This window comes from Pongo pygmaeus, chromosome 7, assembly GCF_028885625.2.
Source record: "Pongo pygmaeus isolate AG05252 chromosome 7, NHGRI_mPonPyg2-v2.0_pri, whole genome shotgun sequence".
In the NCBI taxonomy this organism is placed as follows: domain Eukaryota; kingdom Metazoa; phylum Chordata; class Mammalia; order Primates; family Hominidae; genus Pongo; species Pongo pygmaeus.
Genome location: NC_072380.2, coordinates 58,027,168 through 58,099,256, shown reverse-complemented (window position 1 = coordinate 58,099,256; position 72,089 = coordinate 58,027,168). Strand labels below are relative to the sequence as shown.

The 72,089-nt window shown below is 38.1% G+C and overlaps 1 pseudogene; it reads right to left on the bottom strand.

Annotated features, from left to right (window-relative positions):
* Positions 1-31,116: 31,116 nt before the first annotated feature.
* LOC129042069 (septin-14-like) lies at positions 31,117-67,557 on the bottom strand (annotated as a pseudogene).
* Between the last annotated feature and the right edge of the window lie 4,532 nt (positions 67,558-72,089).

Here is a 72,089-nt window from a genome sequence, read left to right as displayed (position 1 = left end):
TAGTCACCTCAACAAAAATCAGAAAATAGGAAATAATACATAGTAATAATAATAATATAGAAATAATAATACAGAACAATAATACATAGAAATAATAATACAGAAAATAGGAAATAATACAATCAGAAAATAGGAATAATACATAAAATAGGAAGTTCAACAAAGAGATAGAAATCATAGATGGCCAAACAGAAATCCTGGAGCTAAAGAATACAATAAATAAAATGAAAAAAAATGCAACAGAGAACTTCAAGAGCAGATGAGATCAATCAGAAGAAAGAATTGATGAACTCAAAGACAAAGCTTTTGAAATTATTCAATCTGAGGAGAACAAAGCAAAAAAAGAATGAAAAAGATTAAAGAAACGCTGCAGGACTCATGGTCCACCATTAAGCGAACAAATATACACATTACAGGAGTTTTAGAAGGAGAAAAGAGAGAAAGGGAAATACACCTATTCAAAGAATTAATGATTGGAAACTTCCCAAATCTTGGAAGAGAAATAAACATCTAAAGTCCATGAAGCTCAGAAGTTCCCAAATAGTTTTTACCTAAAGAAGGCTTCACCATGACACATTATAATCAAACTGTCAAAACTCAGAGAATTTTGAATGCAGCAAGATAGAAGTGACTTGCCACATACGGTGGAAACTGTAAGGTTATCATCAGATTTCTCTTGCAGATCAGGAGAGAATGGGAAGATATATTCAAAATTATGAAAGAAAAAATTTGCCAAAGGAGAATACTTTAACTGGCAAAGTTGTCCAGAAATAAAAGAGAGATACTTTCTCAGATCAAAAAAAAAAGCTGAGCAAGTTTTAGACCTGCCTTATAAGAAATGCTAGGAAGAATTTTTCAAGCAAATGAAATGAAAGAATGCTAGTTTGTAACATAAAATCATAAAAATATGAAATTCACTGGTAAGGTAAATGTATAGTCAAATTCAGAATTCTTTTTGTTTGCTGTTTTTTGTCATTTTTATTATTGTTGTTGTTGTTATTGTAAGTTCTGTCCCAAAGATCAGCCTGGGGTATAAACTTAAGGTCTCCTGAAGTTTTTTCTGAGCTTGTACCCTTCGCTGAGCATGGATGATTACTTTCTAATTTTTCCTGTAAATGCAGTTGGTTTTGAATGCCCTAGTCTTTAATGAGTGGCTCTCCAAATGAAAAACAGAGAAAAATGAAAGGGAAGGAAAGGTGCTGACCCTTTAAGTCCCCTGGAAGTCACATCAGCTGAAGGAGGAGCTTGCAATAACACAGTGGAGATGCAACAACTCTTACTTCTTTGTTTGTATGTCTATGTTCAGAACTAACAATCAGTGATTAGAGCACAGATCCCTGATATTTGTTTGAAAGACAGGGTAAACCTGGCTCCTGCAAGCTGTGTGCAAGTTGCTCCAGGCACAGGTGCAAGGTTGTCTTCCAGGTGGCTGGTTGTGGGGAGGTGGGTAGCTGCTACTGTGCGTTAAGCTAGAATTGACCAGAATTAACTGTAGTTCATACCTTTCTCTGAATGTTGCAAGCCTTGAATAGACTCCATAGTTTCCATATATTTACATCAGGAAGATTCTGCCAGCATAGTTGTTTTCTAGGTGGGAAAACAGATTTCTAGTACTCCCTACTCTGCCATCTTCTCCTCACACTGTCTCTGCTAATGTATTTTACTATTACTATACTTTAAGTTCTAGGGTACATGTTCACAATGTGCAGTTTTGATACATAGGTATACATGTGCCATGTTGGTTTGCTGCACCGATCCACTCATCATTTACACTAGGTATTTCTCCTAATGCTATCCCTTCCCCAGTCCCCCACCCCAATATCACACACAGGTCCCAGTGTGTGATATTTCCCGCTCTGTGTCCAAGTGATCTCGCTGTTCAGTTCCCACCTATGAGTGAGAGCATGAGGTGTTCACTTTTCTGTCCATGTGATAGTTTGCTGAGAATTATGGTTTCCAGCTTCATCCATGTCCCTGCACATGATATAAACTCATCTTTTTTTATGGCTGCATAGTATGCCATGTTGTATATGTGCCACATTTTCTTAATCCAGTCTATCATTGACAGACATTTGAGTTGGTTCCAAGTCTTTGCTATTGTGAATAGTGCAGCAATAAACGTACATGTGCATGTGTCTTTATAATAGCATGATTTATAATCCTTTGGGTATATACCCAGTAATGGCATTTCTGGGTCAAATTGTAATTCTAGTTCTAGATCCTTGAGAAATTGCCACACTGTCTTCCACAAGGGTTGAACGAATTTACACTCCCACCAACAGTGTAAAAGCATTCCTATTTCTCCATGTCCTCTTTAGCACCTGTTGTTTCCTGACTTTTTAATGATCACCATTTTAACTGGCATGAGATAGTATCTCATTGTGGTTTTGATCTGCATTTCTCTGATGACCAGTGATGATGAGCATTTTTTTCATGTGTCTGTTGGCTGCATAGATGTCTTCTTTTCCGAAGTGTCTGTTCATATCCTCTGCCCACTTTTTGATGGGGTTGTTTGTTTTTTCTTGTAAATTTGTTTAAGTTCTTTGTAGATGCTGGATATTAGCCCTTTGTCAGATGGGTAGATTACAAAAATTTTCTCCCATTCTGTAGGTTGCCTGTTCACTCTGATGGTAGTTTCTTTTGCTGTGCAGAAGCTGTTTAATTAGATCCCATTTGTCAATTTTGGCTTTTGTTGCCATTGCTTTTGGTGTTTTAGTCATGAAGTCCTTGCCCATGCCTATGTCCTGAATGGTATTGCCTATGTTTTCTATTAGGGTTTTTATGGTTTTAGGTCTAACATTTAAGTCTTTAATCCATCTTGAATTAATTTTTGTATAAGGTGTAAGGAAAGGATCCAGTTTCAGCTTTCTACATATGGCTAGCCAGTTTTCCCAGCACCATTTATTAAATAAGGAATCCTTTCCCCATTTCTTGTTTTTCTCAGGTTTGTCAAAGATCAGATGGTTGTAGATGTGTGGTGTTATTTCTGAGGCCTTTTTTCTGTTACATTGGTCTATATATCTGTTTTGGTACCAGTACCATGCTGTTTTTATTACTGGAGCCTTGTAGTATAGTTTGAAGTCAGGTACCGTGATGCCTCCAGGTTTGTTCTTCTTGCTCTGGATTGTCTTGGCAATGCAGGCTCTTTTTTGGTTACATATGAACTTTAAAGTAGTTTTTTTCCAATTCTGTGAGGAAAGTCATTGGTAGCTTGATGGGAATGGCATTGAATCAATAAATTACTTTGGGCAGTATGGCCATTTTCACGATATGGATTCTTCCTATCCATGAGCATGGAATATTCTTCCATTTGTTTGTGTCCTGTTTTATTTCGTTGAGCAGTGGTTTGTAGTTCTCCTTGAAGAGGTCCTTCACATCCCTTGTAAGTGGGATTCCTAGGTATTTTATTCTCTTTGTAGCAATTGTGAATGGGAGTTCACTCATGAGTTGGCTCTCTGTTTGTCTGTTAATGGCATATAGGAATCCTTGTGATTTTTGCACACTGATTTTGTACCCTGAGAATTTTTTGAAGTTGCTTACCAGCTTAAGGAGATTTTGGGCTGAGACAATGGGGTTTTCTAAATATACAATCATGTAATCTGCAAACAGGGACAATTTGACTTCCTAATTTCCTAATTGAATACCCTTTATTTCCTTCTCCTGCCTGATTGTCCTGGCCAGAACTTCCAACACTATGTTGAATAGCAGGGGTGAGAGAGGCATCCCTGTCTTGTGCCAGTATTCAAAGGGAATGCTTCCAGCTTTTGCCTATTCAATATGATATTGGCTGTGGGTTTGTCATAAATAGCTCTTGTTATTTTGAGATATGTTCCATCTAGCTTATTGAGAGGTTTTAGGATGAAGGGCTGTTGAATTTTGTCAAAGGCCTTTTCTGCATCTATTGAGATAATCATGTGGTTTTTGTCTTTGGTTCTGTTTATGTGGTGGATTACATTTATTGATTTGTGTACATTGAACCAGCCTTGCATCCCAGGGCTGAAGCCCACTTGATCTTGATGGATAAACTTTTTGATGTGCTGCTGGATTCAGTTTGCCAGTATTTTATTGAGAATTTTTGCATTGATGTTCATCAGGGATATTAGTCTAAATTTTCATTTTTTGTTGTGTCTCTGCCAGGCTTTGGTATCAGGATGATGTTGGCCTCATAAAATGAGTTAGGGAGGATTCCCTCTTTTTCTATTGATTGGAATAGTTTCAGACGGAATGGTACCAGCTGCTCCTTATACCTCTGGTAGAATTCGGCTGTGAATCCATCTTGTCCTGGACTTTTTTTGGTTGGTAGCCTATTAATTATTGCCTCAATTTCGGAACCTGTTATTGGTCTATTCAGAGGTTCAAATTCTTCCTGGTTTAGTCTTGGGAGGGTGTATATGTTGAGGAATGTATCCATTTCTTCTAGATTTTCTAGTTTATTTGCATAGACGTGTTTATAGTATTTTCTGATGCTAGTTTGTATTTCTGTGGGATTGGTGGTGATATCCCCTTTATCATTTTTTATTGTGCCTATTTGATTCTTCTCTCTTTTCTTCTTTATTAGTCTTCCTGGCGGTCTATCAATTTTGTTGATTTTTTCAAAAAACCACCTCCTAGATTCATTGATTTTTTGAAGGGTATTTTTGTGTCTCTGTCTCCTTCAGTTCTGCTCTGGTCTTAGTTATTTCTCACCTTCTGCTAGGTTTTGAATTTGTTTGCTCTTGCTTCTCTAGTTCTTTTCATTATGATGTTATGGTGTCAATTTTAGATGTTTCCTGCTTTCTTTTGTGGGCATTTAGTACTATAAATTTCCCTCTACACACTGCTTTAAACGTGCCTCAGAGATTCTGGTATGTTGTGTCCCTGTTCTCATTGGTTTCAAAGAACATCTTTATTTCTGCCTTCATTTCGTTATTTACCCAGTAGTCATTCAAGAGCAAGTTGTTCAGTTTCCACATAGTTGTATGGTTTTGAGTGAGTTTCTTAATCCTGAGTTCTAATTTGATTGCACTGTGGTCTGAGAGACAGTTTGTTGTGATTTCTGTTCTTTTACATTTGCTGAAGAGTGCTTTACTTCCAATTATGTGGTCAATTTTAGAATAAGTGCGGTGTGGTGCTGAGAAGAATGTATATTCTGTTGATTTGGGGTGGAGAGTTCTGTAGATGTCTATTAGGTCTGCTTGTTGCAGAGCTGAGTTCAAGTTGTGGATATTTTTGTTAATCTTCTGTCTCATTGATCTGTGTAATACTGACAGTGGGGTGTTAAAGTCTCCCAATATTATTTTGTGGGAGTCTAAGTCTCTTTGTAGGTCTCTAAGGACTTGCTTTATGAATCTGGGTGCTCCTGTATTGAGTGCATATATATTTAGGATGGCTAGCTCTTCTTGTTGAATTGATCCCTTTACCATTTTGTAATGGCCTTGTCTCTTTTGATCTTTGTTGGTTTAAAGTCTGTTTTATCCGAGACTAGGATTGCAACCTCTGCTTTTTTTTTTTTTTTGCTATTTTCTTGGTAGATCTTCCTCCATCCCTTTATTTTGAGCCTATGTGCGTCTCTGCACATGAGATGGGTCTCCTGAATACAGCACACTGATGGGTCTTGACTCTTTACCCAGTTTGCCAGTCTGTGTCTTTTATTTATTTATTTATTTGTTTTTTTTGTTATTTATTTATTATTATTATTATTAAAGTTTTAGGGTACATGTGCACAATGTGCAGGTTAGTTACATATGTATACATGTGCCATGCTGGTGCACTGCACCCACTAACTCGTCATCTAGCATTAGGTATGTCTCCCAATGCTATCCCTCCCCCACCAGTCTGTGTCTTTTAATTAGGGCATTTGCCCACTTAAATTTAAGATTAATATTATTATGTGTGAATTTGATCCTGTCATTATGATGTTCACTAGTTATTTTGCCCATTAATTGATGCAGTTTCTTCATAGCATCGATGGTCTTTACAATTTGGCCTGTTTTTGCAGTGGCTGGTACTGGTTGTTTCTTTTTATGTTTAGTGCCTCCTTCAGGAGCTCTTGTAAGACAGGCCTGGTGGTGACAAAATCTCTCAGCATTTGCTTCTCTGTAAAGGATTGTATTTCTCCTTCACTTTTGAAGCTTAGTTTGGCTGGATGTGAAATTCTGGATTGAAAATTCTTTTCTTTAAGAATGTTCAGTATTGGCCCCCACTCTCTTCTGGGTTGTAGGGTTTCTGCTGTTAGTGTGATGGGCTTCCCTTTGTGGGTAACTCGACCTTTCTCTCTGGCTGCCCTTAACACTTTTTCCTTCATTTCAACCTTGGTAAATCTGATGATTATGTGGCTTGGGGTTGCTCTTCTCAAGATGTATCTTTGTGGCATTCTCTGTATTTCCTGAATTTGAATGTTGGCCTGCCTTGCTATGTTGGGGAAGTTCTCCTGGATAATATCCTGGAAAGTGTTTTCCAACTTGGTTCCATTCTCCCCGGCACTTTCAGGTACACCAATCAAATGCAGAATTGGTCTTTTCACATAGTCCCATATTTCTTGGAGGCTTTGTTCATTTCTTCTCTTTTTTCTCTAACCCTGTTTTCTTACTTTATTTCATTAATTTGATCTTCAATCACTGATACCCTTTCTTCCACTTGATCAAATCAGCTATTGAAGCTTGTGCATGCATCATGAAGTTCTTGTGCCAATGGTTTTCAGCTCCATCAGGTCACTTAATGTCTTCTCTACATTGTTTATTCTAGGTAGCCATTTGTCTAACCTTTTTTCAAAGCTTTCAGCTTCCTTGTGATGAGTTCAAACCCTCCTCCTTTAGCTCAGAGAAGTTTGTTATTACCCACCTTCTGAAGCCTACTTTCATCAACTCATCACAGTGATTCTTCATCCAGCTTTGTTCCATTGCTGGCAAGAAGCTGTAATCCTTTAGAGGAGAAGATGCACTTGGATTTTTAGAATTTTCAGCTTTTCTGCTCTGGTTTCTTCTCATTTTTTTGTTTTATCTACCTTTGGTCTTTTATGTTGGTGATCTACAGATGGGGTTTTGGTGTAGATGAACTTTTTGCTGATGTTGATGCTATTCTGTTTGTTCATTTTCCTTCTAACACTCAGGTCCCTCAGCTGCAGGTCTGTTGGAGTTTGCTGGAGGTCCACTCCAGACCCTGTTTGCCTGGGTATCACCAGCAGAGGCTGCAGAACAGTAAATATTGCAGAACAGCAAATATTGCTGCCTGATCTTTCCTCTGTTGCCCCTCGTCCCAGAGGGGCAGCCTCCTGTAGGAGGTGTCTGTTGGCCCCTACTGGGAGGTGTCTCCCAATCAGGCTACACAGGGGTCAGGGATCCACTTGAGGAGGCAGTCTGTCCATTCTCAGAACTCAAACGCCATGCTGGGAGAACCACTTTTCTCTTCAGAGCTGTCAGACAGGGACGTTTAAGTCTGCAGATGTTGTCTGCTGCCTTTTGTTCAGCTATGCCCTGCCTACAGAGGTGGAGTCTCGAGGTAGTAGGCCTTGTTGAGCTGCAGTGGGCTCTGCCCAGTTTGAGCTTCCTGGCCACTTTGTTTACCTACTCAAGCCTCAGCAATGGTGGACGCCCCTCCTCCAGCCAGGCTGCCATCTCGCAGATTGATCTCAGACTGCTGTGCTAGCAGTGAGCAAGGCTCCATGGGTGTGGGAGCTGCCAAGCCAAGCAAGGGAGAGAATCACATTTTCTGCTGTCTGCTACGACCTTGGGAACAGCACAGTATTTGAGTGGGAGTGTCCCATTTTTCCAGGTAGTCTGTCATGGCTTCCCTTGGCTAGGAAAGGGAAATCCCCTGATCCTTTGCACTTCCTGGGTGTGGCAATGCCCCACCCTGCTTCGGCTCACCCTCTTTGGGCTGCACCCACTGTCCAACCAGTCCCAATGAGATGAACCAGGTACCTCAGTTGGAAATGCAGAAATCATCCATCTTCTTCATCAATCACGCTGGGAGCTGCAGACCGGACCTGTTCCTATTGGGCCATCTTGGAACTCCCAGAATTCTTTAATACTGTAATGATCTTGTGTAAATCACTTTTAAACTCTAGTATGTAAGTTAAAAGACAGGAGATTTAAACATAATTGTAGCTACAAAATTTTGTTAACAGATACGTAATATAAAACAATGTAAGTTGAGATATCAAAAACATAAAATATGGAGTGTAAAGAAGTAAAAGTTCAGACCTCTTGTGTGCTATTTAAGTTTTATCATCTTTAAGTAGACTGTTACACTCTAAGATGTTTCATGTAAACTCCATGGTAACCACAAGGCAGAATCTTATAGTAGATATGCAAGAGATAAAGAGAAAGTAATCAAAGCATATCAATATAAAAAATCATGAAATCACAAAGAAAGGTAGTAAGACAGGAACAAAGGAACTACAGCACAGTCAGAAACATTTAACATACTGGCAATAGTAAGTCTGTACCTACAAATAATTATTTTAAATATAAACAGATTAAATTCCCCAATCAAAAGACATAGAATGGCTAAATGGATTAAAAAAACAATTATATGCTGCTTAAAGTAGACTCACTTTAGCTTTAAGGCCATATATAGGCTCAAAATGGAGGTATAGAAAAGGATATTCCATGCAAATATTAACCAAAAGAGAGCCAAGTGACTTACATCAGACAAAATAGACTTTAAGTCAAAAACTGTCATAACAGACATAAAAAGTCATTGCATAATGATAAAGGTGTCACTTCATCAAAAGGACATAACAACTGTAAATATATATGGACATAATATCAGAGCATCTAAATATATAAAGCAAATATTAACAGATCCCAAGGGAAATATACATAACAATTAAATAATAGTAGAGGACTTCAATATCCGACTTTCAACAATAGACAGATCATCCTAACAGAAAAATTAATATAAAAGCATTGGAGCGTTGGACTTAAAGCTCATTTTATACCAGCCAGACATGTACAGAACATTCTATCCCAAAGCAACAGTGTACACATTCTTCTCAGGCATACATAGAACACTCTCCAGGACAGATCAAATGTTAGGCCACAAAACAAATCCTAAATTTAAGTAGATTGAAATCACATAAAGTGTCATTTTCAATCACAGTGGCATGAAATTAGAAATTTATGACTGTAGGAAAACTGGAAGGATCCAAAATATGTGGTAATTAAACACATTCTTGAACAATCAGTGGATCAAAAAAGAAGTCAAAATGGAAATTTAAAATGTCTGAGACAAATGAAAATGGAAATTCAACATACAAAAACTTATTAAATGCAGCAAAAGCAGTTATGAAATGGAAATTAATAGCAATAAAAGCCTGCATGAAGGGAAAAAAGATCTTAAATAACCTAATTTTACATCTCAAAGAACTAGAACAAAGAACAAACTATGTGCAAAGTTTTCACAAGGAAATAAATAAAAGATTAAAACAAAAATAAATGAAATAGGGACTAGATAAACCATAGAAAATATCAAAACTAAAAATTTGTTTTTTGAGAATATAAACAAATTTGCAAAAGTTTAGTTAAGAAACAAAAGAAGACTCAAAATCAAAAATGAAAAAAGACACATTTCAACTGATGTTACAGAAATAAAAATGATCATAAGTGACTACTATGAACAATTAAGTGCCAACAAACTGGATGACCTAGAAAAAAAGAGGAACAAGTTCCTAGAACATACAACCTACCTGAATCATGAAGAAATAGAAAATCTGAACAGACTAATAATGAGTAATGTATCAGTAATAATGAGTAATCATATCAGCAATCAGAAATCTCCCAACAAAAAAGCTCAGGACAGGATGGCTTCACTGGTCAATTCTACTAAACATTAAAAAAATTAATACCAATCCTCCTCAAACTGTTAAAAAATATTAAAGATGAGGCAACACTTTTAAATTTATTTTATGAGGCCAGGATTACCCTTATATCAAAGACAGACAAGGACACTACAAGAAAATAAAGCTACAGGCTAATAACCCTAAATGAATATAGATTCAAAAATCCTCAACAAAATACAAGCAAACCAAATTCAACAGAACATTAAAGAATCATACAGAATGTTCAAGTTGGATTTACCCTGAGGATATAAAGATGTTGTAATATATGCAAATCTATAAATGTGATACATCACATTAACAGAATGAATAACAAAAACCAAATGATCATCTCAAGAAATGCAAGAAAAGCATTTAACAAAATTTATTATTCTTTTACGATTAAAATTCTCAATGACTTAGGTATAGAAGGAATGTACCTCAACATAATAAACACTGTATATTAAAAGCTTACAGCAAACATCATATTCAATGGTGAAATGCTGAAAGCTTTTTGTCTAAGATCAGGAATAAGACAATGATACCCATTCTCCTTATTTGTATTTAATATAGTAATGGAAGTCCTAGCCAGAGTAATTAGGCAAGGAAAAGAAAGAAAGCCATCCAAATCATAAAGGAAGGAGTAAAATTGTTTGTTTGCAGATAATATAATCTTGTATGTAGAAGCCCTAAAAGCTCAATCAAAAAACCGTTTGAACTAATAAATAAGTTCAGTAAAGTAGCAGGATACATAATCAACATACATAATTAGGTAATCTCCCTCTCTCCTCTCTCTCTCACTTTATCACCCAAGCTAGTCTTGAACTCCCGGCCTCAAGTGATCCTCCTATCTTGGCCTCCCAAAGCACTGGGACCATAGCTATGAGCCATTGCATCCAGTCAGTAGTTTATATACACTAACAATGAATGATCTGGGGGGAAAAACTCAAGAAAATGATCTCATTTAGGATAGTATCAGAAAACATTAAACACTTAGGAATACATTTAACCAAGGAAGTGAAAGGTTTGAACACTGAAAACTACACAACATTGACAAAAGAAATTGAAGATGACACAAATAAATGGAAAGATATTCTATGTTCATGGATTGGAAGAATTAATGTTCAAATGGCCATATTACCCAAAGTGATCAATGCAATCCATATAAAAATTCCAATCGCATGTTTCCATAGAAACAAAAAAATCCTAAAATGTGTGTGTAAGTACAAAAGACACCAAAGCAAAAAAAAAAAAAAAAAAAAAAAATCACACAGCCAGAGGCATCATATTACCTAATTTCAAATTATATCATAAAACTATAGCAATCAAAACAGTATGGTACTGGCATAAAACCAGACAAATAGAAAAGTAGAACACTAAAGCCAAAATTAACAAATGGGATCTAATTAAACTGAAGAGCTTCTGCACAGCAAAAGAAACTATCATCAGAGTGAACAGGCAACCTACAGAATGGGAGAAAATTTTTGCAATCTATCCACCTGACAAAGGGCTAATATCCAGAATCTACAAAGAGCTTAAATTTACAAGAAAACGTCAAACAACCCCATCAAAAAGTGGGTGAATGACATGAACAGACACTTCTCAAAAGAAGACATTTATGCAGCCAAAAAACACATGAAAAAATGCTCATCATCACTGGCCATCAGACAAATGCAAATCAAAATCACAATGAGATACCATCTCACGCCAGTTAGAATGGTGATTATTAAAGTCAGGAAACAGCAGATACTGGAGAGGATGTGAACAAATAGGAATGCTTTTACATTGTTGGTAGGAGTGTAAATTAGTTCAACCATTGTGGAAGACAATGTGGCAATTCCTCAAGTATCTAGAACCATATTTGCCATTTGACCCAGCAATCTCATTACGGGGTGTATACCCAAAGGATTATAGATCATTCTACTATAAAGACACTTGCACATGTATGTTTATTGTGGGACTGTTCACAATAGCAAAGACTTGAAACCAACCAAAATGCCTGTCAATGCTGGACTGGATAAAGAAAATGTGGCACATATACACTATGGAATACTATGCAGCCATAAAAAAGGATGAGTTCATGTCCTTTGCAGGGACATGGATGAAGCTGAGAACCATCATTCTCAGCAAACTAACACAAGAACAAAAACCAAACACTGCATGTTCTCACTCATAAGGGGGAGTTGAACAATGAGAACACATGGACATAGGGAGGTGAACATCACACACCAGGGCCTGTCAGGGGGTTGGGGAGGAATGGCATTAGGAGAAATACCTAATGTAGATGACAGGTTGATGGGTTCAGCAAACCACCATGGCACGTGTGTACCTATGTAACAAACCTGCATGTTCTCCACATGTATCCCAGAACTTAAAGTATAAAAACAAACAAACAAACAGAAAAAAAAACAATTAGTAGAATTCATTAGTGAAGTCCTCTCATCCTGGGAACATTAAAAAATCTGTTTTTGTTTGTTTTTTGTTTTTTTTTAAAAAGAAAAATAGAACAGAACAGGGAGCCCAGAAATAATCCCACATATATATAGTCACTAATCTTTGACAAAGGCATCAAGAATACACAACGGGGTAAAAACAATCTCTTCAGAAGATGGTGCCAAGAAAACTGGATATCTACATGCAAAAGAATGAAATTATTCCCTTATCTTACATGATATGTGAAAAATCAATTCAAAATGCATTAAAGTCTCAAACATAAGACCTGAACTGTAAAGCTACTAGAAGAAAACCTAGGGGAAATCCTCCTTGACACTGTACTTGGCAGTGATTTTTTGAATATCACACCAAAGGCACAGGCAATGAAAGCAAAAATAGGTTGGCCTACATCAAAGTAAAGAGTTTCTGCACAGTTAAAGAACCAGTCAACAAAATGCCAAAGGCAACCCATGGAATGGGAGAAAATATTTGCAAACTATATATCTGGTATGGGGCTAATATCCAAAATATAAAAGGAACTCATACAACTCAAGAGCAAAAAAAAAAAAAAAATTAAAAATTGGCAGAGGATCTGAATGCATTTTTTAAAAAATAAAATATACAAATGGCCAACAGTTACATGAAAAAGTGGTCAGCTGGTCAGCGTTTACTAATCATCACAACCACAAGGAGACATCGCCTCACATGTGTTATGCTGGCTATTATCAAAAAGCCAAAAAATTTTAAGTGTTGGCAAGGATGTAGAGAAAAGGAAATTCTGTACACTATTGGTGGGAGTGTAAATTATTACAACCATTATGGAACACAGTATGTAGTTCCTCAAAAAAACTAAAAATAAAACCTAAAATAAAAATTGTATAATCCAACAATTTCATTTCTGAGAATATATCCAAAGGAAATGAAATCAGCATCTGAAAGAGATATCCACACTCCCATGTTCATAGCACCATTATTCACAATAGCCAATAGAATAGGATATGGAAATAACCTAAGTATTTGCCAGTGGATAAGTGGGTAAGGAAAATGTGACATATATACACAATGGATTATTATTCTGCCTTTAAAAAGAAGGAAATCCTGCCATTTGCAAGGACATTGGTAAACTTAGAGGACATTAAGCTAAGTGAAATAAGCCAGACACAGAAAGACAAACGCTGCATGATCTCACTTAAATTGAAAAAGTCTGTAAAATGGAATCTAAAAAAGTTGAACTCATAGAAACAGTAGAATTGACATTGTCAGGGGCTGGGAATCTAAAATTCTCAAATCCGGAATCTAAAAATGTTGAACTTAGAAAGACAGGGTATAATAGTGGTTGCCCCCAGGGAGGCAGGTGAGCAATAGGGAAATGTTGGTCAAAGAGTACAAGCTCTCAAAAAGTTCTACAGATCTAATGTCCAACATTGTGGCTACAGCAAGTAATAATGTATTGTGTACTTGAAATTTGCTAAGAGAGTAGTTCTTAAGCGTTCTTGCACACGCCCCACCCATGCCCCCCAACAAAAAAAAACAAGGTAACTATGTGAAGTAAGGAATAGGTTGTTAATTAGATTGATGGGGGAATCGTTTCATAATGTATATGTTTATCAAAACATCACATTGTGTACCTTAAGTATATACAATTTTTATTTGTCAGTTATACCTCAATAAAGGTGGAGGGAGAATTTTATAGCTATACACTATTAGATACTTAACACAGAAATTTCTATAGGAAAAAAATTTGTTATTACCAATCAGAATTTCTCTAGCCTGTAACTTCCATTTTCCTTTTGATAGTTCTTTAATGGAATTGTTAAAAACTGAAGGTTGCTTTCTTAGAAACCCAGTTATTGGGTTTTTTTTTTAATACTATCTGAAATTTAAAGTACTTCAGCATAGACAATGTGATATGTAGGTATCTGTTTAAATTAGCTTTAATCTGTACCCAACAAGATGCTTAACACTTGATGTACCCTAATCATAAATTCACACTTGAAAGGTGGGTTGCATGTGAAAGATACTGTACTCTGGATGATAATTCTGCAAGAGCTTCAAAACTTGCTCTCTGAATCTGCACTTAAGTAGTTTCGGAAGAGATAACATAAAATGATTTTCAATAGTGAAATGAATGCCATGCCTTCACTCTTGGATGAACAGAAGTATGAGAAATGAAGAGCCTGGCAGCTTAACACCTTGGGAAAAGACTCCTAAAATTTAGAACCCTATTGGGTATTCCTCCCCTTAACGAAGGGTTCTCTTATCTGACACAATTAGAAAGTTAGCTGATCTTTCAGTCAGAACACTTTCTCATTTTTCCTGGGAATTAGCCTTTCCGGCAAAGTGGTTACTGGAGTTCCTAAATGATCAGAGTATCAGGACTGCACTGAGCTTACAGAGCAAGTAGTATGACTGTTTGGGAGTCTGCTTGTAATAGGTATTTGTATGCGTTTTGGTCTGAGACTTACTTTCACGAGAGGTTGTAGAAAGACATATACCTCTGACTATACACCCGGTTTTGCCAAGGAGGGTCCCAGTTTACACTTACTGTCCAGTCTTGTTTATTAATAACACCACTTTTCACTTCTAAAAGTGTCCAAGTTTGAACGATAAATAAGGATTCTCTTTTGTGGTATTTTTAAAAATATGTCCACAAATTGTTTGCTATTTCTCAAGAGAAGGAGCCTAATTCCCTACCCCTTGAGTACAGGCTGGACTTAGTGACTGGCTTCTAAGGAATCGAATAAGGCAGAAGTGATGGTGTATGACATGCCCTAAAAGATCCCCTGGCTTTTTTTTTAGGGGGGCTCTGACTGGGGGGAAACAGCTGCCATGTTGGGAGAACACCCAAGTAGCCCTGAGAAGAGGCCCACATAGCAAGGACCTGAGGTCTCCTGCCAACAGCCAAGACAAGCAGACCATTTTGGATGTGAATCCTCCAGCCCCCGCCAAACCTTCAGAGACAACAGCCCCAACTGACAGCTTGACTACAGCTTCATGAGAGACCCTGAGCTAGAACCACCTAACGAAGCCACTCTCAGATTCCTAATTTTCAGAAAAGGAAAGAATGTAAATATCTGCTCAGCACTGCTAGGTACTGAATAATTTATTATGCAGGATAATAAAATACAACTACCTATAGCTCTCACCCAGTTCTCATCCTTAGACTTTATCAATATTTACTAAAGACATCTGACAAATGAAAATGACCAAATTGCCCTAGGTCTTATTGAGCCCCAAACCCTCTCAGTATGTTCATATTTCAGCATGGCAAAGCAAAAATTAACCATTAAATTACACTTAATAGTAGTAATAGCTACCACTTGTTGGGCATTTAGTTTCTTAGAAACTTTGCTAAGGATTTTGTATAGATTTATCTGATATACTTCTCACAATAAGCCCTATGAAAGGTATTCCCAACTTCATTTTGTAAGCAACAAATCTGAGATTCAGGTAAAGCAGGCTCCATAAGTTCCCACAGCCATGCATTGGTGGAACCAGCTCTCCACCCAGGCCTATCTGACTCCAGAGCTCACACTCTTCACAAAACTTAAAAATATACTCTACTGCTTTGCAACAAAGAATCCCCAAAAAACACAAAATTTTAGTGAAAGACAATGAACAAATGCAGAGAAACTTTGTCTGAAAGAGAGAATACGTAAAGTTTTATATGCTCTTTTTAAAACCAGTTTTTCAAAGTAAATAATACATCCACATGGTTCAAAAGACACAAAATGTATTTCAACAAGATAGCCCTCACCTTTGTCCACAGCCACCAGGTGACCCCTTCCTGAAGGCAGTGAACATTGTTTTTCACACATCTTTCCAAAAATATTCTATGTGTATATAAGACCATACCTACATATACTCCCCCCCACCACCATTCTTTGTTACACCAGTGATAGCATAGACTGTACACTGTTTGGAACCTTTTTTTAAAATCTAAAAATGAATTTTGGATGTCATTAAGAATCAGTGAATAACAAAGTATCCTTTTTTTTTTTTACAGCTGCACTATAGTCTATTGAATTGTATAACATAATTTATGTAACAACTACCCTTTTGATAATGATTTTAGTTATTTGCAATCCTGTTATTTCAAAATGAAATGCTGTGATGAATCATTTCTAAATGCAAGTTCTCAGCCCCAAATAGCCTACACTGACTTGCTGAAGGTTAAATCCCCTAAGGCTTTATGGACTAAATTATTTACTAGCTTAATATTAAAACTATAATAAGTACTGTGTTGTGATTTTTACTGTTATAGTTTCTTTCTAATCTGGTCTTGAGGCCTCTGTGGAGAATGGCCATAAGCCAAGATAGCCACTCACTAGGAGAGCCCTGGTGGGAGAAAGTTATGTTTGAGCATGTTGGTCACGTGAGACACAATGAGGAGGTGAAATCAAATTGCATGAAACAGAAGAAATGGATGACTTACATATCTCAGAGAGGTTAGGGGTGCTGACAGGAGGTCCACAGGAAGACTGGAGGTGACAGGGAACTAAACCAGCAAGTGGGGAGTGAGAGAGGAGGCTAGGCTTTCATTGAGGCCCATAGGTGTTTTCCATTAGGCTTCCTGAGGGTCTGGTTTAAAGACAACATACACAAAGGGGAGAACTTATTAACATGACTCTGGTGTGGGCTGTTAGGTTTTATCATGGCCAGCAGCTGTGGGATGGGGAACAAGTGGGCTGTATTGTAAACAACCACACAGGGAGGGGAAGTTTTCACCTGGCCAAATGCAACAGGGTACTACTGGGTTCCAGTAATTTGTGCTAGGTCTAAAATGGATGACCGGGCAGCAACTCCATTAAATAAATTTATGATAGTACTGAAACTACTGGCTTCCTATTCTCCTATTCTGAGAGTGGGATGAGGAAAAAAGAGCACAATTATTATTTTAATATTTCTTCTCTTAAACAAGTTAATAGACATTTATCTTCTAACCCACTTTATCAGAAAATAGCTGATGAAATGATTTGAATTTAGCAAGCTTATCGTTTAGTTTTCAACACATTCTCATTTGTCTATGCAACCAAGGAAATGGTGGTTGCTTTTTAATATAAATACAGTCTTTTCCTCAAACTTCCCCCATCTTCCCTTCTTGGAGTTCCTACCTGCTCCTCCTTCAGATATACAATTATCTAGGCCTGAAAGCTGGAATTCACTTGTTTCCTCTTTTTTTTTCCCTCCCGCATATTGTGGTGCAACCATCAGAAGAGCCAGGAATGCTCAAATGCTCATTCTTGGTTGCCAGGACAATGGGCCAGCTCAGATGGGCGGCTCTTTCTCACAGTATGAGAGGTTGTACTCACAACAGCCGCTGAAGTGACCAGTCTCCTCCCCAACCCGTCCCTCCTACCCCACACAATCACCCATAAGCTCAAGGTTGCCACATGCTGGATGACTAGCATTCCTAGACAAAGTCTGTGAACCGCAGCCTCCAGCAGCATGTCTCTCCCTGCAACAGGCTGCCTTCTCACATGGGCCCTATAAAAAAGAAGGTATCAAGGGGTTAGTTTCCGCTATTGGAATATAGATCCACACTGCACATCCAGCAGGGCACCCTGCCCCAGCATACTTCTCTGTGGGATGATGGGAGAATGGACACCTGCTGCCTCTTCCCTCGATAATTCTTCCAATTACCTTCCCAATAATTTGTCCCTTTTCCCAATAAAGCCTCTTCTTAAACACATGCTGTGTGGCATTGTGGAACTTGTCCTGACCCTGAAATGAGATAAATGAGATAAAGAGACCCATCTTGCATAGCATATGACCAGTCAGTCTCCAAATACTCCTAATCCTGGAGCAGCTGGTTTACTGAATGATGGACTTTGTAGCTAAAGCACAGTACAGCATTTTTGTTTCTCACCTCTCCCCCTTAAACCTGCCCTGCAGGTCCATTCTAGACCAGCCCTGGAAGAATTCTCAGACAAGGAATGTAACCTTTCTGGTCACTGTCACATAATAAAAACTCCAGTCTAGCTAACCTGGCTGCGGGGATGAGGAATTACAAGAGCAGTCAATGTCACCAGAGTCAGAGCCACCGCTGCCAACCACCCTCCTGTGCCATGCATGGGGGAACTTCCAGCAGCACCACATCTTGGAACAAAGAGTAGATGTCCAACTTACCAGAGGGCAGCATCCTACCAAAATGCCAAGGATAACAGAAAGATACAAGGGGTAAGAAGCAGCCTCTTATACTGGATAAAACCAAGCTTCTCATACCAGACCATGTCAACATGAGTAACCAATCAAAATAATTAGAAGGTGCTTACACAGCTGAATGCTAATCAAGACTTCTTCCTGTTGGCGAGCAGAAACAGTATGGTGAGCATTTCCACACTGGTTTCCAAGGTATATAATAGTGAGAAGAATGAAGATGGATTCCTATAAATGGTATATGACTCTCCAGAGACATTTGGAATGACATTTCTATTTAAAACTGGCAAGACACATCTATTCTAGAATTTTTTAAAATGCTTAACCTGGAAGAAAAGGGATGCTACCAGCTGAGATGGATCAGTTCATCTAATCACAGGTCATAAAAACAGTAGTGTTTCCACCTAGGAGTTTTAGAAAAGCAGAAACACTGAGCTCCAGATGAGTACATTCAGCTTTGGAAAATTATATTACTTAACCTACGCTTTAGAAATTTAAAAACAAAATACTTTGCATTTAAAGTTGCCAATAAAAGAGATTTTCAAGTTACTTTAATGTTCTTTTCCCCCAATATAAATTTGCAATTCAAGCAGTAACTTAAAATCATTCAGAGAGACTTTTTAGTTTCACAGAATCTGCCAACTTGTTATAAAACCAGAGAAATCTCCATAAGTGGATCTTTAGGCATAAGCTGTCAAGAATAACCCTCCAAAACTCATTTGCCATAACAGCTAGTGCAAAGCAGGATACTTCATGGTATATTAAGACAACAACAACAACAACAAAACCTGACTCTGAATTGCTGTTCAAGATTTCTGATTCTTTATGGGAAGTATACCAAAGGTTTACTTTCTTGCAGTGCTAACAAGTTTTTACCTGGTTTGCTTCTTGACTGTTTCATGCAGGGAAATAAAAAACCAAACCGCTGCATAAGAGGAACCATGAATAATTTATAGTTTTGGTCTAGCTTCTAAAATGGTCTCAGAGGGATTAAAAAAAGTGACATTTCTTTTATTTTGGATTTCCTCTGATCTAAGAATTCAAACTAATTCCTGATTTGGTAAGTAAAGAAGCAGTTGTGATCAGCTTCATTCTTTGGGACAGTGGTAGAAACTATAGAATATAAAAACTAAAAGCATGACAATTGAAATGCACTCCCTTCTATCTTTTGGCTTAAAGCTGCACATGATTCATGTTATATGCTAAGTTTAATAAAATATGTTATTAAAAATTTCTCGCATTTTTAGGAGTACTTCAGTTATCACTGTTAGGTGAAACAAGTCATCACAATTTCCCCACTGTAAGTGCATGTCAATTGTGAAGAAAATGTAGCCAAAGGAGACATATGTTCTTTAAAGTTGAACATCTTCAAAGTTCAGTCTAGAATAAATGACTTGATGCTTTCTGCTACTTACATGGGTTTATTCTTTATGATGTTCTGGTAGTATCAGATAGACCACAGTTATGTCATTGTAGACTGTAGAGGTAGCAGGTCAAAGTTCAGCCTTCTGTATTTGAATGTGTGTGAAATACCTCTATGTTAGTAAGTTATTTACTGTAATGGAGAGAAAAAGTCAATTTCACTGCATATGGACCCTCAACTGATCATAAAGGGATCCCCAGCTTCTGTTGCCTACTCCACCTACTCCACCTACTCCCACTTCATGCATCTGTCCACAGGGCTAATTTTTAATGTGTATGTTTTTACATTATGTAAATTATTTCAGCCTCTCTAGTTTAGATTGTGTATGTCATTATATTTGGCATTCTTACCACTCCTGTGTGATCAATAAGATTCCTATAAGAAATACTACTTTACAAAAAATACCACGCTTTACAAAAATCACACATTAGTGGGTGGTCATTTTATGTATAGAATCACTAAAGCAAGTACTTTTTAATAAACTGAAGTGAATAAAGACACAACCAAAAACAGCAGTTGTGTCTTTATTCACTTTAGTTCATTAATGAACTCTATCACATATTAGTGGGCAGTCATTTTATTTATAGAATTGTTAAAGCAAATACTTTTTAAGGAACTAAAGTGAATAAAACACAATTAAAAACAGTAGTTGTCTTTTTTCACTTTAGTGAATAATCTTATTTACTTTAGTTCATTAAAAAGGCACTTGCTTTAAAGATTTAAAAGTTTTAAAAACTAAAGAGCAGTCCAGTCTTAAAAACTAAAGTTTTGAGTGAAATTCAAAAGTCTCATTCAATTTAAAACTTTTCCTCTTCTCTAGGTCAGGCCTACTTCACGCTAAGAAATCTGTGGCAAAACTATTCTTTTGTTTTAGGATCCTTTTTTTAGTATTGTTCTACTTCCTCCCTCCTATTTAGATACTGCTTTGGGCCCCTGCAAAGATAGAGTACCAGAAGACTGGCAATTAGAGAGAATGGGCATATAATATTTAACTTTCTTGAAAGGTGTAGCTGTAATCTTTGTTCATGTTCCTGGGGTATGATGAAAGCAAGAGCCTCCTTGGTAATCTGAGACATCTGTGGTGTGATGGTGGCATGAAGAGAAACTGGGCCCTCTTGGCCAAGATGAAATCTACACCCTGGGTACCATCAAAACTGCCACAAAGCCATCTCTTCCCTTGTTTCCTGGCCTCCAAGTCATTCTGCACATTGTCCCGCAGCAATCTTCTAAAAATCAGATCTGACCTTAATATCATTCTCATTAAACCCATCAGTGGCTTCCCTGAGCCTTCAGAATAAAATCTTCACAAGTTCTAAACATACAGATTATTATTACAATTTCCCCAAAATTCAAAATACCATTCTCTGAAGCCCCAACTATGAGGTAATTTCTTTTCCTAAAATAAATATAATGCATGTTTTCTCATTATAGAGTTATTAATTGTTTATTATGGAAAATATAGAAAAGTAGGAAACACTACTCATATTGCCATCATTGTTACATGTTTTGGTGTATTTATGTCCAGATTTCAAAGAGCAGTTTTATTTTTGTTTGCTTAGGTTTGCTACCTAAAAGAAGGCTATGAAACAGAGGGTAAAATATTTGTAATTTTGCATCTGTCTTTTTTGATGTAATGTTTTAACATAAACAATTTTCTTACATTAATATAAAGTCTTTGTATGCATTTAGTGGTTGATATTTAACTTTTTTGTATTTCAAGCCTGGAATGCCTGTTTTTATGCTTTTAGTTTTGGGAATCATGTGCAGAATGAGCAGGTTTGTTACATAGGTATAAGCGTGCCATGGTGGTTTGCTGCACCCATCAACCCCTCAGTGACATTAGGTATTTCTCCTAATGTTATTCCTCCTGTAGACCCCCACCCCCAGACAGGCCCCAGTGTGTGATGTTCCCCTCCCTGTGTCCATGCATTCTCATTGTTCAACTCCCACTTATGAGTGAGAACTTGCGGTGTTTGGTTTTCTGTTCCTGTGTTAGTTTGCTGAGAATGATGGTTTCCAGCTTCACCCATGTCCCTGCAAAGGACATGAACTCATCCTTTTTTATGACTGCATATACTCCATGGTGTGTATAAGTGCCACATTTTCTTCATCCAGTCTATCTTGATGGAAATCATGAAGAGAGCCTATGGAACTTATGGAAAATTGTCAAGCAAACCAATGTATGCATTATGGAAATCTCAGAAGAAGAAAAGAGAGAAAGAGACAGAAATAGTATTTAGAGAAACAATGGCTAGAAACTTTACATCTAGGGAGAGAAATTAACATTCATATTCATGAAGCCCAAATATTCAAAACCTAAGTAGGTAAACACCAAGACCAATTATAAATTATCAAAATGTGAAAGACAGAATTTGGGGATTAGGAGGGTTTTATTTTTTGACGATTCTCTCTCCTTTAAGGATTCATATCCCTCTGTGAATGAGTAATAAATATTGAGAAATAAAATTGTACATTTATAAGGTATACAGCTGCTTGATGTTTTGATATGTATATACATTGTGAAAAAATTGTCACAATTATTTATTATATTTATTAAAATGCCACAGTTATTTATCATATTTATTACCTCAAATAATTATTATTTTCTTTGCTTTTGTGGGGTCAGAACATGTAAATCTACTCTTTTACCAGATTTCAAGTATACAATGTCATATTGTTAACTATATTCACATTACTGTACATTATATTTTCAGAACTTATTCATTTTGCAGACTGAATTTTCATATACCCTGACCTATATCACAAAGAGAATCTTGAAAGCGTCAAGAGAAAAACATCTTGTCCCATGTAAGAGAGCCTGCATAAGACTATCAATGGATTTCTCAACAGAAACCTTGCAGGTTAAGAAACGGTGGGATGACTCAATGTGCTGGAAGAAAGAGAAAGACCAAAAGTCATGCTTTACTCCCAAAAAACTGTCATTTAAGAGTAAAGGATGGGCTAGGCATGGTGGCTCACGCCTGTAATCCCAGCACTTTGGGAGGCTGAGACAGGCAGATCACCTGAGGTCAGGAGTTCAAGACCAGCCTGACCAACATGGCAAAACCCCATCTCTACTAAAAATACAAAAATTAGCCAGTGTGGTGGCGGGTAACTGTAATCCCAGCTACTCAGAAGGCTGGGGTGGAAGAATTGCTTGAACACAGGAGGCAGAGGTTGCAATGAGCCAAGACCATGCCATTGCACTCCAGCCTGGGCAACAAGAGCAAAACTCTGTCTCAAAAATAAATAAATAAATAAATAAATAAATAAATAAATAAATAAATAAAAATAAACAAAGAACAATGATCCCATCTGATCATTTCAGCTGTGGCCTGGCACCCTTCTGATAGGCTGGCCCCCAGATACTTGCAATCTGCCCTGGGACTGCAGTCGATTTAGCATTCTGTAGTTGCCTGAGCATTCTTCCTGTCCCTGCCAAAGTTTTCTGCCACTTGTGGGGGTCAGCCTGCCCCTCTCTATCATGGCCAGCACCTGAACCCTGAGTACCCGAGGACACATATGCCAGCCTGTTCCTGATCCAGTCCCTCCAGTACTTATGCATGCCACCCAGAGCACCATATAGGGATCTGATAATCAAGAAAATGGCTAGCCCAGTCCACCATTGGCACCTGATCACTCCCTCTTGAGACTAAGGCTGTGCTGACCCAGTCAGCTGACACTACAACAGCTAAAACCCACCCTCATGCGCTGAAAAGTGAAGCTGCTTCCCCTATGTACACAAAGTAGCAGCGTTCCTGCATGAGAGAACAGGCAAGCCACAGGGTTGTCTGTATTTGGCTGAGGGAAGAGGTTCTACTCTGAGGTTGCTCCTATGAAGATCCACAAGACAGGCATTTTAAATATCTCTTGGCTACATTAAGACCAGGAGATAGATGACAGTGTCTGTCTGAACTGAGTCATGGGCCTTGGGACAGGGGTATGATAGGGAAAAAGATAAATGTTCCTACCAACACAGGAGGTAGACCTGGTACAGCTCCTCCCTCCCTACAGAGACCTGTGAGCATTTCACCAGGATCTGCCCCAGCCACCCCTGTTAAGGCTACTGTTCACATTCATCATTGAGATGTTGGTGGGTAAGCTTTGTGGTCCAACTCTGCCCAGCTTTCTCTTCCCCTCTGGCTGAACAGGTGACTCAGAGTCTGGGCATTACATAGACCAGCCTATCACCTGAAACAACAGAGAGGAAATCACAGTAAACAATGATCAAACACATACCATCTGCTTCTGCCATAGCTGGCTCTTAGTCATAAGTGCCACTTACTGGCATGGAGGTTAAACTGCACAAACCAATACAATGTTTACTGACAGAAGGGCACAGGGCTAAAGAAACAAAGCCAAAGCCCCCTACCCAATATATGCTATAGTTATACCCTCAAGGAGGAAAAACCCCATCTAAATTAAAGTAAATTCAAAAATAAGAAGTGACAACTTTCCTAGATGAGAAGAAACCATCATAAGAACTTTGGCATCATGAAGAAAAAAAAAAAAGCAGAATGTTGTGACACTACCAAAGGACTAGTTCTCTGGCAATGGATCCTAGCCAAAATGAAAGTTCTGGAATGAAAGATAATGAATTCAAAATATGGATTATAAGGAAGCTCAATGAGATCCAAGAGAAAGTTGAAAATCAACACAAAGGTATCAGAACAATGCAGAAAGTGAATGAAGTACAGATATCTTTAAATAAAAACAATGGAATTTCTGAGAATGAAAAACATACTGAAGGGCCGGGTTACAGTTGAAAGCTTTAACGATAGGTTAGACTAAGCAGAAGACAGACAGAAAATAGGATCCCAGTGCCTTCTGCCTTGTAATGTTTCTTCTGAGAAGTCTGCTGTTAGTCTAACGTGTTTTCTTTTATAGGTGATTTGAAAATTTTGTCTTGCTTCTTTCAGAGTATTTTCCTTCAAGTTGACTTTGGATAGTCTGATGAAGTTCATCTTGCAAAATATTTCCAGGTGTTCTCTGAGCTTCTTGTATCTGGATGTGTATCTCTCTAGCAAGGCCAAGAGAATTTTCCTAATTATTCCCTCAAATATGTTTCCAATCTTTCTACCTTTTCCTCTTCTTCCTCAGGAATGTCTACAACTCATAAGTTTGGTTGCTTTACATAATTTCCTATTTCTTGAACTCTTGCTTATTTATTTAAATTTTCTTTATTTTTTGTCTGACTGGGTTAGTTCGAAAAACCTGTTTTGTTTTTTGAAAAGATAAGAAAATTGATATGATGCTAGGCTGGGCATGGTTAGGAGGCCAAGACAAGTGGATTGCCTGAGCTCAGGAGTTCGAGCCCAGCCTGGGCAAGATGGTGAAACCCCATCTCTACTAAAATACAAAAAATCACCTGGGCATGGTGGCGGGCACCTGTAATCCCAGCTACTCAAGAGGCTGAAGCACAAGAATTGCTTGAACCTGGGAGGCAGAAGTTGCAGTGAGCCAAGATCACATCACTGCACCCCAGCCTGGACAACAAAGTGAAACTCTGTCTCAAGAGAAAAAGAAAAGAAAACAAAAGAAAGAAAATTGATATGGTGCTAGCTAGATTAACCAAGAAAGGAGAAGATTCGAATAAGCACAAGCACAATCAGAAGTGACAAAAGTGTTTTTTGGCTGCATAAATGTCTTCTTTTGAGAAGTGTCTGTTCATGTCCTTCGCCCACTTTTTGATGGGGTTGTTTGTTTTTTTCTTGTAAATTTGTTGGAGTTCATTGTAGATTCTGGATATTAGCCCTTTGTCAGACGAGTAGGTTGCGAAAATTTTCTCCCATTTTGTAGGTTGCCTGTTCACTCTGATGGTAGTTTCCTTTGCTGTGCAGAAGCTCTTGAGTTTAATTAGATCCCATTTGTCAATTTTGGCTTTTGTTGCCATTGCTTTTGGTGTTTTAGACATGAAGTCCTTGCCCATGCCTATGTCCTGAATGGTAATGCCTAGGTTTTCTTCTAGGGTTTTTATGGTTTTAGGTCTAACGTTTAAGTCTTTAATCCATCTTGAATTGATTTTTGTATAAGGTGTAACATGAAAAAATGCTCAACATCACTGGCCATCAGAGAAATGCAAATCAAAACCACAATGAGATACCATCTCACACCAGTTAGAATGGCAATCATTAAAAAGTCAGGAAACAACAGGTGCTGGAGAGGATGTGGAGAAATAGGAACACTTTTACACTGTTGGTGGGACTGTAAACTAGTTCAACCCTTGTGGAAGTCAGTGTGGCGATTCCTCAGGGATCTAGAACTAGAAATTCCATTTGACCCAGCCATCCCATTACTGGGTATATACCCAAAGGACGATAAATCATGCTGCTATAAAGACACATGCACACGTATGTTTATTGCAGCATTATTCACAATAGCAAAGACTTGGAACCAACCCAAATGTCCAACAATGATAGACTGGATTAAGAAAATGTGGCACATATACACCATGGAATACTATGCAGCCATAAAAAATGATGCGTTCGTGTCCTTTGTAGGGACATGGATGAAATTGGAAATCATCATTCTCAGTAAACTATCACAAGGACAAAAAACCAAACACCGCATATTCTCACTCATAGGTGGGAACTGAACAATGAAAACACATGGACACAGGAAGGGGAACATCAGACTTCAGGGACTGTTGTGGGGTGGGGGGAGGGGGGAGGGATAGCATTGGGAGATATACCTAATGCTAGATGACGAGTTGGTGGGTGCAGCGCACCAGCATGGCACATGTATACATATGTAACTTACCTGCACGTTGAGCACATGTACCATAGAGCCTAAAGTATAATAATAATAATAGTAATAATAATAAAAAAAATCAAAAAAAAAGAAAATGTGGTGTATATACATATATATACACCACAGAATACTACTCAGCCATAAAAAGGAACCAAATAACAGCATTTGCAGCAACCTGGATGGAGTTGGAGACCATTATTCTAAGTGAAGTGACTCAGGAATGGAAAACCAAACATCATATGGTCTCACTTATAAGTGGGAGCTAAGCTATGAGGATCCAAAGGCATGAGAATGATACATTGGACTTTGGGGACAAGTGGGGAATAATGGGGGAGTGAGGAAAAAAAGACTGCACATTGGGCACAGTGTACACTACTCAGGTGATGGGTGCACCAAACCTCAGAAATCACCACTAAAGAACTTATCCATGTAACCAAACACCACCTGTTCCCCAAAAACTATTGAAATTTAAAAAACTAATAGTTTTGTGCAAATAAAGAAAAATAATACTTCAAAAAAAAAAAAAGAAGTGACAAAAGTGACATTACAACTGATACCACAGAAAACAAAAGATCATCAGAGACTAATATGAATATCTCTATGCATACAAGCTAGAAAACCTAGAGAAAATGGATAAATTCATCCCTCTCTGCTCAGATGTGTCTTGAGCTGGAGGCACACAGGGCCACCAATGCCACAAACCTTCAACCCAGAGCAGCTTGGAGGCAGTGAATAATAGCTCTTCAAATCTGCAATAAAAAATGGCCTCTTCATAGCTTAAATTACAAAAGTAAACTAAAAGACTTACATATTTTTTCTTTACCCCAATTCATTCCTTACATGTAGGCTCAATCTTTTCAGTATTTGCTTTACTGGTTCAGCAAAAGCCAGGGAAAATAACTTTGTGGTAATCAGAATGTTATCCAACTGTATATTGTTTACTTTATTGTAAATAATGGTGAACAGTGGTCAATAATAGTTTTATATTCCATTAAAAAAAGAAAATGGATAAATTCCTGGAAACATACAACCTCTTAAGACTGAATCAGGAAAAAATAGATATCCTAAATAGACCAATAACAAGTAATGAAATTGACACAGTAATAAAATAATTTCAAACAAAAAAACCAAGAACAGATGGATTTACAACAAAATTTTGCCAGAAGTACAATGAAGAGCTGGTACCAATCTTACTGAAACTATTCCAAAAAATTATGGAATTTTTGAATTGGAAGAATCAATATCATTACAAAGACCATACTAACCAAAGAAACCTACAGATTCAACAAAATTCCTATCAAATTACCAATGTTATTTTTCACAGAATTAGAAAAAAAAATCCTAAATATCATATTGAACCAAAAAAGCATCCAAATAGCCAAAGTAATCCTAAGTGAAAAGAACTAAGCCAGAAGAATCATGTGTCTGACTTCAAATTATACTATAATGCTACACTAAATAAAACAGTACGGCATTGGTACCGAAACAGACAGATAGATTAATGGAATGGAATAGAGAGTCCCTTGCTAGGAAGGATACAGCTAAAAAAGGGAGAAAAAAATTGTAAAAAAAAAAAAGAGAATAAAGAACCAGTTATAAAGCCATATGCCTACAACCAAGTGGTCTTTGATAAAGTTGGCAAAAATAAAACCATGGGGGAAAGGGCATTCTATTCAATAAATGGTGCTGGGAAAATTGGCTAGCTATAGGCAAAAGAATGAAGCAGAATCCCCATCTCTTATCGTATACTAGAGAGCACAGCAAAAGAAATAATCAACAGAGTAAACAGACAACTTACACAATAGGAAAAAAAATTTGCAAACTTTTCATCTGACAAAGGACTAATATTCAAAATCTACAAAGAACACAAACAACTCAACAAAAACAAAGAATAAACAATCCCATAATAAATACTGCAAAGGATATGAACAGACAAAGAAGACATACAAGTGGACACCAAACATATGAAAAATTGCTCAATATCACCAATCATCAGAGAAATGCAAATTAAAACCACAATAAAGGCCAGGTGCAGTGGCTCATGCCTGTAATCCCAGCACTTTGGGAGGCCAAGGTGGGTAGATCACCTGAGGTCAGGAGTTTGAGAACAACCTGACCAACATGGTGAAACCCCATCTCTACTAAAGATACCAAAATTAGCTGGGCGTGGTGGCAGGCACCTGTAATCCCAGCTACTCGGGAGGCTGAGGCAGGAGAATCGCTTGAACCCAGGAGGTGGAGGTTACAGTGAGCCAAGATCACACCACTGAACTCCAGCCTGAGTGACAGGGCGAGACTCTGTCTCAAAAAAAAAAAAACACATACACACACACACAATAAGATATCATCTTACATAGTCTGAATGGCTATTACTATAAACACAACAGATGTTGGTGTGGATGCAGAGAAAAATGAATGCTTATTCACTGTTGTGGGATGGTAAATTAGCACAACCTCTATGAAAAACAATACAGAGATTTCTCAAAGCACCAAAAATAGAGCTACCATTTGACCCAGTGATTATACTACTAGGCATCTACCTGAAAAAAATAAATAATTATATAAAAAATACACTTTCATTCATATGTGTATTGCCTTCCTACTTATAATAGTAAAGTCATGGAATTAACCTAAATGTCCATTAACAGTGGACTGGATTTTTTAAATGTATATATACACCACGGTACTATGCAGCCATAAAAAATGAAATCACGCTCTGTGCAGTAACATGGATGGAGCTGGGGCCCATTATCTTAAACGAAATAATTCAGAAACAGAAAATCAAATACCCCATGTTCTCACTTATAAGTGGGAGCTAAACAATGAGTACACAGGACTTAAAGACAGAAACAATAGTGGGACTCCAAAAGGGAGAGATTGGGAGGACACTGATTGTCAAAAAATTATCTATTGGTAGTGAGATGTGATCACACCAATGCACACCAGCCAGGGCGACAGAGTGAGATCGTCTCTCAGGAAAAAAAAAAAAAAAATCTGTTGGGTACAGTGTTTACTATTTCAGGGACAGGTACACTAGAAGCCAAACCTCACCATTATGCAATATACGTATTTGACAAATATGCACATATACCCTCTGAATTTAAAATAAAAAATGAAGGAAGTTTATAGTAGTAAACACCTGCCTCTTCTTTAAAAAAATATCTTGCCCACGCGTGGTGGCTCATGCCTGTAACCTCAGCACTTTGGGAGGCTGAGGCGGGTGGATTGCCTGAGGTCAGGAGTTTGAGACCAGCCTGACTAACGTGGTGCCCCATCTCTACTAAAAATACAAAAAAATTAGCCAGGTGTGATGGTGCACACTTGCAGTCCCAGCTACTCGGAAGGCTGAGGCTGGAGAATTGCTTGAACCCCGGAGGTAGAGGTTGCAGTGAGCTGAGATTGCACCACTGCACTCCAGCCTGGGCGACAGAGGGATACTCTGTCTCAGGGAAAAAAAAAACAAAAAAACAAAAAAACTCTCAAACGACCTAACTTTATACCTCAAAAAACAAACAAACAAACAAACAAACAAACAAACAAACAAAACCAAAAATTAGCAGAATGAAAGAGACAACGAAGGTTAGAACATAAATAAATGAAATAGAGAATAAAAAATATTAATTAGACAGGCACGGGGGCTCACACCTGTAATCCCAGTGGATCTCTTGAGGTTAGAAGTTTGAGACCAGCTGGCCAACATGGTGAAACCCTGTCTGTACTGAAAATACAAAAATTAGCCAGGTGTGGTGGCATGCTCCTGTAATCCCAGCTACCTGGGAGGCTGAGGCAGGAGAATCACTTGAACCCGGGAGATGGAGGTTGCAGTGAGCTGAGATCGTGCTGCTGCACTCCAGCCTGGGCAACAGAGTGAGACTCTGTCTCAAAAATAAGAAAAAAATTAATCAATGAAGCTAAGAGTTGATGTGGAAAAAAAAATCAAAATCAAAGCCCTTACCTAGACTAAGAACAAAAAGAGAGAATATGTTAATAAAATAAGAAATGAAAGAGAATACATTACAACTGGTCTTACAGAAATAAAAAGAATTATAAGGGACTATTATGAACAATTATACACCAACCAATTTGACAACTTAGAAGAAATGGGGAAATTACTAGAAACATACAACCTACCAAGATTGAATGAAGAATAAATAGAGAGCTTAAAGAGACCAATAACAAATAGATGAACTAAATAAGTAATTTTTCAAAACTCCAAAATATAGCTTAGGACTAGATTACTTCATGGGTAAATTCTACCAAACTTTTAAAGAAAATTTAATACAAAACATCCTCAAATTCGTTGAAAAAAATAGAAAAAAGAGGTAACACCTTCAGAGTCATTTTATTAGGCCAGCATCCCCCGATATCAAAGCAAGAAAATACATTTCCAAGAAGAAAACTGTAGGCCAATATCCTTGAGGAACATGGGGTGTGAATTAAATATAAATAAATCTGTTTAGAAAGAATCGCTTCCCAGCAGAAGTTTTTCAAAATCAAAAAAATAAAAAATTCCTTACATTGGATTCTGGATAAAAACTCATTTATAGCCTGTTTGTCAGATATTGTTACTGAAACTTAGATTAATTGAGAAGTTTGCTTAAGCAGTAGTTTCTTCATCTGATGGGAAATGATATATCTGGATGACGTTGCTAATCAACTCACTCATTATCTTACTCTTTAACGTCTGTAAATCATTTTTAGAAATTGTGTCTGCTTTGGCAATCAGTGGTATAATGTTAACCTATTAAGAAAGAAGACATCAAAATCTCAGCATCAAGGATTCATTGTTCATCCTATAGTTCTTATAGCAATGTCTTCACAATCTCTGACAACAAATTGTGTAACTAGATAATCACTGGCTGTCATACCTTTCTTAAAAACTATTTTCTGGCCGGGCACGGTGGCTGACGCCTGTAATCCCAGCACTTTGGGAGGCCGAGGCGGAAAGATCATGCGGTCAGGAGATCAAGACCATCCTGGCTAATGATGAGACCCCGTCTCTACTAAAAATACAAAAAATTAGCCAGGCATGGTGGTGTACGCCTGTAGTCCTGGCTACTCAGGAGGCTGAGGCAGGAGAATTGCTTGAACTGGGGAGGCAGAGATTGCAGTGAGCTGAGATCACGCCACTGCACTCCAGCCTGGGCCACAGAGCAAGACTCAGTCTCTAAATAAATAAAGACATGTATAAATAAATAAATAAATAAATAATAACAACAACAAAAGGCAAAGGTACAGTATTATAATATTATAGGACCACCATCATATGTGTGGCCCATCATTTACTGAAATGCCATTATGCGGTACATGACTGTACCTGCTATTTTGTAATACATGTATATATCCTAATTTTTTTTCTGTTACATTTAAGGCATTTGCATTAGTGTGTTAGGGCTGGCATAGCAAAATACTATAGACTGCGTGGTTTAAACAATGGAAATTTATTTTCCCACATTCTTGGTGGCCAGAAGTCCAAGATCAAGGTGTCAGAAGATGTGGTTTCTTCTGAAATCTCTGTCCTTGTCTGGCAGTTGACTGCCTTATCTCTGTGTTCTCACATGGTGTTTTTCCTGTTGTCTCCTGGGTGTCCACATTTTATTTTATTTTATTTTAGAGATTTAGTTTCACTTTTTTTGCCCAGGCTGGAGTGCAGTGGCACGATCTCAGCTGACTGCAACCTCCGCCTCCCAGGATCAAGGGCTCTCCTGTCTCACCTCCTGAGTAGCTGGGATTACTGGGATTACAAGCACATGCCACCATGCCCAGCTAATTTTTTGTATTTTTAGTAGAGACAGAGTTTCACCATGTTGGCCAGGCTGGTCTCAAACTCCTGACCTCAGGTGATCCACCCACCTTGGCCTCCCAAACTGCTGGGATAACAGGTATGAGCCACAGTGCCTGGCCTCACATTTTATCTTCTTATAAGGGCATCAGTCCATTTGGATTTGGCACCACTGTAACAGTGGTACTTTTTTTTTTTTTTTTTTTTGTATGCCCAGGCTGGAGTGCTGTGGTGTGATCTTGGCTCACTGCAACCTCTGCCTCCCAGGTTCAAGTGATTCTCCTGCCTCAGCCTCCTGAGTAGCTGGGATTACAGGCGTGTACCACCACATCTGGCTAATTTTTATATTTTTAGTAGAGACGAGGTTTGACCATGTTGGCCAGGCTGGTCTCAAACTCCTAACCTCAGGTGATCTGCCCACCTCGACCTCCCAAAGTGCTGGGATTACAGGTGTGAGCCACTGTGCCATGCCCAGTCTCACTTTTTAATCACCACTTTGAAGGCTTTATCTCAGTTAAAGTCACATTCTGAGGTACTGGGGTTAGGGCTTCAACATACAAATTTTTTAGTTGCGGGGGGAAACAATCCACATTTGATAGATTTCAACCTTGACTTACCTTCTAGATCATGGCCATTTGCCTATAGAGAAGCCCCATTGAGAGTAAGTTCCAAGATCCCCAGTGGGTGCCTGAAAGCATGCATGGTACAGAGCCTGATATACACTATGTTTTTTTCTATGCATACATATCTATGATAAAGTTTTATTTATAAATGAGATGCAGTTCTCTTTTATTATTAATTACTATTGTTAGTTTCTTAGATGCAGACTGAAGCTAACAGTAGTAGCTAATAATAAAATAGAACAACTATAACAATTCTCTGAACTAAAAGTTATGTGAATGTTGTCTGTGTCTCTCAAAATATCTTTTTTTCCCCCCAAGACAGAGTTTTGCACTTGTTGCCCAGGCTGGAGTGCAGTGGTGCGATCTCAGCTCACTGCAACCTCTGCCTCCTGGGTTCAAGTGAGTCTTCTGCCTCAGCCTCCCAAGTAGCTGGGATTACAGGCACCCACTACCATGCCTGGCTAATTTTTTGTATTTTTAGTAGAGACAGGGTTTCACCATTTTGGCCAAGCTGGTCTCAAACTCCTAACCTCAGTTGATCCACCCGCCTTGGCCTCCCAAAGTGCTAGGATTACAGGTGTGAGCCACCACGCCCAGCTTCAAAATATCTTACTGTATTGTACTCTTCTTATGATGATGTGAGAAAATACAATGCCTATATATTGAGATAAAATGAGGTGAATAGTGTGATAATTCATATCCAGGGAGAGATGGAGTGGGTCAACATGAGATTTCATCACAGTATTTAGAATGGCATGCAATTTAAAACTTGAACCCGGGAGGCAGAGGTTGCAGTGAGCCAAGATTGCACCACTGCGCTCCAGCCTGGAAGACAGTAAGACTCCATCTCAAAATAAAATAAAATAAAATAAAATAAAAATAGATACACAGATACTTACAATTGTGTTATAATTCTACAGTATTCTGTACAGTACCATGCTGTCCAGGTTTGTAGCCTAGGAGCAATAGGCCATACCATAAAAGACTCTAGCCTATGTGTGTAGTAGGCTATATCATCTAGGTATGTGTAGATACACTCTATGATGTTTGCATAGTGTTGAAATCACCTAAAGATAGGTAACTGCACTTGCATGCAAGTGCCTTCAAGATGTGTTATTATCTCAAAATTAATATTACATCATGAAAGGTTGGGACCAGGAAAAACAGCTCACATCTGTAATCCCAACACTCTGGGAGGGTGAGGTGGGTGGATCACTTGAGCCCAGAAGTTCAAGTTCAGCCCGGGTAACATAGTGAAACCCTGTCTCTACAAAAAATACAAAAATTAGCCGAGCTTGGTAGTATGCTTCTGTAGTCCCAGTTACTTGGATGGCTGAGGTGGGAAGATTGCTTCATACCAGGAGGTTGAGGCTGCAGTGAGCTATGATGGCACCACTGCACTCCAGCCTGGGTGACAGAGCAAGACCCTGTCTCAAATCCAAAAAAAAAAAGAAAAAGAAAAGAAAGCTTGGTGGATTTACCAAACATATCTTACTGTCAAGGTTCTTCATTATTAATAGATCAAAAGACTTCAAGGAATGTCCTGTAGGTGAAATGAAGTAAAGGCACACATGGAACAAGAATCATGGTACTCAAACAAGGAACATTTAATCTTCAGTTCTTCTTGAAGATAGGCCTCAAGTTGGGAATCTAAGTAGCCAACTACCGGTTGGTAGCTAAAAAAATAATTTATACATTCAGCATAACAGATTAATAAAATCTAAAGCCTGCTTTTTGATCACGTAAAAAACAGTTAACATGTATGCTAAGCAGTTTGCTATAGTGATAAAGAAAAAGTTCATAACATGTCCATACAAAGATATTAATTCCAAACCAATAATAACGCTCATGCTTTACTCTATGGTTGTGTAAAATGTAAACAGAGGAAAGCTGGGTGTATCCAACAGGGGACTAGTATCTAGAATATACAAAGAATGCAAGCAACTAAACAACAACAACAACAAGGAAAAATAATCCCATTAAAAAGTGAACAAAAGACATGAATAGACATTTTTCAGAAGACCAATATACAAAGTAAAACCACAATGAGATATCATCTTACCCCAGTCAGAATGGCTGTTGTTAAAAAGATAAAAAAAAAGAAACAAAACAGGGCAGGTACAGTGGCTTATGCCTGTAATCCCAGCACTTTGGAAGGCCAAGATGGGAGGATCACTTGAGGCCAGGAGTTTGACACCAGCCTGGGCAATATAGCAAGACCCCATCTATACAAACGACTTTAAGAATTAGCCAGGCATGGTGGCATGTGCCTGTAGTCCCAGTTACTCAGGAGGCGGAGGTAGAAGTATCACTTGAGCCTGGGAGGTCAAAGCTGCAGTGAGCCGAGATTGTGCCACTGCACTCCAGCCAGGGTGACAGAGTAAAACACTGTCTCAAAAAATAATAATAAAAATAAATAAATAACATAATTTGGCAAGGATACAGATAAATGGGAACCCTTAGACACTGTTGGTGGGAATGTAAATTAGTACAACATCTGTGGAAAATTTGTATCAATAAAGTTAAAGAAATGAGGAAATAAGCTATAACTAATAGAAGCTATATTTAAAATTTTTTGCTATAATGTGTTAAATAAAAATCTTGTAAGCAAATCAATTATATACAAAAGTGTTAATCTTATAAGAAAAGAACATTACTTAGGAAAATATTAAAATCTGGAAGGAAAAGTATTACTTATACATATTAGTCTACGGCAAAAGAAGGCAAATTCCTTGAAATAAGAAAACTTTTTAAAATTTAAATAAGGAAACACTAACCTGGTTTCTTTGTTTATTTGATCACTATACCCCACTGTTTCCACAACAGTCAATTTCAACTGAACATTGCTTTCCTGAAGTTCATATGTCTGAATTTGAAGTCCAACATTTGAGTAAAAATGTGAGGATTAGTTATCTTTCAAATTAGTATTAAACAATGTGTCAATCAGTGTTGTTTTTCCAATTCCAGTTTCCCCTGTAATAGACATAGATTCATTGTCATAGGGGCATAAATGGGCTAAGAAGAAGCAACACTTTGAATTCCTACAGAGGTTTTTAAAATCTTAGAAAGTAGAACTCATAGAAGTAGAGAGTAGAATACTGGCTACCAGAGGCTGGGAGAGCAGGGAGAAAGAGAAAGAAAAGGTGGAGCTGTTTGACATAGGGTACAAAGTGTTTTTTTAACTTTTATTTTAGGTTTGGGGGTACATGTTCAGGTTTGTTATATAGGTAAACTCATGTCATGAGGGTTTGTTTACAGATTATTTCATCAACCAGCTACTAAGCATAGTACCCAATAGTTATTTTATCTGATCCTCTCCCTTCTCCAAACCTTCACCCTCAAGTAGACACCAGTGTCTGTTATTTCTCTTTTTTTGTGTCCATGTGTTCTCATTATTTAGCTCCCACTTATAAGGGAGAACATGGTACATGTTCTCAGCCATAGAAAAGAAACAGATCATGTCCTTTGCAGGAACATGGATGGAGCTGGAGGCCATCATCCTTAGCAAACCTACAGACCTCTTTGCAGCACTATTCACAACAGCAAAGACATGGAGTCAACCTAAATGACAATCAATGGTAGACTGAATAAAGAAAATGTGGTACATATACACCATGGAATACTACACAGCCATGAAAAGAACAAGATCATGTCCTTTGCAGGAACATGGATGGAGCTAGAGGCCAACATCCTTAGCAAACTAACAGTTTCAAACAAAAAGGAGAAATAATTTTTGAGATATATTGCACAGCAGGGTGACTACAGTCAATGTATTGTATATTTCAAAATAATCAAGAGAGTAAATTTCAAATGTCTCATCATAAAAAAATGATAGGTAAGCTAGGTAACAGATACATTAATTCACTTGATTGAATCATTCCACACTGTAAACATATATCAAAACATCACATTGTATCCATACATTTAAATAACTATGATTTTTCAATTAAGAATAATATTAATTTTAAAAATAAATAAAGGGTCTCAAATACTTAAAAGACTGGGATGGCCTTGAAAATATACATGCTAGCCCTGATTCTCTCAGTCATTAACATAATGGCAAAACAAAGTATATGCTAAGCTACATCAGACTTTTAAGAGCACAGAAATTTTTCAATTTTTAAAATTATTACAGGTCAAGTGTGGTGGCTCTTGCCTGCAATCCCAGCACTTTGGGAAGCTGAGGTGGGAGGATTGCTTGAGCCCAGGAGGTGGAGGCTATGGTGAGACATGATAACACTGTTGCACTCCATCCTGGGCAACAGAGTGAGACCTTGTCTCAAGAAGAAAAAAAGATTTCAGAATATGGCTAAGATGAGAATCATTGCAAACATGAAGATATATTTGAATTAATGGCATCAGTCTTACACTGCTTAAGGTAAGTTGAAATGAACATTGGAAAAAATGAAGGAATAGTTCAAATGAGGTGTTTGACACTTATACACACAGAGAATATTAAAAGAGAATCCTTGTTGGATTGATCTGTTCACCAACTGATTGGGCAAGCATTCCAAACCAAAATGTCCAATTGTAGTTACACAACAAATATTATTTTCTTTCTGCTTAAGTAAAAGAAAAATTTAGAGTTTTTTGTTGGATTAGAAAATGAAGTCATTTGAAAGGAAAATGATTACAGAACATCAAAGAAATTAGAATTGATTATCATTTGATTATTATACCTCAGAAAAGATGCAAATATATTACATACATTGGTAGAAATACAAGTCTGTGTTCAAACACATAGATTTGGCTATTATTTTTATAAATAAAGTGAATCTATCTCTCAGCACACTCAAAGAGGCTCTCTTTCTAAATTTTAAAAGAAATAGGGACCAGGCACGGTGGCTCATGCCTGTAATCCCCACACTTTGGGAGGCTGAGGTGGGCAGATCAAGAGGTCAGGAGTTTGCGACCAGCCTGGTCAACAATGTGAAACCCCGTCTCTACTAAAAATACAAAAATTAGCCAGGTGTGCTGGTGCATGTCTGTAGTCCCAGCTACTCAGGAGACTGATTCAGGAGAATTGCTTGAAGCCGGGAGGCAGAGGTTGCAGTGAGGTGAGATCACACCACTGCACTCCAGCCCGGGTGACAGAGTAAGAAAGCACTCCAGCCTGGGTGACAGAGTAAGAAACCATCTCAAAAAAAAAAAAAAAAAAAAATTAACCAGGCGTGGTAGTGCATGCCTGTAATCCCAGCTACTTGGGAGGCTGAGGCATGAAAATTGCTTGAACCTGGGAGGTTGGAGGTTGCAATGAGCTGAGATCACGCCATTCCACTCCAGCCTGGATGCAAGTGAAACTCCGCCTCAAATAAATAAATAAATAAATAAATAAATAAATAAATAAATAAAAGAAATAGAAATATGTTTTATGGCTGCATAAATGTCTTCTTTTGAGAAGTGTCTGTTCATGTCCTTCACCCACTTTTTGATGGGGTTGTTTTTTTCTTGTAAATTTGTTTGAGTTCATTGTAGATTCTGGATATTAGCCCTTTGTCAGATGAGTAGGTTGTGAAAATTTTCTCCCATTTTGCAGGTTGCCTGTTCACTCTGATGGTAGTTTCTTTTGCACTGGCCATCAGAGAAATGCAAATCAAAACCACAATGAGATACCATCTCACACCAGTTAGAATGGCAATCATTAAAAAGTCAGGAAACAACAGGTGCTGGAAAGGATGTGGAGAAATAGGAACATTTTTACACTGTTGGTGGGACTGTAAACTAGTTCAACCATTGTGGAAGTCAGTGTGGCGATTCCTCAGGGATCTAGAACTAGAAATACCATTTGACCCAGCCATCCCATTACTGGGTATATACCCAAAGGAATATAAATCATGCTGCTATAAGGACACATGCACACGTATGTTTATTGTGGCTCTATTCACAATAGCAAAGACTTGGAACCAACCCAAATGTCCAACAATGATAGACTGGATTAAGAAAATGTGGCATATATACACCATGGAATACTATGCAGCCATAAAAAATGATGAGTTCATGTCCTTTGTAGGGACATGGATGAAATTGGAAATCATCATTCTCAGTAAACAATCGCAAGAACAAAAAACCAAACACTGCATATTCTCACTCATAGGTGGGTATTGAACAATGAGAACACATGGACATAGGAAGGGGAACATCACACTCTGGGGACTGTTGTGGGGTGGGGGGAGGGGGGAGGGATAGCATTGGGAGATATACCTAATGCTAGATGACGAGTTAGTGGGTGCAGTGCACCAGCATGGTACATGTATACATATGTAACTAACCTGCACATTGCACACATGTACCCTAAAACCCAAAGTATAATAATAATAAATAAATAAATAAATAAAAATAAAAAAGAAATTAAACCAAATAAAAGAAATAAATAAAAGAAATAGGGAATTAAGGAAATACGAGAAACTCTAATGTATTACTCTAACACAATAAATTATTTCTTCCATAAGAAAAAAGAAAAAAACTTTACATTCTTTCATTCTGCTCCAGCGTGTTAATATATTGAGAAAATCCCACACATATTAATCCAGATGCTTCTCAACTTATGATGAGGCCATGTCCGAAGAAACCCATCAAAAATTAAACATACTTTAAGTCAAAAATGCATTTAATACACCTAACATATAGCTCAACATTACCTGCCTTAAATACGCTCAGAACACTTATATTAGCCTACAGCTGGGCAAAATCAACTAACACAAAGCTTATGTGATAATAAAGTATTGAATATCTCATGTAATTTATCAAATAAAGTGAAAAACAGCACTATCATAGAGTCAAAAATTTAAATTGAATGATTATATGTTGGAGATCCTCTACATATGTGAGGAAACCAGAATCAATTTGAAATATTTAAAAAATCAAATAATTTTTACTTCAAATTTGTTACATACCCTCTGAGGACTTGTGTTATATCTAAGAAATCTACTACTAATAACACAATTCTAGAAAATTAGAAATCCATCCATATTGTACATAAAGTTGTCAATCAATCATTTTTAAAAGGTTAAAAGATAATCCATTTTTTATTTCTAAGCACTTTTGTTTAAAAAACGCTAGGAATCCAACTTACAAGGGATGTGAAGGACCTCTTCAAGGAGAACTACAAAACACTGCTCAATGAAATAAAAGAGGACACAAACAAATGGAAGAACATTCCATGCTCATGGATAGGAAGAATCAATATTGTGAAAATGGCCATACTGCCCAAGGTAATTTATAGATTCAATGCCATCCCCATCAAGCTACCAATGACTTTCTTCACAGAATTGGAAAAAACTACTTTAAAATTCACGTGGAACCAAAAAAGAACTTGCATTGACAAGTCAAGCCAAAAGAACAAAGCTGGAGGCATCACGCTACCTGACTTCAAACTATACTACAAGCCTACAGTAACCAAAACAGCATGGTACTGGTACCAAAACAGAGATATAGACCAATGGAACAGAACAGAGCCCTCAGAAATAACACCACACATCTACAACTATCTGATCTTTGACAAACCTGACAAAAACAAAAAATGGAGAAAGGATTCCCTATTTAAAAAATGGTGCTGGGAAACCTGGCTAGCCACATGTAGAAAGCTGAAACTGGGTCCGTTCCTTACACCTTGTACAAAAATTAATTGAAGATGGATTAAAGACTTAAATCATAAAACCATAAAAACCTAAAACCATAAAAGCCCTAGAAGATAACCTAGGCAATACCATTCAGGACATAGGCATGGGCAAGGACTTCATGTCTAAAACACCAAAAGCAATGACAACGAAAGCCAAAATTGACAAATGGGATCTCATTAAACTCAAGAGCTTCTGCATAGCAAAAGAAACTACCATCAGAGTGAACAGGCAACCTACAGAATGGGAGAAAATTTTTGCCATCTACTTATCTGACAAAGGGCTAATATCCAGAATCCATAATGAACTCAAACAAATTTACAAGAAAAAAACAAACAACCCCATCGAAAAGTGGGCAAAGGATATGAACAGACACTTCTCAAAAGAAGACATTTATGCAGCCAAAAGACACATGAAAAAATGCTCATCATCACTGGCCATCAGAGAAATGCAGATCAAAACCACAATGAGATATCATCTCACACCAATTATAATGGTGATCATTAAAAAGTCAGGAAACAACAGGTGCTGGAGAGGATGTGGAGAAATAGGAACAATTTTACACAGTTGGTGGGACTGTAAACTAGTTCAACCATCGTGGAAGTCAGTGTGGCGATTCCTCAGGGATCTAGAACTAGAAATACCATTTGACCCAGCCATCCCATTACTGGGTATATACCCAAAGGAATATAAATCATGCTGCTATAAAGACACATGCACATGTATGTTTATTGTGGCACTACTCACAATAGCAGACTTGGAACCAACCCAAATGTCCAACAATGATAGACTGGATCAAGAAAATGTGGCACATATACACTATGGAATACTATGCAGCCATAAAAAATGATGAGTTCATGTCCTTTGTAGGGACATGGATGAAGCTGGAAACCATCATTCTCAGCAAACTATCGCTTGTTCTCACTCATAGGTGGGAATTGAACAATGAAGACACATGGACACAGGAAGGGGAACATCACACTCTGGGGACTGTTGTGGGGTGGGGGGAGGGGGGAGGGATAGCATTAGGAGATATACCTAATGTAAATGACGAGTTAATGGATGCAGCACACCAACATGGCACATGTATACATATGTAACAAACCTGCACATTGTGCACATGTATCCTCGAACTTAAGGTATTTTTATATAAAAATACATATATAAATATATATATATAAATGTATATATAAATATATAAATATATATATAAATATATATATAAAAATATATATATAAATATATATATAAAAATATATATAAATATATATATAAATATATATATATATAAAAATATATATATATAAATATATATATATAAATATATATATATATATAAATATATATATATATATAAATGGGAATTATACAACCCCCTCCACACCTATAAGCACATTAAATACAACTTTACCGTGACAGCTCAGCATACTTCACAGTTCTTAACACTATTCTATGAGGAATACAAAATGCCTTTTTATCTAAATTAACATGCTTTAAAAATGTTTTAGTAAATGCAAGAATAAAGCAATTATAAATCAGTAGGAAAGCTGTTAACGTAGAAGCATCAAGAATCAGTTCAGTAGATGTTTTCACATTTATTTTGTACCCTTATAAAAGAAGAACCTGATAACTGACTGGGCATAGTGGCTCATGCCTGTAATCCCTTCACTTTGGGAGGCCGAGGCAGGCACATGACCTGAGGTCAGGAGTTTGAGACAAGCCTGGCAAACTTGGTGAAACCCTGTCTCTACTAAAAATACAAAAGTTAACCAAGCATGGTGGCAGATGCCTGTAATCCCAGTTACTCGGGAGGCTGAGGCAGGAGAATCCGTTGAACCAGGGAGGCAGAGGTTGCAGTGAGCCAAAATCATGCCCACTGCAATCCAGTCTGGGAGAAAGAGTGAGACTCCAAAAAAAAAAAAAATTAAATAAATAAATAATTAAATAAATAAATAAAATAAAAGCAGAAAGCAAAGAAATAGGAAATACAGACAGATTGTAGAGAAAATTAAATAAGCAAAAATTTGCTGCTTTGGAAAGATTGATAAGATTGATAAACACCTAGCTAGACTAATAACAACACCCAAAATGGAAATTGCTCATAGCAGAAATGAGAGAATATCACTACAGACCACACAGATATCAAAATTATAACAGAATACTATAAACACATTTTGCCAATGAATTTGAAATTACTCTTTTGCCAATGAACTTGAAAATAAATAAATTTCATTGAAAAAAACAAGTTACAAAAATGACACAATGGGAAACAGGAAATCTAAATAGTCATATATCTACTGAAGAAATTGTAGTAAAAAACCTTTCTACAAAGAAGTCTTCAGGCCCTGCTGGTTTCACTATTGAATTCTATCAACAAGCAGTGAAAGAAAAATTCACACAAACTGTCTACAAAACAGAAGAGGGGGAATTTTTTCCAATGTATTTCATGAAGCCAGATATAATGTCAACATAAACACCTTACAGGCTAGGCACGGTGGCTCACGCCTGTAATCCCAGCACTTTGTGAGATCGAGGTGTGTGGATCACCTTAGGTCAGGAGTTCGAGACCAGCCTGACCAAAATGGTGGAATCCTGTCTCTACTACATACAAAAAATTAGCCGGGTGTGGTGGCACGTGCCTGTAATCCCAGCTACTTGGGAGACTGAGGCAAGAGAATCCCTTGAACCCAGGAGGCAGAGGTTGCAGTGAGCCAAGATTGCACCATGCACTCCAGCCTGGGTGACAGAGTGAGACTCCATACCTTCCCCCCGAAAAATAGCAAAGACATCACAAAAAGAAAATTATATATTAATTTCTGTCATGTGCATAGCTGCAAAAATTCTTTCTCACTACCATAATTAATTTTAAACATACAACTAGTGAATGTGCAAATAAATTTTTCTTAACAACTGAAATATTGAAATGATAGATAATATTCCATTTGACTATCACATCCCATCCCCTTCGTCTTTATTTTTATGATTCTAGACATTAAAAATACTTTTATATACACAAATATAGAGGTATTAAATTTCAAAAACACATACATAGCTGGGTGAGGTCGCTCACACCTATAATCCCAGCACTTTGGGAGAATGAGGCAGGAGGATCACCTGAGGTCAGGAGTTCAAGACCAGCCTGGACAATGTAGTGAAACCCCATCTCTACTAAAAATACAAAAAAAAAAAAAAAAATAGCTGGGCATGGTGGCAGGCACCTGTAACTCCAGCTACTCGGGAGGTCCTGAGCCAGAAGAATCCCTTGAATCTGGGAGGCGGAGCTTGCAGTGAGCCAAGATTGTGCCATTGGACTCCAGCCTGGGTGACAAGAGTGAAACTCTGTCTCAAAACAAAACAAAACAAAACACATAATTCTGCAACTTGCTTTTTTCTACTAAAAATTTGTATATGTTAATTAGCTTGCTTTATTGAGGAATAATTTACATATAATAAAATTCACCAACTTTGTGTGCACAATGATTAATTTTAACAAATGTGTATAGTGATGTAATCACCATCATGATCACCATATAGAACATTTCTGACATTCTTAAAGCTTTCTCTCTTAACCCTATTCAGTCAATTCACAACCCTTACCCCTCAGCCCTGGCAACCTCTCATCTGTTTTCAGATGGTATAGTTTTACCTTTTCTAGAATTTCATTTAGAAGAAATCATACTGCATGGTTTTTTTAAATCATAGCAAATCATTACCAAATACAATTCACTTGTATATAAAATAGATAATAGATTAAAATGATTGGCATTTTTTCCAGAAATGTAAGGTTAGTTCAGCACTCAAAAATAAATAAATGATAAACTCTAAAATATTGATGCAAGAAATTGAAGAGGACACAAAATAATGTAAAGATATTCCATCTTCATGGGTTGACTCAATATTGTTAAAATGTTGGTACCACGGAAAGCAATCTACATATTCTGCTCAATCCAGTGACATTCTCCACAGAAATAGAAAAAAAAAATCTTAAAATTTACATGTACCCCCAAAAGACCCAGAATACTCAAATGCTGAGTATTCTGAGTACACTGAAGGAATCACATTACTTGACTTCAAATTATAATATGGAACTACAGTAACCCAAACGGCATGGTACTGGCATAAAAACAGACACATAGAACAAGGGAACCAAATACAGAACACAGAAATAAATTCAGACACGTAAAGCGAACTCATTTTTGAGTAAGGTGCCAAGAGCATACAGTGGGGAAAGAAGAGTCTCTTCAATAAATGGTGCTGGAAAAATTGGATATCCATATATAGAGGAATGAAAACAGACTCCTATGTCTCACCATACATAAAAATCAAACAAATTGATCCCTTTACCATTATGTAATGGTCTTCTTTGTCTCTTTTGATCTTTGTTGGTTTAAAGTCTGTTTTATCAGAGACTAGGATTACAACCCCTGCCTTTTTTTGTTTTCCATTTGCTTGGTAGATCTTCCTCCAGCCCTTTATTTTGAGCCTATGTGTGTCTCTGCAAATGAGACGGGTTTCCTGAATACAGCACACTGATGGGTTTTGACTATCCAATTTGCCAGTCTGTGTCTTTTAATTGGAGCATTTAGCCCATTCACATTTAAGGTTAATATTGTTATGTGTGAATTTCATCCTGTCATTATGATGTTAGCTGGTTATTTTGCTCATTAGTTGATGCAGTTTCTTCCTAGCCTTGATGGTCTTTACAATTTGGCATGTTTTTGCAGTGGCAATACCCATTGTTCCTTTCCGTGTTTAGTGCTTCCTTCAGGAGCTCTTTTAGGGCAGGCCTGGTGGTGACAAAATCTCTCAGCATTTGCTTGTCTGTAAAGGATTTTATTTCTCCTTCACTTATGAAGCTTAGTTTGGCTGGATATGAAATTCTGGATTGAAAATTCTTTTCTTTAATAATGTTGAATATTGGTCCCCACTCTCTTCTGGCTTGTAGAGTTTTTGCTGAGAGATCAGCAGTTAGTCTGATGGGCTTCCCTTTGTGGGTAACCTCACCTTTCCTCTCTGGCTGCCCTTAACATTTTTTTTCTTCATTTCAACTTTGGTGAATCTGACAATTATGTGTCTTGGAGTTGCTCTTCTCGAGGAGTATCTTTGTGGAGTTCTCTGTATTTCCTGAATTTGAATGTTGGCCTGCATTTCTAGATTGGGGAAGTTCTCCTGGATAATATCCTGCAGAGTGTTTTCCAACTTGGTTCCATTCTCCCCGTCACTTTCGGGTACACCAATCAGATGTAGATTTGGTCTTTTCACATAGTCCCATATTTCTTGGAGGCTTTGTTTGTTTCTTTTTATTATTTTTTCTCTAAACTTCTCTTCTTGCTTCATTTCATTCATTTGATCTTCCATCACTGATACCCTTTCTTCCTGTTGATTGAATCAGCTAGTGAGGCTTGTGCATTCATCACATAGTTCTCATGCCTTGGTTTTCAGCTCCATCAGGTCCTTTAAGGACTTCTCTGCATTGGTTATTCTAGTTAGCTATTCATCTAATTTTTTTCAAGGTTTTTAACTTCTTTGCCATGGGTTTGAACTTCCTCCTTTAGCTCAGAGTAGTTTGATCATCTGAAGCCTTCTTTTCTCAACTCATCAAAGTCATTCTCTGTCCAGCTTTGTTCCATTGCTGGTGAGGAGCTGCATTCCTTTGGAGGAGGAGAGGTGCTCTGATTTTTAGAGTTTCCAGTTTTTCTGCTCTGTTTTTTCCCCATCTTTGTGGTTTTATCTACCTTTGGTCTTTGATGATGGTGATGCACAGATGGGGTTTTGGTGTGGATATCCTTTCTGTTTGTTAGTTTTCCTTCTAACAGTCAGGACCCTCAGCTGCAGGTCTGTTGGAGTTTGTTGGAGGTCCACTCCAGACTCTGTTTGCCTGGGTATCAGCAGCGGAAGCTGCAGAACAGCAGATATTGGTGAGCATCAAATGTTGCTGCCTAATTGTTCCTCTGGAAGTTTTGTCTCAGAGGAGTAGCCGGGTGTGTGAGCTGTCAGTCTGCCCTTACTGGGGGTTGCCTCCCAGTTACGCTACTCAGGGGTCAAGGATCCACTTGAGGAGGCAGTCTGTCTGGTCTCAGATCTCCAGCTGTGTGCTGGGAGAACCACTACTCTCTTCAAAGGTGTCAGACAGGGACATTTAAGTCTGCAGAGGATTCTCCTGCCTTTTGTTTGCCTATGCCCTGCCCCCATAGGTGGAGTCTATAGAGGCAGGCAGGCCTCCTTGAGCTGTGGTGGGCCCCACCCAGTTAGAGCTTCCTGGTCACTTTGTTTACCTACTCAAGCCTTGGCAATGGTGGGTGCTCCTCCGTCAGCCTTGCTGCCACCTTGCAGCTTGATCTCAGACTGCTGTGCTAGCAATGAGTGAGGCTTTGTGGGCATAGGACCCTCCGAGCCAGGCACAGAATATAATCTCCTGGTGCACAGTTTGCTAAGACTGTTGGAAAAACACAGTATTAAGGTGGGAGTGACCTAATTTTCCAGGTGCTGTCTGTCACCCCTTTCTTTGACTAGGAAAGGGAATTCCCTGATCCCTTGCACTTCCCAGGTGAGGCGATGCCTCGCCCTGCTTTGGCTCATGCTCGTTGCACTGCACCCACTGTCCTGCACCCACTTTCTGACACTCCCCAGTGAGATGAACCCAGTACCTCAGTTGGAAATGCAGAAATCACCCGCCTTCTGCATTGTTCACACTGGGAGCTGTAGACTGGAGCTGTTCCTATTTGGCCATCTTGGCATTTAATAAATGGTGCTGGGAAAACTGGCTAGCCATATGTAGAAAGCTGAAACTGGATCCCTTCCTTACACCTTATACAAAAATTAATTCAAGATGGATTAAAGACTTAAATGTTAGACCTAAAACCATAAAAACCTTAGAAGAAAACCTAGGCAATACCATTCAGGACATAGGCATGGGCAAGGACTTCATGACTAAAACACCAAAAGCAATGGCAACAAAAGCCAAAATTGACAAATGGGATCTCATTAAACTAAAGAGCTTCTGCACAGCAAAAGAAACTACCGTCAGAGTGAACAGGCAACCTACAGAATGGGAGAAAATTTTTGCAATCTACTCATCTGACAAAGGGCTAATATCCAGAATCTACAATGAACTCAAACAAATTTACAAGAAAAAAAACAAACAACCCCATCAAAAAGTGGGTGAAGGATATGAACAGACACTTCTCAAAAGAAGACATTTATGCAGCCAAAAAACACATGAAAAAATGCTCATCATCACTAGCCATCAGAGAAATGCAAATCAAAACCACAATGAGATACCATCTCACACCAGTTAGAAAGGTGGTCATTAAAAAGTCAGGAAACAACAGGTGCTGGAGAGGATTTGGAGAAATAAGAACACTTTTACACTGTTGGTGGGACTGTAAACCAGTTCAACCATTGTGGAGGTCAGTGTGGTAATTCCTCAGGGATCTATAACTAGAAATACCATTTGACCCAGCCATTCCATTACTGGGTATATACCCAAAGGACTATAAATCATGCTGCTATAAAGACACATGCACATGTATGTTTATTGCGGCACTATTCACAATAGCAAAGTCTTGGAACCAACCCAAATATCCAACAATGATAGACTGGATTAAGAAAATGTGGCACATATGCACCATGGAATACTATGCGGCCATAAAAAATGATGAGTTCATGTCCTTTTTAGGGACATGGATGAAGCTGGAAACCATCATTCTCAGCAAACTATCACAATTGCAAAAAACCAAACACTGCATGTTCTCACTCATAGGTAGGAATTGAAAAACGAGAATGCACGGACACAGGAAGGGGGACATCACACACCGGGGCTTGTTGTGGGGTGGGAGGAGGGGGGAGGGATAGCTTTAGGAGGTATACCTAATGTTAAATGACGAGTTAATGGATGCAGCACACCAACATGGCACATGTATACATATGTAACAAAGCTGCACGTTGTGCACATGTATCCTAAAACTTAAAGTATAATAAAAAAAGAAGAAAAAATCAAATAAAAATGGATTAAAGACATAAATCTAAGTTGTGAAACTATGAACCTACTAAAAGAACACATTGTGGAAACTCTCCAGGACACTGACCTGGGCAAATATTTCTTGGATAATGCCCCACAAGCACAGGAAACCAAAGCAAAAATGGACTAATGGGATCATATCAAATTAAAAAGCTTCTGCACAGCAAAGACAGCAATCAACAAAGTGAGGAGACAACCCACTGAATGTGAGAAAATATTTGCAAACTATCCACCTGATAAGGTATTAATAACCAGAGTATATAAGAAGCTAAAATAGCTCAATAGGAAAAAATCTAATAATCCAATTAAAAACTGGCTAATGATCAGTATAGACATTTCTCAAAAGAAGACATACAAATTGCAAACAAGTATGTAAAAAGTCAACATCATTGACCATCAGAGAAATTCCAATCAAACCTACAATGATATGTCATCTCATCTGAGTTAAAGTGGTTTTTACCCAAAAGACGGGCAATAACAAATGCTGGTGAGAATGTAGAAAAAAGAGAACCCTCTTACACTGTTGGAGAGAAGTGAATTCGTAAGGAGAACAGTATGGAGGTACCTCAAAAAACTAAAAATAGAACTACCGTATGATCCCACAATCCCACTGTTAGGTATATACCCAAAAGAAAGAAATTAGTATATCAAAGAGATATCTACACTCTCATGCTTATTGCAGCACTATTCACAATAGCCAAGATTTGGAAGCAACCTAAGTGTCCATCAACAGACAAACAGACAAAGAAAATGTGGTACATACACACAATGGCATACTATTCAACCATCAAAAAGAATGAGATCCTGGACGGGCCCGATGGCTCACGCTTATAATCCCAACACTTTGGGAGGCCAAAGCAGGTGGATCACCGGAGGTCAGCAGTTTAAGACCAGTCCGACTAATATGGCAAAACCCTGTCTCTATGAGAAATACAAAATTAGCCAGGTGTAGTGGCGGGTGCCTATAATCCCAGCTACTCAGGAGGCTGAGGCAGGAGAATCGCTTGAACCCAGGAGGCAGAGGTTGCAATGAGCTGAGATCACACCATTGCATTCCAGCCTAGGCGACAGAGTGAGACTCTGTCTCAAAAAAATAAAAAGGAATGAGATCCCGTCATTTCCAATAACATGAATGGAACCTAACATTATGTTAAGTGAAATAAGCAAGGCACAGAAAGACAAACTTCACATGTTCTCACTTACTCGTTGAAGCTAAAATTAAAACAACTGAACTCATGGAGATAGAGAGTGGAAGGATGGTTACCAGAGGCTAAGAAGGGTAGTGGGGGTGGTGAGGGAATGGTTAATGGGTACAAGGACATAGATAGACTGAATAAGGCCCAGTATTTGATAGCACAACAGGCTGACTATAGTCAACAGTAAATTGTACATTGTAGAAGAATGAAGAGTACAATTGAAATGTTTGTAACACAAAGAAATGAAAAACATTTAAGGTAGTGGATACCCCATTTATTCTGATATGATTATTACACATTGTATGCCTATGAGAAAATATCTCATGTGCCCCTAAAATATGCAGACTTACTATGCATCCATAAAAATTAAAAATTAGGGGCTGAGTATGGTGGCTCATGCCTGTAATCCCAGAACTTTGGAAGGCTGAGGCTAGGCGATCACTTGAGCTCAGGAGTTTGAGACCAGCCTGGGCAACATAGTGAAACCTTGCCTGTACTGAAAATAAAAATTAAAAAAATAGCTGGATGTGGTGGTGCATGCTCATAGTCCCAGCTATTCTGAAGGCTGAGGTGGGAGGATCAGTTAAGCCCAGGAGTTAGAGTTTGAGGTGAGCTATGATTGTGCCACTACAGTGCAGCCTGGGTAACAGAGTAAAACCCTGTCTCAAAAAAAATTGAAAATTCATAAATTAATAAATGTATTTCACCCTATTAATGGTATAAAGGAAAATCACCATATGACTGACTTAATAAATGAAAAATATTATATTTGACAAATTGAATTGAATACCAATTTGTGATTTTTAAAATCTATTAAAGAGAACTTAATCTGATAAAACTATATTACAAAAAAATTTAAATCTAATGTCATACTTACTAGTAAACATCTGAGTACTTTCCTCACAAGATTGAAAATACAGAAATGTCAGATCTTGACATTTTTATACATTGTACTGGAGGTTCTTACAGTCAATAGGGCAAATGAAAAGCATAAATATTCAAAAGAGTTTGTTATCTTGTATTGGAATAAAAGGTAGAAAATATACAAGAATCTACAGAGCATCCACTAAAACTACTAAGAGAATGTATCAAAATTACAAGATATGAAGTCAATATACAAAAATCAGTTATATTCATTTCTAATTTCTACTTAGAGATGTGGAGACCAGAAAAGAAGACATTACTACTAACACTACAGGAATAAAATAATGGACTAAGGTGAGGTCACAACTTCTTTTTTAACTCATCCTAGTACTGATGTTTCAGGTCAACCAATTGTTCTAGAATCGATGGAGAGACAGGAACCCACAGGAAAAGACAAGATGGGAGTGTCAACATTTCTAGGTAAGAAACATGCAGACATCAGTAAGAAGAGTTCTAAAGCAAGGAGCAAATTGGAGAACATGCCTTGGCAGAAGAGTAAAAACTTTGAGCCATAAACAGAAATCATCTGTAGCTGCTTTTTTTGTTTGTTTTTTGGTTTTTTTTATCTGTCCTTATTTGGAAATTTGTAATTCTAACTAGGGAATACAGGGTATATTAATTATATTTTTTAATTTAGTAAGCTTTGATTTAATATGTGTATTTAATTTTTATTTGTAATTTCAACATTTACATTCAGGGCATACATGTGCAGGAATACTGCATGATGCTGAGGTTTGGGGGTGTGAATGATCCCATCACCCAGGTACCAAGCATAATACTCAATAGGTAGATTTTTCTGCCCTCACCCCCTCCCTCCCTCACCCTCTAGTAGGCCTCAGTGTCCACTGTTGCCATCTATGGCGTGAGTCTCACACTCATACGTCTATGAGTACTTAATGTTTACCCCCACTTATGAATGAGAACATGTGGTATTTGGTTTTCTGTTCCTGTATTAATTTACTTAGGATAATGGCCCCCAGCAGCATCCGTGTTGTTGCAAATAACATATTTCATTTTTTATGGCTGCATAGTATTCCACAGTGTATATGTACCACATTTTTAAATCTAATCTGCCATTGATGGACACCTAGGTTGATTCCATGTCTTAGCTATTTAATATAGCACTGAGATAAAAACAAGTGCTGGCCAGGTCCATGGTGGCTCATGCCCATAATCCCAACACTTTGGGAGGCTAAGGTGGGTGGATCACTTGAGGTCAGGAGTTTGAGACCAGCCTGACCAACATGGTGAAACCCAGTCTCTACTAAAAATACAAACATTAGCTGGGTATAGTGGTGAATGTCTGTAATCCCAGCTACTCAGAAGGCTGAGACCCGAGAATCACTTGAACCCAGGAGGCGGAGGTTGCAGTAAGCTGAGATTACGCCACTGCACTCCAGGCTGGGTGACAGAGCAAAACTCCATTTCAAACTTTTTTTTAAAAAAGCAAACAAGTGTGCATGTGGTTTTTTGTAGAACAAAATATAATCTGTAGCTCCTGGAAGACTTTTTCTCCTCGAACCCAACTAGACATTCCGTGAAAGATTGATAGAACTAACTCTGAAAAAAAAATCTCTCTCAAGGTACAGAACTGGGAGATGCAACAGCAGCAATGCTGGCAAGAAGCTCCACTGAGACATTTCTCCTCTACAGAATAAAAAAGCCTTCATCTGTGGGGGAAGAGCCAAGAAGCACTCTCTTAGGGTGCTGGTGAAAGTACATTACTGCTGGAAGTAGGGAACACACACAAAATGCTTGAAGCCCTAGAAGATGTGCAGAAATTCACAACGGATTCAGAACCATTTCAGAAGAAGAGAAAGAGAAGTTCATACCCCTGGGGCCCAGAGGCAGAGAGCTTGCCTAAGAGTGCCAATCAGATAAAAAAGTATTCTCACCTACCCCCCAGCACCAGGCTAACTGCTGTCAAGATACATATTATTTGCAAGAGATATTGCAAGAGACATGCTGTTTCTGAGGCATAGCACAAAAGGAAAACTTAAGGCTGAGGATGAAATCATCATCAGAGAAACATCCTCTGGCAAGCCAACCCCTACCCTCAACACAAGGCATCACCAGAGACATTCAAAGCCCATAGGAGAGGCCAGGCGTGGTGGCTTATGCCTGTTATCCCAGTAATTTGGGAGGACAAGGCAGGTGGATCACCTGAGGATGGAAGTTTGAGACCAGCCTTATCAACATAGAGAAACCCTATCTCTACAAAAAATACAAAATTAGCCAGGGGTGGTGGCACATGCCTGTAATCCCAGCAACTCAGGAGGCTGAGACAGGAGAATCACTTGAATTTGGGAAGCAGAGGTTGCAGTGAGCCAAGATTATGCCATTGCACTCCAGCCTGGGCAACGAGAGTGAAGCTTCACCTCAACAACAATAACAAAGAAAAAAAAAGGGGAAAAAAAACCAGCCCAAAGTGTAGTAAGAATCACACTATAGCAACATCAAATCTCAAACCCAGCTTTACTCAGAGAAACACAAACCTCTGTACTAAAGCCCTAGTCAAAGAAAATGCATCTCAGTTTTCAGACATAAAATCTACTTATCTCAGTTTCTTTGGTTCTACATAAGACGTCCAGTTTTCAGCCCCAAAATTACAAAGCTTAAAAAGAGGGGAATAAAGATATCTTGGGAGACAAAAGAAGATAAAAATGAAAGCAACTGTGAAAGCAGTTGTGAAACCAGGCTCACATGTGAAACAGATGTTGCAACAATCTAAGGAACTTAAAATATCTATGATTAATATGTTAAAATCCTAATAGAAAATATGTGCAATGTGCAAGACCAGATGACTAATTTCAGCAGAGACATGGAAACTATAAGAAAATCATGTGAAAATGCTAGAAACAAAATAAGTTGACAGATATAAATAATACCTTTTATGAGCTCATGAGTAGACTCAACTGCATTGAAAGTATCAGTGAACTTGAAGGTAAGTCTACAGAATTAGAAAAAAAAACACACACAGAATAGAAAGAGTGGAGAAAAAGACAGAAGAATTCTATTCTAAGATGGCTGATTGGAGGCAGTGTTAGCATGCCTCTTCCACTTGGAAGAACAGAATAGTGTGTAGAGATTCACATTGTGAATTTTCTTTCCAAGAACCAATGCAGGAACTTAATAGAAAAACTGAAAGAATCCACAGACCCTTTGAAAGAAGCAGCAGGTTGCAACCTACTCCCTGAGACAGGCAAAAACCCGTAAGTCCCTAGAGTGTGAGAAGAAGAGAGTCTGCCTCCAGAGTACACATCCCCACTGGGGAATCCGAAATTCCAGGCCATGGAAGAGGCCTTTACCCTACCCAGAACTCGAATGGCTTCAGGGAGCAGTGTGAAATATAAAAGTAGAAGTAGCAGTTCAGCCTGGGCAACATGGTGAAACCATGTCTCTACAAAAAATACAAAAGTTAGCCAGGCAAGGTGGTTCATGACTGTAGTCCCAGCTACTCAGGAGACTGAGGAAGGTGAATCACCTGAGTCCAGGAGGCAGAGGTTGCAGTGAGCTGAGATTGCACCATGGCACTCCAGCCTGGGTGACAAAGCAAGACCCTGTCTCAAAAAGAAAAGAAAAGAAAAGAAAAGAAAAGAAAAGAAAAGAAAAGAAAAAAGAAGTAGAAGTGGCAGTGGGAAGTGCCCTGCAGGCATTCCCAGTCTCCAGGATTAATGAAGGGAAGCCATTCCTGACTGTATCTAACAGGGGCCATCAGGGAAATCAGCTAAGAAGCTCAGGGAGGGGTGACAGGGTGAAAGAAGCTCCCAACAGAATTTTGTGGCATAATCTCCAATAGAGATAAACTCCCCTGATCAGAAAACAGCAAAAGGGGGTTAGGGGTGAGTATTGAGCTGCAGATACTAGTGCAGGAGGTAGGCACCTGGTTTTGTGGGCAGATGGGAAGGGGCATGGCCTAAAAGCCATGCTTGCTATCTCTGTGGGGAAGCTTATGGCCTGGAGCAGGTCTGAGCTCTGTGCACAGACTACCTGGATCCAAACCCTGCATTATCATCAGAGCACTGTGGGAGTGAGATCAGCCTTGCCAACTGCATGGGAGCTGTGTGAGGCTTACTGATACCCACTACTCCCCACTCCCTTTGCCAGCTCTTCAGTGCGGCAGAGACAGTATTACTCCCCTCTGGAACATTGCCCCAGCAGCCTGAGAACCACACTCCAACCATCACAGGGCTGGTGTCCTGCCCTGCCCAAGGAGAGTCAGAGCGTAGACCCACCTAACCCTGCCCTCCACCTGGTGGTACTCCTTCCCCCACCCTAGTAGCTTAACACAAAGGACATAAACTTTTGGAAGCTTAATAGCCATGCCCATCACCTAAGACATCAGAATACTTCCCCTGGACAACTTAGGACAAGCTCAAATCTCACTGCTACTACCACAGCTGGTGCTCTTTTGCAAGTGCCCCCTCCTGGCTAGAGGTCAACCAACACAATCCTTTACAGTCCCTCTAAGTAGAATAACACTGCACCAAGGAAGGAGACAATGGCTACGTGACCTCAGCTATCACCACTGGCTACAACACCCTGGCTAACCAGAGGTCCTGAGTCTATCCATGTGACAAGTTCATTACAACTATAACTAGAATTCATGAAATCCAGCACACTAAGCCTATCTACAACCAAGGAATCTCAGAGTCTACATCACTTCCCTGACACCTCCATCAGAACTGGCACTGGTATCCACTGCTGGGAGACCTGAAGACAGGTCACATCGATGGATTCCTTGCAGACAGTCTCCAGCACAAGCCCAGAGTCTGGTAGCACAACTGGGTTGTTAGACCCAGAGGAGCAATAACAATCATTGTTGTCTGGCTCTCAGGAACTCCCATTCCTAGGAGAAGTGGGGAGAGCACCATATTAAGGGACCACCCCATGGGATGAAAAAATCTGAATGGCAGGCCTTGGGTCCCAGATATTTTCACTGGTAGGAAGACTTTTACGGCAGAAACACAATTGCATTGCTGAGTGCAGTATTGAAAGTCTGTATCTCTACTCCAACAGGCAGGCAGCCTCTGTCATCATAAAGAGTCTCGGAGAAGGGGTCCTTGTTTGCCCCTGGTACACCACTGAAGACAAAGCTGGGGCTGCTCCCATGGGAATACAGCACAGATACACCTATAGACAGCCTTACTGAAACAATTTGGGGTGATTGCATCCCCACAGGAGGAGCACACCCCAGATTCAGGCTTGCACAAGAGGCAGAGCCACAATTCCTCCCTACTTGGAATATCAACATTCCTAGAGATGAAACATGGTGCCTGTCAGATCTAAATAGCTAGAACACTGGGAAAGGATAGCTTTCTGGAAGGGAATTGAGGTAGCTCCCATCCTTTACCCTGATAAAACCTCAGCACATATAATTGAGAGCTCCCCTAGCCACCTGCATCAAGGCTGGGACTTCTGCCCTCCATTGTGTATTACATCTACCCACCTATTTTAGCTACAACCACTCGCCTACTGGTCTGAAGCCTGAATCATCATCTCAGTAAATAAAATAATGGGGGAAAATTAAGTAAATTCAAAAAGTGTACACCATGGGAGAATAAGAGAAGTTTCAAGAGATCCTTGGCATTTCAACCCCATAGGAGGTAGTAAACTTGCCCACACACCAAGTACATAACCATCATCTAGGAAAGCCAGTGCACAAAGACTCTCTATAACTAAGGAACTCATATGGGGTCTTTACCCATAAAAGCACCAAGAACAATTTAGGCAATAAAAAACTACAAACATTAAAGTCAGATCCTTAAGATGGAAAAATAATTTTTTAAAAAACACAGTCAAATAAAAAATGAATTCAAGAACAATTTGAAGAAATCGTCTACCCAAATTAGAAAGAGCCAGAAAAGTCAGTCTGGTAATATGACAAAACAGGGTTCTATAACACCCCCAGAAGACCACATGAGCTCACCAGAAATGGATTCAAACCAAGATTAAATCTTTGAAATACCAGACAAAGAATTCATAAGGTTGTTAAGCTACTTGAGGAGATACCAGGGAAAGGTGAAAACAACATAAAGAAATAAAAAAATCCAGAATACGAATGAAAAATTTTCCAGAGAGATAGGTATCATAAAGAAAAACCAATCAGACCTTATGGAAATGAAAGACACACTCAGAGAAATACCAAATGCAGTGAAAATTTCAACAATAGACTAGAACAAATAGAAAAAAGAATTTGAGAGCTCAAAGACAAGGCTTTCAAATTAGCCCAATCAGAAAAGATAAAGAAAAAGAATCAAAGGAAGACAGTCTCAAAGAATATAGGATTATGTAAAATGGCCAAACCTAAGAATAATTGGTATTACTGAGGGAGAAGAGAAGCCTAAAAGTTTGAAAAATTTATTTGAGGGAATAATTGAGAAAAACTTTTCTGGCCCTACTAGAGATTTAGATATCCAAATACAAGAAGCTCCAAGAACTCCTGGGAAATTCATTGCAAGAAGATTATCACCAAGACACATAGTCATCAGGCTATCTAAAGTCAGCATGAAGATAATAGTTTTAAGAACTGAGACAAAAGCATCGGGTAACTTATAAAGGAAAGCCTATTGGACTAACAGCAGATTTATTAGCAGAAACATTACAAGCCAGAAGAGATTAGGGTCCTATCTTTAGCCTCCTTAAACAAAATAATTGTCAGCCAAGAATTTTGCATCCAGCAAAATTAAGCTTCATAAATGAAGGAGAGATAAAGTCTTTTTCAGACAAACAAATGCTGAGGGAATTTGTGACTGCCAAACCAGCACTATAAGAGATGGAAAAGGCTTCTAAATCTTGAAACAAAAGTTTGATATGCATCAAAATAGAACCTTCCTAAAGCATAAATTTCACAGGGCCTATAAAATAATAACACAATGAAAAAAACAAAGAATCTAGGTAACAACTAATATGATGAATAAAACAGTACCCCACATTTCAATATTAACATTGAATGTAAGTGGCCTAAATGCTCTGCTTAGTAGATACAGAATGGTAGAATGGATTAAAAACTACCAACCAAATATCTGCTGTCTTCAAGAGACTCACCTAACACATAAGAACTCATAAACTTCAGATAAAGGGCTGGAAAAACACATTCCACACAAATGGAAACCCAAAGCAAGCAGGAGTAGCTATTCTTATATCACACAAAACAAACTTTAAAGCAGCAAAAGTAAAAAATGGCAAAGAAGGACAGTATATAATGATAAAAAGTTAGTCCAACAAGAAGATATTACAACCCTAGATTGATATGCACCCAGATTTATATGAACCTTCAACTTATATGCATTGGGCTCTCAGATTTATAAAACAATTACTACTAGACCTAAGAAGTGAGATAGACAAAAGCACGATAATAATAGTGGGGGACTTCAATACTCCACTGGAAGCACTAGAAAGATCATCAAGAGAGGAAATCAACAAAGAAACAATGAACTTAAACTATACCCTAGAACAAATGGACTTAACAGGTGTTTACAGAACATTGTTCCCAACAACAGCAGACTACATATTCTTCTCATCAGCACATGGAACATTCTCCAAGATAGAACATATGATAGGCCACGAAACAAGTCTCAATAAATTAAAAAAACTGATATTATATCAAGAATCTTCTCAGACCACAGTGGAATAAAACTGGAAATCAACTCCAAAAGGAACCCTCAAACCTATATGAATACATGAAAATTAAATAAACTACTCTAGAATGATTTTTGTTATTTGAGATGGAGTTTTGCTCTTGTTGCTCAGGCTGGAGTGCAATGGCATGATCTCAGCTCACTGCAACTTATGCCTCGGGTTCAAGTGATTCTCCTGCCTCTGCCTCCCGAGTAGCTGGGATTACAGGTGCCCATGACCACACCCAGTAAATTTTTTTGTATTTTTAGTAGAGATGGGGTTTCACCATGTTGGTCACACTGGTCTTGAACTCCTGACTTCAGGGATCCACCTACCTTGGCCTCCAAAAGTGCTGGGATTACAAGCATGAGCCACTGCACCTGGCCTAGAATGATTTTTGAGTTAACAATGATATCAAGATGGGAGTTTAAAAATTCTTTGAAATGAGTGATAGTAGTGACACAACATATCAAAACCTCTGGGATACAGCAAAAGCAGTGCTACGAAGAAGGTTCATAGCATTAAATGCCTACATCAAACAGTCTGAAAGAGCACAAATTGACAAACTAATGTCACACCTCAAGGAACAAGAGAAACAAGAATAAACCCAGCAGAAGAAAAGAAGTAACAAAAATCAGAGCAGAACTAAATGAAATTGAGACAAAAAAATACAAAAGATAAATGAAACAAAAAAGCTTGTTATTTGAGAAGATAAACAAAAATGATAGACCATTAGTGAGACTAACCAAGAAAAGAAGAGAGATCCAAATAAGCTCAATTAGAAATGAAACTGAAGATATTATAACCAATACCACAGAAATACGAAAGATCATTCAAGGCTTCTATGAACACCTATATACACACAAACTAGAAAATCTAGAGAAAATGGATAAATTCTTGGACATTTGCAACCCTCCCAGATTAAATCAGGAAGAAATAGAAACCCTGAACAGACCAATAATAAGCAGCAAGGTTGAATCGTAATTTAAAAATTACCAACAAAAAAAAGTCGGGATCAGATGGACTCAGAGCTAAATTCTATAAGATATTAAAAAAGAATTTGTACCAATATTACTGAAACTATTCCAAAAGGTAGAGAAAGAGGAATTATCCCTAAATCACTCTAGCAGGCCAGGATAACTCTAATACCAAAACCAGGAAAGGACATAAGATAAAAAACCTACGAACCAGTAACCGTGCTGAATATAGATGCAAAAATCTTCAACAAAATGCTAGCTAATCAAATCAAACAGCACATCAAAAAGATAACACATCATGATCAGGTGGGTTTCATCTCAGGGATGCAGGGACAGTTCAACATACAAAAGTCAATAGACGGGATACATCACATAAACAATTAAAAACAAAAACCATATGATCATCCACAATAGATGCAGAAAAAGCATTTGCTAAAATCTAGCATCTCTTTATGATAAAAACCCTCAAGAAAATGGGCATAGAAGGGACTTACCTTAAAGTAATAAAAGCCATATAAGACAAACTCACAGCCAACATCATACCAAATGGGGAAAAATTGAAAGCATTCCCCCTGAGAAATGGAATAAGACAAGAATGCCCACTTTTACCACTTCTATTCAACATAGTGCTGGAAGTCCTAGCCAGAGCAATCAGACAGAAAAAATAAATAAATGGCATCAAAACTGGAAAAAGAGAAGTCAAACTGTTGCTGTTTGCCAACATGGTTAGGTACCTAGAACACCCTCAAGACTCATCTAAAAAGCCCCTAGATCTGATAAATGGATTCAGTAAAGTCTCAGGTTACAAAATCAATGTACACAAATCAGTAGCACTGTTATACACCAACAACAACCAAGCCAAGAATAAAATCAAGAACTCAATCCCCCTTACAATAGCTGCAAAAACAACAACAAAAATACCTAAATATACTTATCCAAGGAGATGAAAGATCTCTACAAAGAAAACTACAAAAAACATTGCTGAAAGAAATCATAGATGACATAAACAAATGAAAACACATTCCATTCATGGGTGGGAAGAATCAATATTGTGGAAATGACCATACTGCCCAAAGCAATCTACAGATTCAATGCAATTCCCATCAAAATACCATCATCATTCTTCACAGAACTAGAAAAAACAATCTTAAAATTCATATGGAACAAAAAAAGAGCCCACATAGCCAAAGCAATACTAGGCAAAAAGAACCAATCTGGAGGTATCACATTACCTGACTTCAAATTATACTACAAGTCTATAGTTATCAAAAGAGCAAGGTATTCGTATAAAAATAGGCATGTAGACCAATGGAACAAAATAGAGAATTCAGAAATAAAAGCAAATACTTAACAGCCAACTGATCTTTGACAAAGCATACAAAAACATAAATTGGGGAAAGGACATTCTGTTAAAATAAATAGTGCTGGGAAAACTGACACAAGTAGAAGAATGAAATAGGTTCCCCATCTCTCACCTTATACAAAAATCAACACAAGATGAATCAAAGACTTAAAACCATAAAAATTCCAGATGATAATGTCAGAAAAACTCTTCTGGACATTGGCTTAGGCAAAAAATTCATGACTAAGAGACCCCCAAAGCAAATGCAACAAAAACAAAAATGAATAATGGGACCTAATTAAACTAAAAACCTTCTGCACAGCAAAAGAAATAATCAGCAGAGTAAACAGACAATCCACACAGTGGGAGAAAATATCCACAAACTTTGTATCTGACAAAGGACTAGTATCCAATATCTACAAGGAATTTGAATCAGCAAGAACAAACAAACAACCCCATCCAAAAGTGGTCAAAGGACATGAATATCATGAATAGACATTTCTCAAAAGAAGTTATACAAACAGCCAATAAACATGAAAAAAAGCTCAACATCACTAATCATCAGGGAAATGCAAATTAAAACTGCAAAGAGATACCACCTTACACCTGCAAGGGTGGCCATAATTTAAAAGTCAAAAAACAATAGATGTTGGCATGGATGTGGCAAAAAGGGTATCCTTTTACACTGTTGGTGGGAATGTAAATTAATACAACCACTATGGAGATTTCTTAAAGAATTAAAAGTAGAACTACCATTTGATCCAGCAATCCCACTGCGAGGTATCTACTCAAAGGAAAAGAAGTGATTCTATGAAAATGACACACGCACATACATGTTTACAGCAGCACAATTCACAATTACAAAGATACAGAACCAACCTAAGTGCTTATCAACCAATGAGTGGATAAAGAAAATATGGAATGTATACACCCTGGAGTACTACTCAGCCATCAAATGGAATGAAATAATGTCTTTTGCAGCTATTTAGATGGAGTTGAAGTAATTATTCTAAGTTAAGTAACTAAGGAATGGAAAACCAAATATCATATGTTCTCACTTATAAGTGGGAGCTAAGCTATGAGGATGCAAAAGAATAAAAGTGATATAATGAACTTTTGGGAGAGGACATGTGGGGCAGTGAGGTCTAAAAGACTATATATTGTGTACATTGTACACTACTCAGGTGAGGGGTATGCTAAAATCTCAGGAATCACCACTAAAGAACTTATTCAAGTAACCAAAAAACACCTGTATCCCAAAAACTATTGAAATAAAAAAAAATTTAAAAAAAGAATAGAAAATGATGAGTTCATGTCCTTTGTAGGGACATGGATGAAGCTGGAAACCATCATTCTCAGCAAACTATCGCAAGGACAAAAAACCAAACACCGCATATTCTCACTCATAGGTGGGAATTGAACAATGAGAACACATGGACACAGGAAGGGGAACATCACACACTGGGGACTGTTGTGGGGTGGAGGGAGGGGGGAGGGATAGCATTAGGTGATATAACTAATGCTAAATGACGAGTTAATGGGTGCAGCACACCAACATGGCACATGTATATATGTAACAAACCTGCACATTGTGCACATGTACCCTGAAACTTAAAGTATAATAATAATAATAAAAAAAGAATAGAACACAATATCCAAGAGTTCTGTGATATAATCAAACATGCTAAGATAAGCATTGTTAGAATCTCAGAGGGAGAAAAGAGACAGAACAAGGCAGAAGAAATATTTGTAAATAATTATCAATAATTTAGGAAGGATTAATAACAGACACCAAACCACAAATACCAGTTCAGAGAAAATCAAATCAGGATGAATAAAAACAACAATAACAACAAAAGCACCAAGACACTATATTAAAACTGGTAAGACCAGAAGGCAAAGATAAAATGTTAAAGCTAAACAGAGAAAAAAAATACATTAAATATGGAGGAGCAAAAATCATCATTACACTGTTTCTATTCAGAAATCTCCAAGCTAGAAGAAACTTGAGCAATGTATTTTTATTGTTACATAATATTTATACATATTTATGGGGTACATGTGGTATTTTGTTACATGCATGGAAGGTGTAATGATCAAGTCAGGGTATTTGGGGTGTCCATCACCTCACGTGTTTCTCACTTCTAGTGTTGGGAACATTTCAAGTTCTCTCTTCTAGCTATTTTGAAATATACAATAAACTGTTATTAACTATGATCTCCATGCTCTGCTATCCAACATAGAACGCATTTCTTCCACCTAACTGTATGTTTGCACCCATTAACTAACCTCTCTTCATTTCCCCACCACCCTTCTCAGCCTCTGGTAGCTGTCATTCTACTTTCTACCTCCGCAAGATCAATTTTGATATCGTCCACATATGAGTAAGAACATGCGATATTTGCCTTTCTGCACCTGTTTTATTTCACTTAACATAATGACCTTCAGTTCCATTTATGTTGCTGCAAATGACATAATTCCATTCTTTTTGTAGCCAAGTAGTATTCCATTGTGTATACATACTTTTTAAAAAATCCATTTACCAATTGATGGATGCTTAGGTTGATTCCGTATCTTTACTATTGTGAATAGTGTCGCAATAAACATGAGGGTGCAGATATCTATTCTGTATACTGATTTTCTTTCCTTTGGATATAGACCCAGTAGTGGGATTTCTGTATCACATAATTGATAGTTCTATTTATAGTAGAAAAAAAAAGAATGAGAGGAAGAGAGGAAGGGAGAGAGAGAGGGAGAAAAGAAGTGAAGGAAGGGACTCAAAGAAGAGTAACTAGGGTCATAACAGAACTTAAGTTAAAACACTATGTGAAAAAATTAAAGATTTGGAGTTTCAGAAAAAAAGGCATTTTATACAAAAATCAGCTGGGCATGGTGGCATTCGCCTGTAATCCCAGCTACCTGGGAGGTTGAGGCACGAGAAATGCTTGAACCCAGGAGGTGAGGACTGCAGTGAGCTGAGATCATGCCATTGCACTCCAGCCTGAGCAACAGAGCAAGACTTTGTCTCAAAAAAAAAAAAAAAAAAAAAAGAAAGAAAATATGGTGCATCTACATTAGGGAATACTATCTGGCCATAAAAAAGAATAAAATTATGTCATTTGCTGTTCAGAAACTTTTTAGTTTTACACAGTCCAATTTATTTATCTTTGCTTTTGTAGCTTGAGCTCTTGGAGTTATATTCAAAAAATTATTATTGTTGGGCATGGTGGCTCATGCCCGTAATCCCAACACTTTGGGAGGCCGAGGCAGGTGGATCACTTGAGGTCAGGAGTTCGAGACCAACCTGATCAACATGGCAAAATCCCGTCTCTACTAAAAATACAAAAATTAGCCAGGCATGTTGGTGCATGTAATCCCAGCTACTCGGGAGGCTGAGGCAGGAGAATCACTTGAACCCGGGAGGTGGAGGTTGTGGTGAGCCAAGATTGGGCCACTGCACTCCAGCCCGGGCAACAAGAGTGAAACTTCGTTTCCAAAAAAAAAAAATTGTCAAGACCAATGTCAAGGATATTTTCTTCTATATTCTCTTCTCGGAATTTTATGGTTTCAGGTCTTACTTTTAGGTCTTTTATCTATTTTGAGTTGGCTTTTTGGTATAGTGTAAGATAATGGTCCAATATCATTCTTTTGCATATAGAAATTCAGTTTTTCTGGAACTGTTTAGTGAAGAGATTACTTTTTTCTCATTATGTCTTGGTGTCCTTTTCAAAAATTAGCTAACCATGAATGTTTGGATTTATTTCTGGGAGTTCTATTGTGTTTCACCCGTCTATGTTTCTGTTTCTATGATGGTACCATAATATATTGATTACTATAGCTTTGTAATATAATTTTAAATCAGGAAGTGTGATGTTCTGTGTTCATTGCAACATTATTTACAATAGCCAAGATATGGAAACTTAAGTTATATTATGATTCTATTCATTCTTTTTTCAATCCCTCCCTTCACTCTTTTATCCCTCTCTCCCTTCCTCCCTCTAGTTCTCTCATCCTTTATTTCCACTATAAATGGAACTACCATACGATCCAGCAATGCCACTACTCGGCATATACCCAAAGGAAAAAAAAAATCAGTATATAGAAGAGATCTCTGCATCCTTGTGCTTATTGAAGCAGTGTTCACCACAGCAAAAACATGGAATCAACCTGTGTCCATCAACAGATATATGCATTAAAAAGTTGTATATATACATATTTAAATACTATTTGGGGCCAGGCACAGTAGCTCATGCCTGTAATCCCAGCACTTTGGGAGGCTGAGGTGGGTGGATCACCTGAGGTCAGTAGTTTGAAACCAGCCTGGCCAACATGGCAAGATCCCATCTCTACTAAAAGTATGAAATTATCCAGGCCTGTAATCCCAGCTACTCAGGAGGCTGAAGCAGGAGAATCACTTGAACCTGGGAGGCAGAGGTCACAGTGAGCTGAGATCGTGCCACTGTACTCCAGCCTGAGCAACAGAGCCAGACTCTGTCTCAAAAAAAAAAAAAAAAAAAAAAAAAGATGACAACAAGAGGGGAATCAAATGTGAATTTGAAACTGGCTGATTAAAAGTAAAGGTGGGTGGCTAGGCGCAGTGGCTTATGTCTGTAATCCCAGCACTTTGGGGGGCCAAAGCAGGTGGATGATCTGAGGTCAGGAGTTCAGGACCAGCCTGGCCAACATGGTGAAATCCTGTCTCTACTGAAAATACAAAATTAACTGGGCATGGTGACACATGACTATAATCCCAGCTACTCGGGAGGCTGAGGCAGGACCAGCCCTGACAACATGGTGAAACTCCAGGTTCAAGTGATTTTGCTTGAACCCGGGAGGCGGAGGTTGCAGTGAGCCAAGACTGTACCACTGCACTCCAGCCTGGGAAACGAGCGAAACTCCGTCTAAATAAATAAATAAATAAACAAATAAAATTTAAACAATTTAAAAAAAATAAAAGTAAAGGTGAGATAAACTATTCACTCCAGAGGAGTAACAATGAGAAGAGGAAGAAAAACATATATGGTAGTTTGCTGATTCAAACTAATAAACAAAAAAATAAAATGCATGTGTGGAAGAACAGAAAACTACAAGAAGAAAGCTGTTATTTACTGACATAAACAAACACTATTTAACATAGCTGCATGTCAAATGTATATACTGTAAAGAATTATGAAAGTTAAATTTCACCTATTCAAACATACTTACCTCTTGCTTAATATGTATTCACGTGAATTACCATATTTTTTCTCTAGTACAGAGGCTAATCTTAAAATAAAACTTGGTACAACCTAGGCTGGAGGCAGTAGCTCACACCTGTAATCCTAACAGTTTGGGAGGCCGAGAAGGGTGGATCAGCTGAGATCAGGAGTCCGAGACCAGCCTGGTCAACATGGTGAAACCCCATCTCTTACTAAAAATACAAAAATTAGCCAGGCTTGATGGCACATGCCTGTAATCCCAGCTACTAGGGAGGCTGAGGCAGGAGAATCACTTAAGCCCAGGAGGTGGAGGTTGCAGTGAGCTGAGATTGCACCATTGAACTCCAGCCTGGGTAACAGAGCGAGATTCCATCTAAGAAAAAAAAAAAAAAAAGCAAAAAAACCTGGTCCAACTTTGCAGCCATCCAACCATTTGCTAAATAACTTCACTAAAAAATTATTTATTGTCAATGCATATGATCTGCAAATATATCCATCAAAACAGTACTGTTCTTCTCACTAATTGGGAGATTCAGAAGTTTTACTTTGAGTATTTTTGGTGTTAAATAGAAATAGTCTTTTGCACTACTAAGAAGGTTGTCAGACTCAAAAAACATGTAACCAATTATCTAAATCACCATTGATATTTAACTCCAATTAGTATAAAATCTAATTCATGCCCAAACATAACAAACAAGACCTCATCATCTATGCCTACATCAGTTTAACAAGTCAATATTTTGAAGCTATGTAATCTTGTTGAAGTACAAAATGCAGAGTTATATTTGAAAGATATACTTAACTGTATCTCCATCAGCAGGTATTTGTGTGGGCATACACATTGTTCTTTCTGCCATGCCACACTAAAAGAGCTGAAAATAAAAAAAAAAATTTAAAAAATTACTTACAAAGACTATATTCTTACTATAAAATTTAGATCAATTTGGGGGCATAATATAGGTATTTTTATAAGTTTTAGTTTTTAGTTCACACTATTGATCTGTTTTAAACTGTGGCTGTCTTGCTAGATGGGGTTCTATATGATGAATAATATGTAATATTCAACTTATAATGTAGAGTAATACATTTATCCATAAGCACACAAAAAGCATCTTAAAGTTAAACTCTCTTTGGAAATCAAGAGGATAAGAGCACTCTTCTTCTTTAAATGACTCTTTGGTCATAAGAAAGGAAAGTAGAAAATTTTGCTTTAAAAATGGTTAAAAAAAAAAAAGTAAGACACTCATAAGCACTTAACTTTCCAGAGTAGCATTCCAGAGGAGGCTTGGGTATTCGAGTCTACCCATTGAAAGGAAAGTGTGAAAGCAGACCTTATAATATCTAAAAGGGTCCTATGGACACTGAACTAAAATAATGATAATTCTCACTTATGAAGCATCTATTATGCACCTAGCATTGTGCTAAGGGTTTATGTGCTTTATTTACCTCCACTAGTCCTCATAGTAGATCTGAGATATATGTATTTTCATTGCCATATGCCAGGTGAAAAAATTCAAACTCAGAAAGATTAAGTAACTTACTTTCCCAGGGATTCAGCTGTGCAGCAGACACAGGTCCGAACTGATTCCAAGCTGGTCTCCTTTCTACTGTCCCAAGTTGTGGACCAATTAAATATTCACTGTGTTTGTAACAGTTGGGAACAGGGAGGAGAGGTACAAGACAGCGTGCTGTGCTCATCTCCAAGCAGAAATGCCTGAGAAGGCCATGCTACCCTACTTTTGAACACAGCGCAAAGATACTAAAAATATGAGGGCTGTTTCAAAAGGAAATATTAGATATTCATAAAGCAAATATTTGAAATATTTAAGAAGCAAACAGAATCAAAGAATGGCTCTGTGCCATAATCTCTTCACTTGCTCTATCTTGAGGAGTATTGCACTTTAGTATTCAAATGTATATCATTTTCCCTAAAATTAAACAAGGTTTCCTGATATAGACAGAGTTCTGTTTTGTTGTATGGTTTACTCTATTCCAGTATATATAAAGGTTTTTTTATTTATTTATCAGAAACTTAATGGTGGACATTGCAGTAATTTCCACCCTTTAATAGAAATCAGCAATAAACATTGTTGATTTAAGTCAACAATGTTTGGCTGGGCACAGTGGCTCATGCCTATAATCCTAGCACTTTGTGATGCCAAGGCAGGAGGATCACTTGAGGCCAGAAGTTTGAGACCAGACTGGCCAACATGGCAAAATCCCATCTCTACTAATAATACAAAACTTAGCCGGGCATAGTGAAACAGGCCTGTAATCCCAGCTACTCAGGAGGCTGAGGCACGTGTATCGCTTGAACCCAGAAGGTGGAGGCTGCAGTGAGCCAAGATCCCACCATGCACTCCAGCCTGGGTGACAGAACAAGACTCTGACTCAAATAAGTAAATAAATAAATAACAATGTTTATTTAAATCAACAATAATATTGTTTTTGAAATATTGTAGTAATTTGAAGTAAATTACTACAAATTCATGAGTTGCTATCTCTGTATAATGGCTGAATTTTTGGCAAATCTGCCAAAATTCTTTTAAGAACTACAGACACAACTTGTTTTGTATTTAAAAGCCTAATTAAGTGTCTCAAACAAACAGGGATTTATTTCTTTCACATAAGTCTAGAGCAGAAGTTCTCAAAGTACGGTCACTGGGCCCTGAGGATTCCTGAGACTCTTTTGGGGGGCCCATGGGTTCAATTTTTTTTCTAATAACACTAGGGTTTTTTGTTTTTTTGCTTTCATTTTGAGATAGGGTCTCACTCTGTCACTAAGGCTGGAATGCAGAGGCGCAGTCACAACTGACTGCGGTCTTGGTCTCCCAAGCTCAAGTGATCCTCCCCATCTCAGCCTCCCAAGTAGATGGGATTACAGGCATCTGCCATCACACCCTACTAATTTTTGTATTTTTTGTAGAGACAGGGTTTTGCCATGTTGCCCAGGCTGATCTTGAACTCCTAAACTCAAGCAATTCTCCTGCCTGGCCTCCCAAAGTGTTGGGATTACAGGTGTGAGTAGTATGCCCTCTGCACTTGGCCAATACTAGGGTTTAATTTGCCTTTCCACTCTGTTGATATTTACCCTGATGGTTCAAAAACAATGGTGGTTAAAACTACTGCTACCTTTGGCTGGGCACGTCGGCTCATGCCTGTAATCCCAGCACTTTGGAAAGCCGATGCAGGTGGATAGCCTAAGGTCAGGAGTTCGAGACCAGCCTGGCCAACATGGTGAAACCCCGTCTCTACTAAAAATAGAAAAAAATAGCTGGGCATGGTGGCAGGTACCTGTAATCCCAGCTACTCAGGAGGCTGAGGCAGGAGAATCGCTTGAGCCCGGGAGGCGGAGGTTGCAGTGAGCCGAGATGGCGCCACTGCACTGCAGCCTGGGCAACAAGAGGGAGACACTGTCTCAAAAACAAACAAACAAAAACCTACTGCTACCTTCATAAGAAAATGGCACCAAATTGTATTATTAGTTATTGCATTATTCACCTCACACATTCACAACAACAAAAAACAGTAAATACCCATTAAGTATTTATGCTGTATAGAAGTATGATGGTTGTCTTGAGGAAAACAAGCTCTGTGATTGATTGTGTTGTGAGAAATAAGAACTCCTTTTCTCATGGAACATTATTAATTTCAAGTACAATTGAAAAACACTGATGATTTAAGCTTGGGGATTTCTAAGACAGTTTCTTGAAAATGAATGAGGCGTGGTTTGTAACATTAAGAAAAATAACAAGGTGGGCTGGGCACGGTGGCTCACGCCTGTGAGCCCAGCACTTTGGGAGGCCGAGGCGGGCGGATCACGAGGTCAAGAAATCAAGACCATCCTGGCTAACACAGTGGAACCCCTCTCTACTGAAAATACAAAACATTAGCCGGGCGTGGTGGTGGGCGCCTGTAGTCCCAGCTACTCGGGAGGCTGAGGCAGGGGAATGGCGTGAACCCAGGAGGCGGAGTTTGCAGTGAGCCAAGATCGTACCACTGCACTCCAGCCCGGGCAACAGAGTGACACTCCGTCTCAAAAAAAAAAAAAGAAAAAGAAAAAGAACGAGGTGGATCCTGTAATCCCAGCATTTTGGGAGGCTGAAGCAGGAGAACTGCTTGAGCCCAGGAGTCTGAAACCAGGCTGGTCTGCAGAGTAAGACCCGGTCTCTACAAAAGAAAAATTTAAAAATTAGCCAGGCATGGTAGTGTGTGTCTGTAGTCGCAGTTACTCAGGAGGCTGAGGCAGAAAGATTGCTGGAGCTCCAGAGTTTGAGGCTGCAGTGAGCTATGATTGCGCCACTGCACTCCAGCCAGGGCAACAGAGTGAGACCCTGTCAAAAAAAAAGAATGAATGAAAAGAAAACTAACTGAAAATGTGCTTTTTAAATCATAAAATTTACATTTTTGTAGATTTTGTGATATGAGGTTTACTGCTAAAATAGAGTTTTTAGAGAACTTGTATCAATCATCATGATCTTGATAGCTTTCCAACATTTAAAAACTTTCCTAAAAACTTTTCTAAAAACATTGGTGGCGATATTAACAATGCAAATGTTTGATATTGTATAATGGAATGTGACAACATTAAATAGATTAAGGTTTCCCAACCTCCACACTGTTAATATATTGGTCTGTATAATTCTTTGTTCTGAAGACTGTTTAATGCACTAGAGTGCTTAGCTGCATCTCTGGTCTCTAGCCACTAGATGTCACTAGCAACCCCCAAGTGTGGCAACTGACATCGGACATTGGCCAAATTGGAGAGCAAAATAACTCTGAGCTAAGAACTACTAAATTAGATAACTCAGTAAACAGATGTTTTTCTTTCTTTCCTTCTTTCTTTTTTTTTTTTTTTATTGAGATGGAGTCTCACTCTGTCACCCAGGCTGGAGTGCAGTGGCTCAATCTCAGCTCACTGAAACCTCCACCTCCCGGGTTCAAGCGATTCTCCTGCCTCAGCCTCCGGAGTAGCTGGGACTACAGTCATGCGCCACCACACCTGGCTAATTTTTGTGTGTTTAATAGAGATGGAGTTTCACCATTTTGGCCAGGCCGGTCTTGAACTCCTGACCTCAGCTGATCCGCCCACCTTGGCCTCCCAAAGTGCTAGGATTGATTACAAGCATGAGTCACTGCACCTGGCCAACAGATGTTTTTCAAATGACCAATGCTTGACATTACAAAGGTATACATGAGTTCAGGATCCATTTGAAGAGTCAGACAGACCAGATTTTTTTAAAATTGTATTATACGTTGACAAATTATCATTGTATATATTTATGGGTACAAAATGATATCATAAATTTTTAGTATAATATGAAATAACTAAATTAATCAAATGAACATACTCATAACCTCAAATATTTAATTTTTTTGCTAAGAACATTTGAAATGTACTGTCTTAGTAATTTTGAAATGGACAGTGCACAATTATTAAGTATATTCACCAACCTATGCAATAGATCTCAAAAAGTCCAAATATAATTTTCCTATTTAATTAAGGCCCTGTACCCTTCAATTATCATTTCCCCACTCCCACCAGGATACACTCTGCTTCTGAGTTTAATTGTTTTACTTTCCACCTTTACATGAGAACATGTGGTATTTGTCTTTCGGAATTTGCCTTATTTCACTTAGCAGAACATTCTCCGATGTCATCCATGTTGTTGCAAATGACAGAATCTCTTACTTTTTAAAGGCTGAATAGTATTCCATGGTGTATACATACATTTTCTCTCTCCATTTATACATTTATGGACACTTAGGATGATTCTATAACTTCATTTTTGTAAATAGTGCTGCAATAAACATGGGCGTGCAGATTTGTCTTTGCCCTATTAATTTAAATGTAACAAAAGTGTGTGAAAATAGTTTCAGATTTCACATTGCAACTAATCTTATCCAATTTTGTTGGAGTATGAAGGAATAATATTCACAATCATGTTGGAAGATTACTAAGTGATTCCTTTTACTAACTATGTATCCATATGAAGCCAGATTTTCTTCAGAAACATTAAGCAAAACAACATATTTCAAGAGACTAAATGTAGGAGCAGATGTAAGAATTCAGCTGTCTTTTTTTCTTTGTACATTTTTATTGTGGTAAAATAGACATAACATAAAATGTGCCATCTTAATGATTTTTAAGGGAAAGTTCAGTGGCATTCTGTATATATTCACATTCTTGTGCAACCACCACCACCCTCCAGGTCCAGAACTTTAAAAAA